General features: G+C 44.3%; 1 protein-coding gene across 1 annotated transcript; it reads right to left on the bottom strand.

Moving 5' to 3' along the window:
- Nucleotides 1–8813: 8813 nt before the first annotated feature.
- LOC143768202 (uncharacterized) lies at nucleotides 8814–50657 on the bottom strand. Its single transcript, XM_077256893.1, has 8 exons — nucleotides 50589–50657; nucleotides 46087–46137; nucleotides 22332–22481; nucleotides 22023–22202; nucleotides 21817–21940; nucleotides 21636–21733; nucleotides 17840–17927; nucleotides 8814–10850 (listed from the first exon to the last, which is right to left on the bottom strand). The coding sequence occupies exons 1-8, from the start codon at nucleotides 50655–50657 to the stop codon at nucleotides 9442–9444; spliced, it is 2169 nt and encodes a 722-aa protein (XP_077113008.1). The 3' UTR covers nucleotides 8814–9441.
- Between the last annotated feature and the right edge of the window lie 5996 nt (nucleotides 50658–56653).

Genomic DNA, 56653 nt, shown 5'->3' with positions numbered 1-56653 from the left:
GCACTGAATGGAGCCGTGTGTACGAGTGTATGGAGCCCTTCTGTGTGTGTAAAGTGATTTGTGTAAAGTGAGAGCTTCAGCTGGCAAACTTTGTACATGGATCAGTAAGTTTATGCCGTGTGCCCGGACCTCCTCTAGCCTCCCACCCCAGCCTCCCCTGTAAATCTGAGCACATCCAGCATCTGCAGCTTCAGACAGAGGAGATGGAGGAAAGGCAGCTGCTGTGTGAGATAATGATACAGATTACCTTCTCACTAAAAAGTTCATCCTAAGGCTGGGTTCACATTACGTTACTGGTGTCCATTAGACGGACTACGTTACACCGTGGCACAACACGGTGTAACGCAGTCCGTTAACGCCGCCATTGAGTCCAATGTTGGACGCATCGCTAGCACACGCCTACAATGGGCGTGCGCTAGCAATGTGCCGTCATTGAGTGACGGACCCTGGGATGCGGGCTGCAGCGTTTCCAGGTCCGTCACCGTTAGCGCAGATAGAGCATCTGCTAACTCTATCTGCGCTAGCGCACTGACATATCGGCACTTGCATTTACAGCAGCCCGTTAACGCATGTGTTGAACGGGCTGCTGTTAATGCAATGTGAACCCGGCCTTATTCCAAGAAGAACCCACCCTGCCCTTCTTTTTCCATTTCGCAAAGTGCACAAATGTAAAACCAAACCTCCGATCATTTCAGGTATCGGCTCATTGGGGAGTACCGTAATTTATACAATGAAGGAAATAAGTATTTGATCCCTTGCTGATTTTGTAAGTTTGCCCACTGACAAAGACATGAACAGTCTATAATTGTAATGGTAGGTTAATTTTAACATTGAGAAATAGAATATCAAAAATAAAATCCAGAAAATCACATTATATAAATTGCCCCCATAGTATGGCTTTACAAAAAAAAAGTGAACAGAAGAGAGGGGTCTGGTCTGGAGCCCCTCTGCTCACCAGGTCCCATAAACTAGTAAGGGCAATAATGCCCTGATGGTGGCCCTGATAATAGAGCACTCTTGCTTGAATTCTGATGAGGCAAAGTGATAAGGACTAGTTTGTAAAAGTATGATGGAGCGAGTATATTAAGGGTTACTGTGGATTGACATACATTGGGTGAGAGACATTAATTGAAACCCGTAGTTAAGGCTGCTGAATGAAACCACTTTTGCATTGTCTAACTCTATACAGACATTGCAGGCCTGAGGGACCTTGATAGGCCACTGTCCACCATGAAGGAGGGAGGGATAATACTATGAACTTGTTTTTAATGGTTGGCCAAAGACCCTTAGTTCCAGCACAAGAGTTTGCTGAAAGTCGTAGCTTTCAACTTTGTGGGAAGAGTTTGGAGAAGGCCCTTTTCTGTTCTCCATGACTGAGCCCAGTGCACAAGGTCCTTACAGACATGGGGGATTTTGGTAGGAAGAACATGACTCATCACAGAGCCGTGATCTCAACCCCATCAACACCTTTCGAATGGCATAGGGGGATATTATGAGCCAGTTCTCATTCAAGATTAAGGTTTGTCCCTGCAAATGCTCTTTTGGATAAGGAGGCAAAAATTCTCACAGATACCTCCAAAATATTGTAGAAAGCCTTCTGAGGGGAGTGGAAGCTGTTAGAACAGCAACAGAACCAACTCCATACTAATGCTTATGGATTTAGAATAGGAAGTTTTACAAGATCCTAGGTGTATTGTGACAGAGGCACTGACAGGGTGTGTGAAGGGAGATATGTGTCACTGCGTATGTAAGAAGAGGGACTGGACCGGGGGTACCTTTCCTACGCCGGGTCCGGAACTGTTGGGACTGTCACCTTTGTTGTCAGGGGGAAAACTTAGAAACCCGGACCGACCTTTGCACTCGACAGCAGGGGGCATACATAGGCTAAAAAAGGCAGAGTGTGTAAAAAGACAGTCAGACTTGGCGGTATCACGCAGCGCACAGCCGGAAAAGTTTTGTGCTCCATCCTCTGAACACCGTGACAGCGCAGGTGCGCACTCTCAAATCCCTGTGGCTACTTACAGAGACTGTGATCGGAGAACTGCCTATTACCCGTTGGCTCCCACCGCTCGAGACACCCAACGCTGTGAGTCTGTAAATATTGCATACTTGCCGCCTAAGAAATACCGGGTGACTCACCGAGAACTGTTCCCACTCTCACCTGCATAATTCTGCTGAGCTTCGTTAAGCTCCGGCAGTATTGGAGGCTGCTCTCCACTCTGCAACCCAAATCCCGAACCCAGGACCCCGTGCAAGACATTGAGGACTCTTCGTCACCGACAGGAACTGGGTCATCAACTCCTGCAGGACGACACAGGATTCAACACATGCTGACTGCGTTGGCACCACCATTTGAACCTAAGACTCTGCAGTCTGGAAGCCGTCAGACTGAAAAGTTAATCTTAATGAACAGTTGTTATATTATTTGCCCCGTTACCTCCTTCAGCATACCTTTTGTGCTCAGACCACCTGCCATACCCCCGCCTCTCCTTTCCCCTCCCTGCCTGGAGTATTCCCTGTTCAAGTAAAAATTAATATTAACTCTTGCTCTGCCTCTTGTCGGTTACTGCAGTCAGCAACCTGTTCACATTTGACGTAGTCAGCAGGATGCAGTCCAACAGCACGGAGGCGGCAGACCAAGCAGTGGGGGGCCCAAGGTCCAGTATATCCCTGGGCGCAATGTTAAGTTGTTGAGGGAGGATCTGAAGTTGACACAGTGATTTTCAAATTGATCCACAGGGTGTTGCCGGCAACTGAAAATGACCAGACGGAGACGTATGTCTCTGTTTTGGGGGGATCGAGCAGATCTCTAAGCCCCGTTTATTGTGTCACACTTTTCATAATCTTAACAAGTTACACTTCAACCAATCAACATATGAACACGCTCACAGTTCTTAACCTATAAGAATGCAGGAACAGCCTGCACGTCAAGATCCCGTAGAACAATACACCCTCAGTGTCATATCTTCTTTGGGCTGGAACGATCAAGGTCTCATAACAGCTGTGAACTTTAGCCTAGTAACAAAATTTTATCTCAAAACAGCAAAATGGAGTCGAAAAGCACAAAATGAAGCCTGCTTTAATTTTTCCTAGTTTATCCCTTCACAAAGTAACCTCCCAAAGTTTACTGGCAACAACACTATGCTATGGAGCTGGACTGAGCGGATCCGGGGAATGATAAGGAGGCACCCCATGACTCCTGCATTAGAGGCGGAGGTTGCCATGATGGCTTTAGATGGAGAAGCAAGGGATTCTGTTATGCTAGGCCCCCCTCGAGAATGGGACACTTTTAATAAGGTACTACAGATACTGGAGGAAACATACATAGAACCCACGGACGTAGGGGAGTTACGCATGCATTTATTTTGCCGGGCGCAAAGGGAGGAGGTGACGGTGACCCAGTACATGAACGCGCTACAGGAGATCCACATTTCTATTACTAGAAAAGACGGCATTGGCATAGGGCCTACTGACATAAAGTACAGACCAAAAGTTTGGACACACCTCATTTAAAGATTTTTCTGTATTTTCATGACTATGAAAATTGTACATTCACACTGAAGGCATCAAAACTATGAATTAACACATGTGGAATTATATACTTAACAAAAAAGTGTGAAATAACTGAAATTATGTCTTATATTCTAGGTTCTTCAAAGTAGCCACCTTTTGCTTTGATGACTGCTTTGCACACTCTTGATGAGCTTCAAGAGGTAGTCACCGGGAATGGTTTTCACTTCACAGATGTGCCCTGTCAGGTTTAATAAGTGGGATTTCTTGCCTTATAAATGGGGTTGGGACCATCAGTTGTGTTGTGCAGAAGTCTGGTGGATACACAACTGATGGTCCTACTGAATAGACTGTTAGAATTTGTATTATGGCAAGAAAAAAGCAGCTAAGTAAAGAAAAGCGAGTGGCCATCATTACTTTAAGAAATGAAGGTTAGTCAGTCCGAAAAATTGGGAAAACTTTGAAAGTGTCCCCAAGTGTAGTGGCAAAAGCCATCAAGCGCTACAAAGAAACTGGCTCACATGAGGACCGCCCCAGGAAAGGAAGACCAAGAGTCACCTCTGCTTCTGAGGATAAGTTTATCCGAGTCACCAGCCTCAGAAATCGCAGGTTAATAGCAGCTCAGATTAGAGACCAGGTCAATGCCACACAGAGTTCTAGCAGCAGACACATCTCTACAACAACTGTTAAGAGGAGACTTTGTGCAGCAGGCCTTCATGGTAAAATAGCTGCTAGGAAACCACTGCTAAGGACAGACAACAAGCAGAAGAGACTTGTTTGGGCTAAAGAACACAAGGAATGGACATTAGACCAGTGAAAATCTGTGCTTTGGTCTGATGAGTCCAAATTTGAGATCTTTGGTTCCAACCACCGTGTCTTTGTGCGATGCATAAAAGGTGAACGGATGGACTCTACATTCCTGGTTCCCACCGTGAAGCATGGAGGTGTGATGGTGTGGGGGTGCTTTGCTGGTGACACTGTTGGGGATTTATTCAAAATTGAAGGCATACTGAACCAGCATGGCTACCACAGCATCTTGCAGTGGCATGCTATTCCATCCAGTTTGCGTTTAGTTGGACCATCATTTATTTTTCAACAGGACAATGACCCCAAACACACCTCCAGGCTGTGTAAGGGCTATTTGACCAAGAAGGAGAGTGATGGGGTGCTATGCCAGATGACCTGGCCTCCACTGTCACCAGACCAGAACCCAATCAAGATGGTTTGGGGTGAGCTGGATCGCAGAGTGAAAGCAAAAGAGCCAACAAGTACTAAGCCTCTCTGAGAACTCCTTCAAGATTGTTGGAAGACCTTTTCCGGTGACTATCTCCTGAAGCTCATCAAGAGAATGCCAAGAGTGTGCAAAGCAGTCATCAAAGCAAAAGGTGGCTACTTTGAAAAACCTAGAATATAAGACATAATTTCAGTTGTTTCACACTTTTTTGTTAAGTATATAATTCCACATGTGTTAATTCATAGTTTTGATGCCTTCAGTGTGAATGTACGATTTTCATAGTCATGAAAATACAGAAAAATCTTTAAATGAGGTGCCTCCAAACTTTTGGTCTGTACTGTATTTCTGAAATACGTGACTTAGATGGAACCCTTGGAGCAAGATTCCCTGTAAAGACGCAGATAAAGGCACTGTGGATGCCGTCTTACCTATGATTTGGTGGTGTCCATCCTTTTAGGATTGCATAAAAGCTTGGTCGGCCTCAGTTTTGTGCAGTTCTGAAAAACAGGACAACGCTGAACAGAGGCCAGGTGGAGTCCTGAGTAACTCTGCTGTCTCATTATAGTGAAAGGATTCCTCAGGATTTTCATCAGAATCATGTAATTTGGAGGTTTAGATGGAAAGCCCGATGTAAGTGCTAAGTGTAGAACACAGGATAAATGTGATCCCAAATGTTCCCAACAAAAGCTTCAACTCAATCTACAAAAAAAGCAAATCCCCACTCAGGTCCGTCATCTGTCAATGGAAATTGGGGGCTTCTACATTACTGGTAGTACAAAGGATCTGGAAAAGCGCAATCGCTCCTCCCCCTTATAAAAAAAATCCAACAAATTCTGCACTCCCAAAGTCAGATGTCCCCTCCCTTCTGAGCCGCAGTGTGCCTAATCCACCTTTATCCTCCACGTGTTTGGCATTTCTGTATTGATGAAAGCATATACAGGGCGCTACAACGTACTGGGCACTGCCAGGAACAAGCACTTCCATGGTAGATTTGCAATTTTCACTAAGTAACATCAATTGCCGCTCATTTCTAGAAAACACCCAATGGAGTAAAAATAATCATTATGTTAAAAAAAAAGTGTACATTCACGCTAAACAGCATTGGTTGACTGGATGTTCATATACCCAGCCTAGCAATTTTGTGCTTTAATAAAAGGTCGGCACTTTATTTGGTTTTGAGTGTCACTATTTTTTCTTACCTGGATAAAATCATTACTACACCTGGAGATAAATAATTTTCTTTTTGAAAATTAAAAACATGGGGCCTAAACAACATTTTAGTGGAAAAAAATGGTAATTTTCCATTTACTAAACCCAATGTTATACAAGTCTGTGAATCGATTGAGTGTTAAAAATGCAAAAACTACACCCCTAGATGAATTCCTCAAGAGGTGTAGTTCCCAAAATGGGGTCACTTGTGTTTTTTTGCAGTTTTGGCATGTCAGGGGCTCTTCAAATGTGACATGTAATCCACAATCTATTCTAGCAAAAATTGTGTTCCAGAATTCAATTGTCGCTCCTTCCCTTCCAAGCCTTGTTGTGCACTCAAACAGTAGGTTTCCCCCATATATGGGATATTTGTGTACTTAGGAGAAATTGCACAACAAATTCTATGGTCCATTTTCTTCTATTACCCTTGTGAAAACAAAAAATTGGGGGTTGAAGCAACATTTTGAGTGAAAAATGTACTTTCTCAGTTCCATGGCTCAACGTTATAACATTCTATGGGACATCTGTGGGTTCAAGGTGCTCACCATACCTCTAAATAATTCAATGATGGGTGTACTTTCCAAAATGGGCTCACTTGTGGGGGGGGGGGGTGTCCATTGTTTAGGATCATCAGGGGGTCTGTAAATACGACATGACGTCCGCTATTTATTACAGTCAATTTTGTGCTCCAAAAGTCAAATGGTGTTCCTTCCCTTACAAGCCCTGCCGTGCACACAGTAGGTTTCTACCACATATGGGGTATCAGTGTACTCAGGAGAAATTGCTGAACAAATCGTATGGTCCATTTTGTCCTGCCACCCTTTGTGAAAGTGCAAAAGTTGGGGCTAAAACAATATTTTTGTGGCAAAAGGTAACATTTAAATTTGTTTCTTCCATATTGCATTAATTACAGTGAAGTGCCCGGAGGGTTAATAAACTACTTTAAGGCCATGTTCACACTTTGCGGTTTTTACCGCGGAACCGCCGTGATTTTGCCGCTGCAGGTCCGCTGCAATTTCCATTGCGTTTACATTTACATGTAAACCTATGGAAACCGCAAACCGCTGTGCACATGCTGCGGGAAAAACCGCGCAGAAACGCAGCGGTTTACATTCCACAGCATGTCACTTCTTTGTACAGAATCGCTGCGATTCTGCACCCATAGGAATGCATTGAACCGCTTACTTCCTGCATGGGGCTGTGCCCACGTTGCGGGAAGTAAGCGGATAATGTGCGGGTGTTACCCAGGGTGGAGAAGAGGAGACTCTCCTCCAGGCCCTGGGAACCATATTTGTGTGTAAAAAAAAGAATTAAAATAAAAAATCATGTTATACTCACCTCTCAGCGCTGCACGCAGCCGTCCGGTCAGAGTTGCTGTGCGAACAGGACCTGCGGTGACGTCGCGGTCACGTGACCGTGACGTCACGAAGGGTCTTTCCCGCACATCATCTTTGGAAACGGACCGCCACGTGCAGCGCCGAGGAGATCGGGACGTCAGAGGGTGAGTATATAAACTTTTTTTTTATTTTAACATTACTATTGATGCTGCATATTGCTGCATATGCAGCATCAATAGTATAGGCGGAAACCCGCAGCGGAAACCGCGGAACAAACCGCGATAAATCTGCAGGGATAACCGCAGCGGTTTTGCCCTGCAGATTTAACAAATCCGCTGCGGGAGAACCCGCAGAGGTCATCCGCAAAGTGTGCACATAGCCTAATGTGGTTTTTAGCACTTTGAGAAGTGCAGATTTTAAAATGGTGTCACTTTTTAGTATTTTCTATCATATAGGCCCCTCAAAGTCACTTCAAATCTGATATGGTCTCTAAAAACGTTGATTTTGTAAATTTTGTTGGAAAAATTAGACATTGCAGATAAACTTTAACCCTTCTAACTAACACAAACCAAAATCATCTTTCAAAAATGGATGATGTAAAATAGACATGTGGTAAATAGTATTTATTAACTATTTTGTGTGAGTGTGATATAACGACCTGGTTTAAAAGAATTAAAAGTTTAAAAATTGTGACATTTTTACCAAATGCCTGATATTTTCACAAATAAACACAAAACATACCGCTATCAGTAATTACAATTTGTCCCTAAAAAGGAGTCTCAGAGTCACTGGGATATGTTGAAGTGTTCTTGAGTTATTACTAGAGTTGAGCTAATTTGTTCAGGTTCCCTCTGATTCAGAAAGCTATAGCGCTTACCGAATAAGCTGCAGAGGGAACCCGGCTTCTTGGATCGCTCCGGCTGATCAGGTGCATGTGTCGCGGCTGTGTCACAGTTATAGCATATGCATGGACAGCCCATTTGTTGGGCTCTCCATGCATGTGCTGTGACTGACACAGCTGCAACACATGCAGCTGCAGCGCCGATCAGCTAATCGGCCGGCGCGAACCAGGAAGCCGAGTTCTCTCTGCAACTTATTTGGCAGGTGCTATAGCTTGCTGAATATGAGGGAACCCAAACAAGTTCGCTCAACTCTAGTAATTACTACATAAAGTGACACTGGTCAGAATTGTAAATTTTGGCCTGGTTGGGAAGGTGAGAAAAGAGTGGGGGTTACAGGGATAAGACTCCTTGTATAGTTAATCATGCCCACTTGCCTGACCCTCTTTTTAAGAGGCAACTGTGCCATAAAGAGTCACATTTTTCAACAAAAATGGCATGTAGAAAAATGTTCAACTTTTTGATAAATTATTTAGAAAAATTGTTAATATAGGATATGTTCAGCTAATTCCACGCCTTAAAAATTGTTCTGATAATATGATCTTTAAAGTGGACTCCAGCAAACTGTGAGGCAGAGTGAGAGATCAGGAGTTATCCTGGACACAGAATAAACACAAGTTTAACCAGACAACTTTATTAAATGATACACATTACAAAAAGACAAAAATAAAAAAGACATATCTTGAGTGCAGCTACCTATGGTAGAGAGATCATGCAGACAAAAAAACACATTATGGAGGCATCTTTCAAAATAAACTGAAAATTTGTTTGTATTATTTTTAGCTTTGGGCCGAGATTTCTTTCCAAAAAAAAGCTCTAGCAATAGGGACTGTATTGTCACCAAGTTTATTTTGAGAAAACAAAAATATAGAAACCTTTGTATGCTTGCATGTGACTTTTCTTAATACTTATAACATGCCAGATGTGTTAATTATAAAGTTGGCCACAAATACACAGATCTATGCATATCACGTTGTTAGCTCTGGTCAGGAGACCCAGCGGCCAAACTGGGTCTTCCATTCTAAGCATGGTTCTTGTTCTTGTTTCATGCACGGTGGAAATGGGCTAGAGGGAACTGCTATATGTTTTTAAAGAACCCAGTTAAGTATGGAATCTTACTAGCACTGCATCTATAGCCAGTCATGTTGGAAGAGCTCCTTAAAGCATCGACATTGACTTGTGTAGCTACCGCTCCTCTGAATTATTTGAGAGGTAACTTGATTACAGCAATTGTATGTTTTCTTGTGCTATATCAGTTAAAAAAATGACTACTTTCCCTCGGAAGTTCTTTGATGTTTAAGAAGAAGTTATTTGTGGGTAAAACATTTCTTATGTTCAGGTCGTAACAATGTTTTCCAATGTGAGCTCTTTGATGTGCAATTAGAGCTGACTTTTGTGTAAAACAACTTCCACACGTGGTACATAAAAATGACTTTTTCTCTTTGTGACTCTTCCGATGTTTAACAAGATCTGATTTTTGAGAATAACATTTCCCACATTCAGAACATGAGAATGGCTCCTCCACTGTGTGAGTTCTCTGATGTGCCACAAGATTTGATTTTTGGCTGAAACATTTCCCACATTCAGAACATGTGAATGGCTTCCACCCTGCATGAATTCTCTGATGTGTAGCAAGATTTGATTTCTGGCTAAAACATTTCCCACACTCTGAACATAAAAATGGCTTCTCGCCTGTGTGACTTCTCTGATGAGTAACAAGATTTGATTTCTTGGCAAAACATTTTCCACATTCTGAACATGAAAATGGCTTTTCCTTTATGTGAATTTTCTGATGTGTAAGAAGATTTGAATTCTGGGTAAAAGACCTTCCACATTCAGAACATGAAAATGGCTTTTCCCCTGTGTGAATTCTCTGATGTGTTAGAAGATTTGAATTTTGGCTAAAACATTTCCCACATTCTGAACATGAAAATGTTTTATTCCCTGTGTGAATTCTCTGATGTTTAGCAAGATCCAATTTTTTGATAAAAGATTTCCGACAAACAGAACATGAAAATGGCTTCTCTTTTATGTGAACTCTTTTATGTGTAAGGAGTTTTGATTTCTGACCAAAACATCTACCACATTCTGAACATGAAAATAGCTTTGCCCCTTTGTGACTTGTTTGCCATCTAACAAGATCTGATTTCCTGGTAAAACGTTTCACACATTCAGAACATGAATATGGTTTCTTCCCTATGTGAGTTCTCAGATGTAAACCTGATTTTCGGCTAACACATTTCCCACACTCTGAACAAGAAAATGTTTTTTTCCTTGCGTGACTTTTCTGATGTACAGCAAGATCTGATTTCTTCGTAAAATATTTCCCACAATCTAAACATGAATATGGTTTCTTCCCTATGTGAACTTTTTGATGGTCAGCTAGATTTGATTTCTTGGTAAAGCATTGCCCACATATTGAACAAGAAAATGGCTTCCTCCATCTGCGAGTTCTTTGGTTTAAAAACGCTGTGCCATGACTTTTCTTCTGCTTAACAATCTGTAATGAGTCAGAATAAGGGACCTGTATAAAAGGATAAGCTGCAAGATATGTATTTAGAAGGGCTGGCGGTATATGTGGGATATTAACAGTCTCTTCAGTTGTATCTTGTGTGATACCACAATCATGTGCTGTAACATCAGAACTTCTGGTATAGATATCTGCGAAGAATAAACCCAATTAATCGTTTTTAATTAGTTACATTTTTACACCATTTCTATATAAAACTTTGTATAAAAATGTATTCATAAAAAGTCATATAGCGAAATGTAGTTAGCTGTAATGATTTAGGTAATATAATATTTATTTAAGGAAGACTCACGGAGTTGGTTAAGTAAAAAAAATGGTTCATTGTGTATGGGAGCTTTTGCTGGTCATTCTCTTAGGTGCAATGATAATGAATGTAGCAATAGACCGTGACCACAGATTTAGGAAATTATTATTATTATTATTATTTATTGTTATAGCGCCATTTATTCCATGGCGCTTTACATGTAAGGAGGGGAAATCAAGTATTGTGCCTGTAGAAACTCAAAGGCAGGGCCATGGCAGTCAGGGTCTTGCTGAAGGCCTCCTTGGCTGCCATGTTGGTACTCCTGGATCTATGTAGAAAATAAACATTCGAATAAACTCTCCTTTCCCCTTTTAAAAATAGACATTAAAAAGAAAAACATAATCTGTTTTGCCATGTCCATAATAATCTGATCAAAATATAAAATTATTTAACCAGTACGTAAATTAGATTTTAGGGGATTTGCTCTTTTCAATGCTACGAAGGTATAAATAATAAGGGATTGCTAAGTGTGAACATATAAAAGTATATTTATTAGAAATATTTATAAAACACCACCTAAAGAAAACCTTAGTGCACAAATAACATGATAGACTAACCGATAATTAAACAATGTACTTCATAGATGACTGTTTTGATACACCATCTCTTTGAAACAGTCAAATATATTCTAAATGACAGCCACTATAATGTCTCCTCCTACTCACACCAGACCATAACTGTAAGGATTAAAGGGTAGCAGGAGGGACAAACGGGCTGGATAAGCTCAAATGGAAAACAACACATGGCCTAGGAAGCCATACGTGTCCACTATCATCCCTACCTGCCAGCAAGAGGTTGGCACCCTAAAATACGATGTTTGGCGCCCCCGCATCACAGTGGCTGTCCGTCACTTACCCTTCAAGCTCTGTCCTGATATACAGCTCTGGCAAAAATTAAGAGACCACTGCACAGTTTTATAAAAATCAGCTTCTCTACATGTCTGACAGCCATTCCATGCCAGTGTCAGTTGAATTCCAACAAGAGTACACCTCATTCTACTTAATGTGCTTCTGATTAGGTGATCACTAGTGATGAGCGAATATACTCGTTACTCAAGATTTTTCGAGCATGCTCAGGTGTCCTCCGAGTATTTTTTAGTGCTCGGAGATTAAGATTTTCTTGCCGCAGCTGAATGATTTACATCTGTTAGCCAGCATAAGTACATGTGGGGGTCGACTGGTTGCTAGGGAATCCCCACATGTACTTATGCTGGCTAACAGATGTAAGTCATTCAGCTGCGACAAGAAAAACTAAATCTCCGAGCACTAAAAAATACTCGGCGGACCCCCGAGCATGCTCGAGAAATCTCAAATAACGAGTATATTCGCTCATCACTAGTGATCACCTGAACCAAATCTTATTTAACAAAGGAAAGTATAAAAAAAACACTGCTGTGGTGTTCACAATCCTCTTATAATAGGACAATCTGGATGGCAAAACAAGTGATAGTAATATCCCAAAAGTAATAGGAATGAAAAAATAACTTTTAACCATGCCAAAGAAGTTGAAAAGAAAAGTTTTGAGTGAGAAAAAGAAGGGCTCAATTCTGGCTTTACTAGCAGAGGGACACAGTGAGCATAACGTTGCCATCCTTAAAATTTCTAAGACGGCAGTCCATTACAACAAGGTCAAGCAGCAGATATTGGGGACAAGAAAGCTACAGACCGACAGAGGGCGAAAACGACTCTCCACTGACCAGGGTGACCATCACCTTATTCGAATGTCACTCAGCAACCACAGGATAACATCAAGTGACCTACAAAAGAAATGACAAATGGCAGCTGGCGTGAAGTGCACGGCAAGAACAGTTAGTAACAGGCTTCTAGAGGCAGGACTCAAGTCATGTAAAGCTAGAAAAATGCCTGTCATCAATGAGAAGCAAAGGAGAGCCAGGCTGAAGTTTGCCAAAACCATAAGGATTGGACCATAGAGGACTGGAGTAAGGTAATCTTCTCTGATGAGTCTGTTTTTCAGCTCTGCCCAACAACTGGTCATCTAATGGTTAGATGGAGACCTAGAGAGACGTACAAGCCACAGCTGAATACAAGGTTATCCTGGAAAAACACTTGATTCCTTCTGCTCAGGCAATGTTCCCCAACTCTGAGGACTGTTTTTTCCAGCAGGACAATGCGCCATGCCACACAGCTATGTTAATCAAGGTGTGGATGGAGGACCACCACATCAAATCCCTGTCATGGCCAGCCCAACCTCCAGACCTAAAACCCACTGAAAACCTCTGGAATGTAATCAAGAGGAAGATGGATAATCACAAGCCATCAAAGAACTGCTTAAATTTTTGTACCAGGAGTGGCATAAGGTCACCCAAAAGCAGTGTGAAAGACTGGTGGAAAGCATGCCAAGACGCATGAAAGAGGTGATTAAGGCTACTTTCACTATAGCGTCGTACGACGCACGACGAATTGCGTCGTTGCGACGTACCGACGCAAGCAGTGAAAGCGCTGCACAACGGGGGCAGCAGATGCTGTTTTTCAACGCATCCGCTGCCCCATTGTGAGGTGCGGGGAGGAGGAAGCGGAGTTCCGGCCGCGCATGCGCGGTCGGAAATGGCGGACACGACGCACCAAAAAACGTTACATGCAACGTTTTTTGGTGCCGACGATCCGACGCAACCGTCGCACGACGGTTGCGACGTGTGGCAATGCGTCGCTAATGTTAGTCTATGGAGAAAAAACGCATCCTGCAAGCAATTTTGCAGGCTGCGTTTTTTATCCACAACGACGCATTGCGACGTGCAGTGCACGACGCAAGTGTGAAAGTAGCCTATAAATCATGGTTACTGCACAAAATATTGATACTGAACTCTTCCTAAGTTAAAACATTAGTACTGTTGTTTCTAAATTATTATGAACTTGTTTTGTTTGCATTATTTGAGGTCTGCAAGCAATGAATTTTTTTGCTATTTTAACCATTTCTCATTTTCAGAAAATATATACAAAATTTATTGCTTGGAACTTCGGAGACACGTTGTCAGTAGTTTATAGAGAACAATTTGCATTTTACTCAAAAAGTATACCTATAAAGAGAAAAATCAGACACACTGACAATTTTGCAGTGGTCTCTTAATTTTTGCAAGAGCTATATATACAGGGAGCCTAGACCAGACAATAAACAACTAGGCTAAAAGTGGAGAAGGGATGCTGTGGATCACATGGTAGGTAAAGATAGATATTACTTATTCCGATGCATGTTGGTACAAAATGCTTCCATGCCTCTGACTCGACGTGTTTCTGCTTAGGTGATTCGTCAGGAGGGTACAGCATGCTCATAAGAGGTATAGATGCTGCAGGATGATCAGAAGCCCATGGTAGTGTACCTGGGCCAAACAGAATGTGCTCTTAAATATGGCCACATAGATTGGGTAACCAACCACCATGTGGGAGGATAGGTCCCATGCACACTACCCAAATCAGAGACCATTGGTTGGTTAAATGTGAAGGAGGTTGGTTTATATAATAAAACCCCTCCCATACCCTAATAACATCTTTATAGAGCCCCCATGCTGGTGCTCCCCCTGCATTCCCAATGTGTGGAGGCTCATACCTCTCCCTCAGGTTTGTCTATCCAAAGCACCGGGTAAAAGCTTGATGTGGCAGTGTTTTAATCCGGTGCCGGTGTAATGCATCTGCTGGATACCAGAAGCGTTTGCGTTCCAGGTTGGAGCATAGATGCTCAGTGCACATGGCCAAGGATTTTTTCTTCCACCAATTACTGGAAGTATGAGCCCTTTGGAATGTCAGAGCAGAGTGGAAGATCACCTTGATCCATAAAGGTGCTAAAGCGCAGCATAGACTGTGAATAGGATGTGGCACTATAATAATAATCTTTATTTTTATATAGTGCTAACATATTCTGCAGCGCTTTACAGTTTGCACACATTATCATCGCTATTTCCGATGAGGTTCACAATCTAAATTCCCTATCAGTATGTCTTTGGAATGTGGGAGGAAACTGGAGTACCCGGAGGAAACCCACACAAACACGGGGAGAACATACAAACTCCTTGCAGATGTTGTCCTTGATGGCATTTGAACCCAGGACTCTAGCGCTGCAAGGCTGTTAACCACTGAGCCACTGTGCTGCACTATGTCCCTGACTGGGATTTCAGACCATGAACAGTGGAATAAAAAGGTCACACTGTAGTCTAGAAAATACATTTTGCAGCACACTCTGGTATAGGAGAGTAGTAGGGTAACTGATGTACAATAGATTAATATATGAAGGTGGAATATGTGGATGGGGCCGGTGGTTTTCTACAACCCGTTATCAATGATACCACTTAATAGTGTAAGACAAAATGGGATATGGATAAAAACTCATGATAGAGATGGCATGCCAGCCTCAAACAACACAGTTAAACTCATGATTTATTGGGGGGGAGGGCATCAACGAGATACACTGTTTACAGGAAACACGTATAAAGGATCTGTTTGTTGAGCCCCATGGGGCTCAAGGATTGGATCCTGAAGGTCCACTCGGCTTCCTTCTAAAGAATTCTTCTATCCAGATCACCCTTCTAATTGATGATTTGATAAGCTCCACTATACAGACGGAAATATCATTGAGACAGCCATGATGCATGCCGTTTATGTGTCTAGCTATCACAGTATCCCTTTTGTTCCGGATTTCCCCCAGATGTTCACCCACCTGTCTCCTCAGTTCTCTTGTGGTCTTCCTGATGTAGTTGAGGGGGCAGGTTTAGGTTGCCTTATATGCTAGGCCCGATGATTTACAGCTACTAAAGTCCCTTATCGAGAAAACCTTCCCAGACGCTGAACTAGTGAAGGTCTTACAGGGAGTCATCCATTTACAGTTGCAGCAATTCCTACATCTGTATGATCCACATATTTTCCTGTCCAGCCATGTGCCTGTTGTCGGTGTAGTACATGCTATGCGTCAGTATGTCACCTATAGATCTACCCCTCCAGTAGGTCACCCTAGGTGTTGGTGGAACAAGTCTGCTAAGACTTGGGTTTGCCAGCAAGACATTCTAATGTTTCTTAAGTATGTTATATACCCTGTCCAATTGGATGTCATATGTACCTATGACCCTCATGTCATTGGTCCCTGTCCCTTTCGGGATTCCTCTGTCTGGGCCCCTGTTCCATGAAGAGGGATCACCTATTCCTAACAATCGCATGGGAGTAGGATTGTTCAATGACAGGTTGGGATAACCTCTATCTAGGAATCTCCTACGGAGGTCCCGTGCCTGTGTCCTGAACTCACTCGTGTGGGTACAGTTCCTCCTAATGTGGAGGAACTGCCCTTTGGGTATGCCGTTACTGAGGGCTGAAGGGTGGTGACTGGTCCATTTCAACAGACTGTTGGTAGCAGTCGGCTTTCCGTAGGTGCGTGTGCTTAGATGGCTGTCAACTTATGCGTATGGTGAGGTCCAAAAATTCAATTTCTCTTATCCAGCCCATTTGTCCCTCCCGCTACCCTTTAATCCTTTCGTTTATGGTCTGGTGTGAGTAGGAGGAGACACTATAGTGGCTCTCTTTTGAAATATATTTGACTGTTTCAAAGAGATGGTGTATCAAAACAGTCCTCTATGAAGTAGATTGTTTAATTATCGGTTAGTCTATCACTTCATTGGTGCACTAAGATTTTCTTTATGTGTTATTTTATAAATATTTCAGATTTGCTCATTTCAACAGGGAAATTTGATGTAAATTAAATTCTCTGGGAAGAGGTTATAATAGAAATCTCATACTTGTTTCACCTCAGCTCTCTCTCTCCATACCTTCGCATTGATCCTCTGACCATCTATTCTATCTTCTGGACAGGCTGTAAATTAATTAAGCACCTAGTACCATATCGGGTGTGGTTACATGGATTGCACCACACATTATTGGTATGCAGCCTAGTGAACACAAGACCTAGCCAGAAAAAAAGCTAGAAAAGCCAATCAGAGAACTAAATGGGGACAGGAGGATGGAAGGAGAGAAGAGCACAAAGTAGCATATCACTTAGCATGCAGCAAGTATTTTAGCTTATCCCAGAGCTGAAAACCCAGTCACACTGCTGTGTACTGCTGTATAATGTCCTTTATGCTGCAGCTTCTACTTAGTGTTTTACCTCAACCCAGTGCTGCATTCACAGCTACACTGCTCAGTCCTGCTGTATGATGTTCTCAATGCTGCTGCTCTGAACAAGTGTCACATAGAGACAGGAAAGCTGGAATCCTTCATGTCTGCATGTTTAAAGTATGGGAGACGTCATAACAACTAGTCTGTATCTTCTACTTCAGGGACAGCTGAAAATTAGTGCCTCGTTAAAAAGTGGAAAATTGACAAAAAATGCAGGATACAAGTTATACAATTTTGAGAAATAGCGCTGTTACTCATCTGTACACTTATTTTGAAAAAATACCGGAAAGCGCTGGTACACTAAGTTCTGCGGAGTCCTAGTATCTAATACTATTGAGCTTATTGTGCTTTTTTGTTGATCGTTACATCCTGCAACTATTGTTCACTGCTACCTCTACATTAGCACGAATTCCGGAATTATATACAATGCTGGACCCTGCTCGTCAAAAGATTAGGAAGATGATACTTGTCTTTCACTCTTGCCATAAGGTTTATTATGTACTAGTTTTGATTTAGCATCTAGTACTTTTCCTTCAATTATCTGCAGAAAAGCATTCCTGATGTTTAGTGCATGGACCTTTGTGATTGGGGACTCAATTTTCTGTATTCTTTTAGTACAGAGTGACTTTATATATTAGAAACTAATGGCTCCCAAAGTCCAAAAGTAAACAAAATCCCTCATCAGATGGGGAATAAATAAACCTCTCACCTGGGCAGTTGTCTGTAAGAATCTCCTCTTTACACCACTCATCACCCCTCACATATGTCTCTATAATAATATTGTTCAGACCTTCACCCTGAAACAAATACTGTAAAAGTCACAGACAGATGGAGAAGTCGCATAAAATGTTTCAGCAAAAGAAACCCTTGTTGTCACTATCTGCGATGCATAACTTTTTATTTTGACGGAATTGTGTGAGGGGCATGTTTTTCCGCATGCCCCTCACACAATTTTGTACTACTACCATTTTGGGGTAGATATCACTTTTTAAATATTCCAATAGGAGACCGGCAACTGACGTCAGCGTGCACATTTCCGGCGTAGGACGTAATTTTCATTCGCCAGCGAGTATGCGCATGAAATGCCTGGAGGGAACATCGCCGCTGAAACCCGGCCAAATAAGGAGAAAGTTGTTTTTTTTTTTTCTAATTTATTGAAAAGCGGCAAGCCACAATATGTTTGGGCGGCAGGATGGAGCCACATGGAACATGTGTCTCCATCCTGCCCCATCTGTCGCCTTCCTACCTCATGATCCTACACCACGTGACATGGTGCAGGATGGAGACAAATGGTGCAGGATCATAGGGCAGGATGGACACAAATGGGGCAGGATGGACACAAATGGGGCAGGATGGAGACATGGGGCAGGATGGAGACATGGGGCAGGATGGAGACACATGGGGCAGGATGGAGACACAAAGGGCAGGATGGAGACACAAAGGGCAGGATGGAGACACATGGGGCAGGATGGAGACACATGGGGCAGGATGCATAGACATGGTGCAGGATGGAGGGATGGAGCAAGATAGAGACAGATCGTGCAGGATCATGGGCAGAATGGAGACAGATGGTGCTGGATCATGGGGAAGGATGGAGACAGATGGGGCACCATGGATACACATGGTGCAGGATGGAGACATGGGGCAGGATAGAGACAGATCGTGCAGGATCATGGGCAGGATGGAGACAGATGGTGCTGGATCATGGGGAAGGATGGAGACAGATGGGACAGGATGGAGACAGATGGGGCAGGAACATGGGCAGGATGGAGACAGATGGGGCAGGAACATGGGCAGGATGGAGACAGATGGGGCAGGATCATGGGGCAGGATGGAGACAGCTGGGGCAGGATCATGGTGCAGGATCATGGGGCAGGATGGAGACACATAGTGCAGGATCATGGGGAGGGATGGAGACAGATAGGGAGGGATGGTGACAGGTGGGGCAGGAACATGGGGCAGGATCGAGACACATGGTGCAGTATTATGGGGCAGGATGGAGATATGGTGCAGGATGCAGACACATGGTGCAGGATCATGGGCAGGATGGAGACAGGGAGGTATGGAGACAGATGGGACAGGATGGAGATAGATGAAGCAGGATGAAGACACATGGTGCAGGATCATGGGCCAGGATGGAGATAGATGGGGCATGATCATGGGGCAGGATAGAGACAGAGGGGGCAGGATGAAGACAGATGGGGCAGGATCATGGGGCAGGATGGAGACACATGGTGCAGTATCATGGGGCAGGATGATGGAGACGGTTGGGGTAGGATCATGGAGACGGATGGGGCAGGATGATGGAGACAGATGGGGCAGGATGGAGAAAGAGGGGGCAGGATGGGACATCACATGGGGAGAATGGATACCCATGAGGGCAGGATGGGAGAACATATGGATGGAGCTAGGAATGAGACACAAGGGGACCAGGATGCGGGCTATTATTACCCAATTATCACCTTTTTTTCTTCATCGGGTGTAGTGTAGAAGTTGGTAAAAAAATAAAGTTATATGCTCTGCAAGCGGTGCTCTAGGTAACTGTGTTATTTCTTGCAGAGACGAGCCCTGGCTGGAAGAAGTGATGGCAGTCTGTGCTGGATGAAGATGAAAAGCGAAGATGAAGAACTTCACCTAGAGACGTCACTGGTGAGTCAGTATGTTACCTGTACACTGACACTATACACTGTATACTTTATACAGAGGTCCTGTGTACAATGTCACCAGTGATCACTGTATTACCTGTAGACTGACATATACAGAGCACCTGTGTATAATGTCACTGATCATTGTATTACCTGTACATGGACACTGCATACTAAGCACAGAACTTCTGTGTATAATGGCACTTATGGTGATATTAGTATTGTGGTTTTTTTTTAATTAATGATCAGTATTGTAGTATTCGGACACTATGTGATGGTAATATGTGGTCCGGCCATGGTGTGACTGTATTTGTTCCTTGTATGTGATATAGGTCACTATGTGGTGATAATATGCTGTCTGGTCATGGTACAGTGGCATATATTCCTTGTATGTGGTATTATTCGGTCATTGTGGTGGTAATATGTGATCTGGTCATGGTGTGGCGGTATTTTTTTATTGTATATGCTATTGTTTGGTCACTGTGGTGGTAATATGTTATCTGGTCATGGTGCGATGGTATTTATCCCTTGCATATGGTATTATTGTGGTATTATTGGTCATTTTAAACATTGAAAAATAAAAATATACCTAAATTGTATTGCATATTTTAACAAATGATTAATAGAATAGAGTAGAGTAGGGCTCAGCCAAAAAGGTCGACCTTATCGTGGTGGCAGATTGAAAAAAATCTCTTGGCCAAAATAAAAGCTCCTGGTTATGTATGTGATCTGGTGATGGGCACTGTTAATGTGTGATTGGTGAGGACGTGGTGCAGAAATGGAGTTTTTCCAAGAGAGGGTGGTGGGACTGTGGAGGGTTCGAAGGGTTGAGGAGGGGCTGGGATGGAGCCTGGGTGGAGTCTCAAGGGGGTCCCGAAAATGTTGCCAGTACGGGGTCCCGAAATTCCTAGTGGCAGTCCTGATTGAGGCCATTAGAAGCACGTATATTCTCCGTTAACTGTGTCATGCCCACTCTCAGGTACTGCAGCTCAGTTTTGTGGTTTTTTTTATTAATGATCAGTATTGTAGTATTCGGACACTATGTGATGGTAATATGTGGTCCGGCCATGGTGTGACTGTATTTGTTTCTTGTATGTGATATAGGTCACTATGTGGTGGTAATATGCTGTCTGGTCATGGTACAGTGGCATATATTCCTTGTATGTGGTATTATTCGGTCATTGTGGTGGTAATATGTGATCTGGTCATGGTGTGGCGGTATTTTTTTCTTGTATATGCTATTGTTTGGTCACTGTGGTGGTAATATGTTGTCTGGTCATGGTGCGATGGTATTTATCCCTTGCATATGGTATTATTGTGGTATTATTGGTCATTTTAAACATTGAAAAATAAAAATATACCTAAATTGTATTGGATATTTTAACAAATGATTAATAGGATAGAGTAGAGTAGGGCTCAGCCAAAAAGGTCGACCTTGTCGTGGTGGCAGATTGAAAAAAATCTCTTGGCCAAAACAAAAGCTCCTGGTTATGTATGTGATCTGGTGATGGGCACTGTTAATGTGTGATTGGTGAGGACGTGGTGCAGAAATGGAGTTTTTCCAAGAGACGGTGGTGGGACTGTGGAGGGTTCGAAGGGTTGAGGAGGGGCTGGGATGGAGCCTGGGTGGAGTCTCAAGGGGGCCCCGAAAATGTTGCCAGTACGGGGTCCCGAAATTCCTAGTGGCAGTCCTGATTGAGGCCATTAGAAGCAGTGTATTCTCCGTTAACTGTGTCATGCCCACTCTCAGGTACTGCAGCTCAGTTTCTAGTAACTTCAATAAAATAAGACTGACTATAAGACCTTCACAACCGTCTACACATTATAGGTGAGATCGCATGGTACTTTCTCTCTATCTACCTGATTATCCTGAGGAACACTGAGATTTTCTTGCTCACAGTCCTGTGAAAGAAGAGGACGGGGACATCTCTCTGGTGTTGTCCTCTTACTGGATAGATCTGGAGGAAACACATACAGGGACTGAATTCATTTTTTACATTTAGATAATTATAGTCCGTGCGTATTTAGTCCTGTCTATTACCTGGTGATGTGAGTGGCTGGGGAACCTCCATCATGACATCCTTGTACTGATCTTTGTGTCCTTCTAAATACTCCCACTCCTCCATGGAAAAATACACGGAGACATCTTGACATCTCATAGGAACCTGCCACATACAATGATACCGTCATCCCCTGATCCTTTCATAACATTATTGTATAATATCCCAGCACTCCCAACAGTGTCACCTCTCCAGTCAGCAGCTCAATCATTTTGTAAGTGAGTTCTAGGATCTCCTGGTCATTGATGCCCTCATATATCAGGAGATGAGGCGGAGGCCCCGTGATTGGGCTCAGGGGTCTTCCCCATCCCTCAGACACAGAGTCCTGCCAGCGCTCACTAGAGGTCTTCTTCACTACTATATAATCCTGGTTATGGAGAGACACATTAATAAATCTCACTACAGACATTTCTACAGTCCTCACCTCTCCAGTTCTGTCCATCCATCATTCCCATAGATAAGAATGATGTAATGTGACTTCATCAGAATCTCTCACCTCTCCAGTAAGCCGGAAGAGGATCTCTAGGGTCAGGTGTAATATCCTCTCCGCCATCTTGTCTCTGTCCCTATTCATTTCTGAAGGGTCAATCAGGAAGATTCTCTTATATAGAAGATCTCCACTAAGATGATACAATGTTGTATGGACCTGAATGGGAAAAAGAAAAATGTCATATCACCTGGACCTTCCAACGAGGAAGTGAGCAGAGCAGAAATAACTGCGTAAGGTGTAATATCCTCTCTGCCATCTTGTCCCTATCCCTATTCATCCTATATGAGTCAATCAGGAAAATTCTCTTATATAGAAGATTTCCACAGAGATAATCCAATATTGTGGGGACCTGAATGGGAGAAATTGAGCTGATATAACATAAGGAATCCCGTGTAATAATACAATTACTAGTGATAGTAAAGGAGATAAGGTGGCAGCATCCACATGGTCAGTGTTAATTCAGTCTAGGAAGGTATTGGGGGACAGATTGTTTTTAGTGAAGAGGTGATGAGCGTGCACAGTGCTGCTTTATTTAAAGTCTAGAGAACTGATGAAGTTAAGTTCAAGATGCTTTTAATCAACATAGATATGGTTAGAATAAAGCGAGATGTTGCCTATTTGGAATTTCAAAAGATGTTTGGTAAGGTGCCACACAAAAGGTTGGCATATAAAATGAGAAAAATGGGACTAGGTGAAAATACTGTATTTTTTGCTTTATAAGACACTCCGGATTAGAAGATGCACCCCAAATTTTGTGGAGAAAAATAGAAAAATAACTTTTTTTTTAATAAAATGGTGGTGCTTCTTATAATCCATGCGTCTTATCGCTTACCGAGGGTGGTGGCTGGGGTGAAGCCGGGTCCCAGGGTTGTTGCTGTAGGAGGCAGGAGTGGAACGTTGCTGCAGGATGCAGACTGGTATGAGGGAGTGTTCCGATGTGCGGCGCGCCGCTGCGGGTGTCCAATGCTGTCGCTGTGCTCTGTCCTCGGTGTTGCCGTCACTGTGCTCTGTCCCTGGTGCTGCCGAGTGCTGCTGCCGCCACGCTCTATCCCTGGTACTGCCGCCGCACTCTGTCCCATGCTGCATGGGAGGCGCTGCCGTTCCATCCATGATTTCCTGTTCGTGTGCGGTGGATTCCTTCCGGGAAAATGGCCACCGGGAAGCGGCGCATGCGCAGATGAAGATCTCGGCACTGAAATCTCGGGAGATTACTTTTCAGCGCTGATGGGTTGACACAAAAGCTGAGGCCCCTAAAAAAAGCCCACAGGCTTGCAGTGTTTTTTTCTTTTGGGAGAGAGCCACTTAGGCACTGCTGATGGGTAGAGGAGACTGACTTCTGAATGTCATCTGAGTAAGGTTATTGAATTAAATAGTTTCCATGCAATCACTGCAGGTAAAGTCTTGACTGGTGTGGGTCTTCCAATCAGGTAACGTTACGCCCAGCTTGGTTGAATTTTTCAGGCTGCTTGACATATAGATATGACTCCAGGTAGAGCTGAAAATTCTGATTATTTTTACCACAGAATTACTTTCATTCTCTCCCAGACTACTGCAAATGGCCAAAAAGTAAATGGGAATTAACTACAAAGGCTTTGTATGGGACATGTGCATATAAAAAAGGGGGTTATCAGCTTACCCATGGAATGAAATCTTCCCGCAGTGTAGGGACATGAAAGCCTGTGTCGGCAGCAAGACCGAGACAGCTGATGAGAAAAATATCCAGCAGCAAGTCCGACGAGGTTAATTTAAAAACAACAAATTTATTGAAAAATAATTTAAAAAAATGTTCCATAACGTTTAAAACAGTGCAGGTATCTGGGAAGTGCACCAAACTGACGTGTTTCGAACTATTTCTTCTTAGTCATACTGTGGCATAAGTACCTAAATGTAGGGTGTTGTCTTATATAGTGATCAAATAGGATATGATGTTGACAGATCACTATATTATCGAAAAAATGCAATTACTGTATTTTATTATATTTCTCTTAACCCCTTAATGACCGCCGATACGCCTTTTAATGGTGGCAATTAAAGGGAACCTGTCACCACGTTTTTGGAAGATGGGATAAAAATAGCGTTAAATAGGGGCAGAGGTGGGCGTTACATTAGTGTGTTTGTTATGCATTTATTACCCACCTAAGTTGCCGAAATACCTTTGCAAAGTCTCCGTTTTCGCCTGTCAATCAGGCTGGTCTGGTCAAAAGGGCGTGTTGTCTTCCCCCAGATTTTGCGTAGTTTTCCGTTGGTGGCGTAGTGGTGTGCGCATGCCCAAGGTCCCGAATCCTCTGCCAGGGGATTTAAAAGAGCGCGCTGTTCATTATTTCATTGGTGATCGGTGGGCGCGGCCATCTTCCTTTGGCCGCGCGTGCGCAGAAGCGGCGCTCTGCTGGCCGTGGCTTCAGGAAAATGGCCGCGGGATGCCGCGCGTGCGCAGATGGATATCGCGGCGGCCATTTTCCTGAAGCCGCGGCCAGCAGAGCGCCGCTTCTGCGCACGCGCGGCCAAAGGAAGATGGCCGCGCCCACCGATCACCAATGAAATAATGAACAGCGCGCTCTTTTAAATCCCCTGGCAGAGGATTCGGGACCTTGGGCATGCGCACACCACTACGCCACCAACGGAAAACTACGCAAAATCTGGGGGAAGACAACACGCCCTTTTGACCAGACCAGCCTGATTGACAGGCGAAAACGGAGACTTTGCAAAGGTATTTCGGCAACTTAGGTGGGTAATAAATGCATAACAAACACACTAATGTAACGCCCACCTCTGCCCCTATTTAACGCTATTTTTATCCCATCTTCCAAAAACGTGGTGACAGGTTCCCTTTAAGGGTTCTTATGTCTCAGCGCCGCTTTTTAACGGCGCTGAGAAGTAAGTGTATAGCGCCCCTCAGAGTCGGAATTTCTCCGGGGTCTCTGCTATGGGGGTTACCTGAGACCCCTGAGAACATGATTCAGGTTGTTTTTTTACCGGCCCCAGTGTTGCGATTGCTGTTATTAACGGAATAACGGCGACTGCAAAAAAAAAAAAATCCGATTTCCCATTTAATTTCTCTCTCTTCTGATGTGATCGCACATCAGAAGAGAGAGAAATGAGGTCCCCCGATCCCCCCGGTACATCCAACATCCCTGCAACCCCACGTTGCGCCCGCCGAGATCTGCTGGCCGTCAGCATTATGAAATGTTTCCTATTGGTTCAATTTGATCACTGTGATAGGGTCTATCACAGTGATCAAAATAAAAAAAAGGAAATAAAACCCACCTATATCACCCCCTTAGTTAGGGAAAAATAATAAACCCAATTTTTTTTATTTCCATTTTTCCATTAGGGATAGAGTTGGGCTAAAGTAAGGATTAGGTTGAGCTAAAGCTAGGGTTAGGGTTTGGCTAAAGCTAGGGTTGGGCTAGGGTTGGGGCTAGCGTTAGGGTTGGGGCTAAAGTTAGGGTTTGGGCTAAAGTTAGGGTTGTGGTTGTGATTATGGTTAGGATTATGGGTGTTTTAGGGTTAGGTTTGTGGATAGGGTTATGGTTAGGGTTGGGATTAGGGATAGGGGTGTGTTGGGGTTGGGATTAGGGTCAGGGGTGTGTTGGGGTTACGGTTGGAGTTAGAATTGGGGGTGTTCTACTGTTTAGGTACATCAGGGGGTCTCCAAACGCGACATGGCACCACCATTGATTCCAGCCAAATTTGCGTTCAAAAAGTCAAACAGTGCTCCCTCCCTTCTGAGCCCTGTCATGCGCCCAAACAATGGCTTTCCCCCACATACGGGGTATCGGCGTAGTCAGGAGAAATTGCACAACAAATTTTATGGTCCATTTTCTCCTGATACCCTTATGAAAATAAAAAAAATTGGTTCCAAATTAATTTTTTGTGAAAAAAGTTAAATGTTCATTTTTTTCCTTCCATATTGCTTTAGTTCTCGTGAAGCACCTGAAGGGTTAATAAACTTCTTGAATGTGGTTTTGAGCACCTTGCGGGGTGCAGTTTTTAGAATGGAGTCACTTTTGGGTATTTTCTGTTATATTGACCCTCCAAACTCACTTCAAATATGAGGTGGTCCCTAAAAAAAATGGTTTTGTAAATTTTGTTGGAAAAATGAGAAGTCGCTGGTCAACTTTTAACCCTTATAATTAAAAAAAATTATATTTCCAAAATTGTGCTGATGTAAAGTAGACATGTGGGCAATGTTATTTATTAGCAGTTTTGGCCGATATATGATATGGCCACCGCCTTTCAGGACTTATCTACAGCATTCTATAATGCTGTAGATAAGCCCCCAGTCCGACCTGAAAGATAAGAAAAATGAGTTTCAGTATACTCACCCAGGGGGGCGGTGGCCGTATCTTATATCGGCCAAAACTGCTCACAGGTTCGCTTTAAGTACCAAATTAGCTCTGTCAATAAGGGGTTAAATTAATGAATTCCATAAATATACATGAGATCTGTTCTGATGTCCGTACCATTTGGCATTCTGGCATGTAACTTAAGAATTACAGATGCTTCTTTATATTTTAAATACCATGACCAATCTCCTCCTTTTAGAGTGGAGGAACATTTTTCACAGCGTTAACCTTGGAGGTACTAACGTCACCAAATGTTGAGAAGCACCCGATACGGGACAGTCTTAATCTGACACATTTGTTGTGACCCTAGAACCTCCCCATTTTGCTTCTGTGGAGTACACAAGATTTGATATCTTGGAAAAATAGGTTTATGTTACTGGTAACGTGTAAATAGAGCATGGCACTGCTGTGTAAGATAGTGTGGAAGAGAGACAGCCATTGTCACTGAGCGGGTGCAACAACAGAGACTCGCCTATTGACCCAGGGGGAGAACAGTGCTGAACACTATCTGAAAGAGGACAACACCATTAAAGTGGTTTATATATACTGTATATTTCTTGCTCATAAATACAGTATATTGTATTGGCCAAAAAATGCTAGATCCATTGACAAAAAAAAAGGGACCATAGTTCAAGATGTGGGGAACGCCCAATACAATTGAAACAATACAAGAAAATGGAGTATATACCCCCTGAAATAATGAAATAAATAATCTGAAATCCTACATAGTATGAAAAGTTGTCATTTTTATTAAGACTTATTAAAAAGATTTAATTACAAACATGAATAATAATCTTAGCAGACAGATCAAGTTGGTGAAGATACAAACGTTGTGACAACACAACAAGCAGTTAGTAACAATAATTAGCGGGGCAGCATATGTAAAGGCATATTCCTATATGAATCAAGACATGGGTCATGCAATCAACTATTGTAATGTCATATGTGAGACAGAAGGCATTCATGTATTCTGCACGCACATATTTCTTAACTCTAAAGGGAATCCCATGTAAAAGTTCACACTCGTGCACCACAAGAATGTCAAGTCAATCAGATGACATGACAAAAAAAGTATTATTATGAAAGGAATTATGACACGATTCCGAGTAGATGCTTACTCATAAAGTGCATTGTGACTGCGCGTGTCAAAAAGCCGCCTATAAATATGATTTTAGGAACAATTACAGCCAATTATCCCTCACACAAACAGCCCAATTCATTATTGCATTTATGACGTTTTTCTTCAGTTTCTATTGTTTTTCATTTACTTTTTGTAACTCTATTGCCAGCGCCCCTGCATGGTTCCCAAGCATACTCACCACGTCGAAAAGGCAGTGGGGTTCTCGGAGTGCTCCCTGTTTCCAGCTGTAGTGTGTGCAGCACTTCTCGGTGGTGCATCTAGTGGGAACTGTGGCTCGCACTACAGCTGGAGACTTGGAGCATGCAAGGGGACCGCACCGCGTGGCCAGGGCGGGGAGTATGCTGGCGGAAAGGGAACCATGCAGGGGGAGAGAAAGGGGAACAATGAAGAGGCGCGGCAATAGTGTTACACTTTTCATTTGCACCTTATTCCTTTTTTTTAGTTTCAAAAAAGGTTTTATTGAAATTTCAACTTTAACATTCATAAAATGAAATTGCAATGTGAATGAACTCCCTCGCAGGGGATTCTATAACTGAGTAATATAATAACACATATTCCTTATAAAGACAAGGGTGGACAAGACATAGACAACACAAGGGAAAAACATGAAGGAAAGGAGAAATTGCATTTACTTTTTAATTTATAACAAACATTATCCCCACAGAATCAAATTGCTATGGGGACAGATGAAGAGTCTGACTCAAGTGCAAATTAGGTTGCAGATCCATCCAAGGACCCCATATCTTAAAGAACTGATCCCACTTGTCATTTCTAGTGGCCTCAATGCGTTCATAAAACATAATGTTATTCATCCTTTCCTTAACCATACGTATCGACAACGCGGGGTTCCTCCATTTCGAAGCAATGTGAATTTTAGTAGCCATAAAGAGAAAAGAAACCAACTTAAATAGGTCTTTAGGAAGAGCCGGGTGTCTCGCCCCCAGTAGAAAAACAGAGGCGTCCAGGTTGGTTTTTTTCCCCACCAGTTGGTCAACTAGAAGGTTTATCTTTTGCCATAAGTTGGACACCACTGGGCAAGTCCACCATATATGTTTCATGTCCCCAGGTAGGTTACATCCCCGAAAGCATAAATTTGAGACATTGGGGAATATGCTATGAAGTTTAGTTGGCACTAGATAAGTCCTATGAAGGACCTTGATCGAGGTTTCCACTAGAGATGACTGGTGACAACCCTTAGTTAGTGTGTCGCAACACCTCCTCCAGTCCTCCAGCGTCAGCTCGACACCCAACTCCTCCTCCCACCGTCTCATGAAACCCAGCTTCTTCATATCATGGGGTGGGTTTATAATAGAGTAAAGCAAAGATATTGTCCCCCTTCCCATTGGGTCTGAAAGGCATTTTTGTTCATAACCAGAAACAGGAACGGGCCGTTTACCATGAATTAGGCTACCTGCAAAGTGCAAAATCTGATTAATGTGCATTATTTCTCTAATCGGGGGTTCAAACTTCCTCACGAATTCTGCTCTGTCCATCAGGACACCGAAAGGGTCACACAAGTGTTTTATTGTGGTAATCCCTCTCAATATCCACCAAGTGAACAAACGTGAGTCCAGACCAGGAGTGAACATCGGGTTACCTAATATAGAGGTTAATGGGGAGGGATCTGATTGCAGTGAATATTTGAATCTAACTCTTCTCCACAAATTGAAAGAGTGAGCAGTATAAGGTGCTGTTATAAATAGTTGTTTGGGGATTTTTCCCGTAGACCACATGAGGCCTGGCAATGAGAGTGGCTTAATAAGATGTGACTCCAGGTGAACCCACCTTGGCTTGTTATTTTGGGCGCATATGCTAGTTAGTTGTGCTATTTGTGCCGCTTTATAGTATAGGGATAGATTTGGAAGTGAAACTCCACCATGTCTTCTATGGAAGAACATTAATTTTGGGGGGATTCTAGCCCTTTTATTCTGCCATATAAATTTGGAGATCGTGGCATGAAGACCTGAGAACGTTTTAGCTGAAATCGGTATTGGGAGAGATCTAAAAAGGTACAAAAATCGCGGGAGGGTCACCATTTTTATTGTGTGGATCCTACCCAGCCAAGATAGGTTTAGCGAAGCCCACCTAGATAAATCAGTGTGAAGATTCTGGATAAGTGGCGCGTAGTTCCATTTAAAGAGGTTAGCTCTGTTTGTTGTAATATTTATTCCCAAGTAGGTTAAATAATTGTCCCTCTTTGTGAATTTAAATTGGGAGGTGATAGTATCCTGAATAGTTTTGCTGGTATTGATAAAGAGAGCTTCCGATTTATCTATATTAATTTTCAGCCCTGAAATGTCTTCAAATATATTAAGCAGAGATAGGAGATTGGGAATTGTTGTATGGGGATTGGTAATAGTCAAAAGGAGGTCATCTGCAAACAAGCTAACCTTGTATTGTTCGCCTAAGTTAGTTAATCCAGTAATGTTCTGATTTGTTCTAATGGCTTCTGCCAAGGGCTCCATGGCCAGAGCAAATAACGCCGGGGAGAGTGGGCATCCCTGTCTGGTACCACGCTGAATAGATATGGGAGAAGGGCTCAACGTCGGGAGCTTCAGATATGCTGTGGGAAAGTCATAGAGTAATTTAATACATTCTATAAACTCCCTAGTGAAACCAAATTTAGATAAGACTTGGAAGAGATAGTTCCAGGAGAGTGAGTCGAATGCCTTCTCAATGTCTAAGGCTAGTATTAAAAGTTGTTCCCTGCGGGAGTTTGCTGTGTGGATAAGGTTTATATTACGTCTGATATTGTCCGGGGCCTGCCTAGATGGGATGAACCCCACCTGGTCCTTGTGAATAAGAGAGGGCAATATGCGGTTTATTCTACTTGTGATAATTGCAGTGAATATTTTTAAATCCACATTTAGTAAAGAAATAGGCCTAAAGTTCTTGGTCAGTAAATGGTCTTTTTTTGGCTTAGGTAGAATTGTAACATGGGAAACCAGAAACTCTGGGGGCATTTTTGAGCCATGAAGAAGGGCATCTCCAAATTTTTTGATGTGGGGCGAAAGAATTTCAGCAAATTTTTGGTAATAAATGGCCGTGAGTCCATCAGGGCCGGGGGCCTTCCCCTTTTTCAACGCTTTGATAACTGATTGGATCTCTTCCATAGATATATCGGAGTGTAGTTGTTTAGCTATTGCATCTGTGACTTTAGGTAGGTGGAGGTTTTGTAGAAATTGTTGAATCGGGTGAGGAGATAAGGGTTTGGGCTGGGTGTATAAGTTTTGGTAATATTCATGGAATGTTCTATATATATTATCTGGGTGGGACGTAATCCTTCCCGAACCATCTTTTATTGAAAAAATTGTGTTGATCATTTCCCTAGAACGTAACTTGCGGGCTAATAGTTTGCTCGGCTTGTTAGCGAACTTGTAAAATTTGGCTCGTGTCCAAGTCAAGGCCTTCTCAGTTCTAGTGGTGAGGATGGCATCTAATTGAGTTTTAGTCTCCTGAATTTGTTTGGAAAGGTAGAGAGAGGTGGACATCTGGTTAGCTTGTTCTAATTTTGCTAATTTATTTTCTAATCTGGTTTGTAGTTCAGTTCTCGTTTTTTTCCTTTGAGCAGCCAACTTAATTATTGAGCCCGTTATAAATTTCTTGTGTGCCATCCAAATGGTTCCGGGGGATACATCACCAGAAGTGTTAAATTTAAAATATTCGGTTAATTCGTCCTTAATTGTATTTGTGATCACAGGGTCAGTAAGTAGTGATTCGTTAAGTCTCCATCTATATAAGCTAGAGGAGGACACATTGAATTTGAATACTGAGAGTACAGCATCATGGTCAGACCATGCTGAGTGTACGTGGCGTGAGAATAGGACTGTGGAAAGTGAGGTGGTTTTTGTCAACTGAAGATCTATTCTGGAATATGTTTTGTGGGCGGGAGAGTAGTACGTATAACCTCTATTATTACCGTTCATCTCTCTCCATATGTCTGCTAGGTTATGGTCCATTAATAATCGGGAGATCTTTTTCCTCTCATTTTTAGTGATGTCAGTACGTCTTACAGCGTTGCTGTCTAATGTTGGATTTATCGTGAAGTTAAAATCTCCGCACCATATCAGGTGCTGGAAGGAGTAGTTATCCAGCTTGTTTAAAATGGACTTAAAGACCTGAACTTGAGACGAGGCTGGGAAGTAGCTATTTACTAAACAAAGTTTTTGCCCTTGTAATGTGCCTAGTAAGATTAAGAACCTACCCTCATCATCCGATAGGGAATTTGTAATCTGTATTGGAAAATTATTTTTGAGGAAAATTGCTACTCCTTTTGTTTTACTTGTGCCTGAAGATGTAAAAAAGCGAGAGTAGTTCTGGTCAAAGTACTTTGGGCATGATGAGGTGGAGAAGTGTGTTTCCTGAAGACAAAGGACATCAGGATTCTGTTTTTTATAGTCCAGGAAGGCCTTTTTACGTTTGATGGGGGAATTAAACCCCCTTACATTATGTGATAAGACCCTACACATAGACGGGCTGAGTTAGTGTTGCATATAAAGGCTTACCCCTAAGTTTTCTCCCAACCCTGAACATCTCCCGGTAACGATCAACCTGGAGTCCATGCAAAGAAGTAGAGGATTTCGAGCAGACATCTATGAACCTACATAAAGCAAATACAATAGAAGGGGGAGGTAGGAAGACAAAACAAGACAACATAGAACAAACATTTATAATCAAATGGGCTAAGAGCCCATATAACTTAGTGAACTGGTGGTCCATATTATGTGGAAACGACCAGGCTTCACTAAAATGGGTAACGTGTGAAAAACCCCTAACAAGTCCAGCCCCTTCGAATTGTTAAATATCACAGGTATCCATAACAAGGCACTAATGAAACTTCATAATACTATAGGACCCCATGAAAATATTTGTACCGACTATCCATTTCAAATTGGGGGGGGAGAGGGAAGAGTAGAAGGGGAGAAGAGTGGGTGAGGGAGGGAGTGGGGAGGGAGTGAGAGGGAGAGGTAGGGGGGAAAGGGTGATATGGGGAGAGGTAGTGGGGAGAAAGTGGGGGGGTGTATGGGGGGGGGGGAAGGAGAAATGTAAGTGAGCTCCTTGGGAGGTATTAAAATCCTCCAACTCCAACCGAACAACTTAAACCATTCTTTCTTAGATGAGGTTCCACCCTCTTAGATATTAAGCGCAGAGGGAAACAGTGATTGATACAGTTAAATGGGAACGCCGCATTGTTCAATATCTTTCAAGTGACATTCGCACGTTGGCTTCTTGTTACTCTTGGGACCTCTTTCCACTCCCTACTTGGTCTGGGTTTCCTCTGAGGCAGAGGTTGTGGATCAACAGATATCTTTAAACCCAATTGCTCAATCACACGTCTTCCCTCCTCAAATGATCGACATGTAAAGTGCTTGTTATCGTGGGAGAAAGACAGGGCGAATGGAAAGCCCCATCTATATCTTATTTTGGCAGCTTGCAAAGTTGTAGTGAGTGGTCTGAACTCCCTGCGCCTGTTCAGAGTGGCAGGAGCTATGTCAGCATATAGATGAACTGAGTTTGGAACACCTGGGAGATTTGGGGAGTCTCGAGCTGCTGTTAAAATGAGGTCTCTGGTCTCTTCATAGTGTAATTTCAGGACAACATCCCTTGGAGCATTATCAGACCTTGGTTTGCCCAGTGCTCTGTGTATCCTAGTGATGTGTAGCGTGTTCGGGTCTGCCTGTGGGAGAAGGGCAGAGAACAGGCCAGATGCAGTCTCTTTCAGTGACACTATTGATTCAGGGAGACCCCTTATGCGAAGATTGCTTCTCCTTGATCGATTTTCATAGTCCTCACACTTGATTTCTAGCTCATGAATACGCTCCATTTGTTGTCTTATTTGTTCCTGATCTTCTTCAAGCGCATCTGCCACCGTATCCATTTTGTCCTCTAATGAGGAGGTGCGCTGTAGTATCTCCTGCATTTGTTCCGTGACTGATTTCATGGCAAGAGTCAGCTCCTGCTTGAATGTCTCCTGAAGAGTTTTTATAAGAATAGCTGTAGGCACCACAGTGTCCTCCTGTGCCAGCCCCTCCTCGTCATCCCCTGCAGTGTCCTGCCGCGTGGCGAGGGTGCTAGTGATATCTGGGGTTGGAGCCGTGGCCGCCATTTTGGAGCTGCCAGAATCGGTCAGCAGATCTGCTATTGAGCGGCTTGCCAGCTGAGAGGAGCCACCTTTCTTTGGCATGGTAGCGTGTCGGTGTTCAGGATAGGAGAGGGGAACTCTGAAGTCCTTTTTTGTAATAGTCGGCGTGCTAATAGGGGTAATTATGGACTTAACGGGGATCAAAGCTCATTGCCGCCAAACCGCCTTCATCAAGCCTCGGGCATGTGCCCCAAAGTATACTGATTGTGGTGTTATTAAAACATCAGCTAGAATGCAATGTATCCTCACTGTCAGTAAGAGGGTATCAGGTGGTTAGATAAATGGCTTTAGGGCAGCAAGAAATGAAGTTTATTTATGAGCTGCAAATATAAAGCGATCCTAGCCTAGGATGCAGCTCCCCTTAATTGTGCTCATTGGTGGTAATGTCCACACCTTCCACCTGTAGTTTATCCAGCTCCGTAGGTGGCAAGCGGGTGGGTATGGGGCAGCAGGAGACGGTGCACAGCTGTAAGCTGCAGATGGGGGATGATTCCGGCAAGGCACAGCCCCCCCTTGAAGCCTAGGGATTCTCCCTATAACATGCGGTGGCTCCAAGATGGCGCTGGGACCGGCGGGAAATCCCCTGCTCCTCACACATCAGTGGAGTATCCGGGGTAGTCGTCGGGCCGCCAGGGGAGCAGGGCGCCGCCACAGAAGATGATTCCGCTCTGCAGAGCCGCCGACCGGCGCGACCTCCAGCCACATGCACCGCTACAAGGCAGAGGACGGGCTCCAGCAGCGCTCGACCAGCACGCCAGTGATCACCGCCAGAAGCGCCAGGTCAGGAGAGGCACCTCCGTGGGTAAGCTGAAATCCGCATAAGCGGCAAGCCAGGATAGGAGAGGGGGTGCTGGGAGGAGAGGAGCACGTACCTCCCTGTGTCCTCTGTGGTCCGGCTCAAGTCCCGCTGTTAAAGATGGCGGCGCCACTGCCCCTGTTTTCTCCCTCTTCTCTTCGGATCCGGGTCCTGTGCCGGGGTGAGATCACCGACCTCCCGCAGACCGCTCCAGGGCCAGACAGATCTTCCCAACAGTCACGGGGATTATTTTCTTTCTGTGCAGCCTTTTATTCTCCGTGGGAAAGTAGAAGTTAGGCAGGAGCTCCACAGAGATGTGACCGCTCTCCTTCACGTCCAGGCCACGCCCCCCCCTTATTCCTTTTTTTTAAAGTTTATTTTATATGTGTTTGCTTTTTTATTTTTTACCTTCACTGTTTTGGGAAGGGTTTGGCATTTTTCATTATTTTTAGAGGATTCATTAATTGCAACACTTTAAAAGATTGCAACTTTTTTTTAGCAAATGTACTCCAGTTCCCCAAACCATACCCAGAGTGATTGCATGAACATCTGACATTTTTCCTTACATTTTGTAAAATGTAAGGCCCAGAAAAAGAGTTTAAGACAAACTAAGGGTTTAATTGAAGAGCATTTTTTTATTTTGCACAAAATTCATGAAACACATGCACCATCAGGGCTGTGGAGTCGGTAAGCCAAATTTCTGACTCCACAATTTCTCTGACTCCCCACTCTGAATCAATGACTACAACTCCACAGCACTGGTCACTACTTTCCACAAAACCTATGGTCACTACTGAGCATTTACATAAAGTGCAGCACAGATTAATCTCTACTAAAAGCCGAGATCCTTAGATCGGTAGCAGAAAAGACATTTATAGGACATTTCATAGCTTTGCCAAATTCTTGGGAAAAAAATTACAGCACATCCTGCATTGTACTACTGTACCCAATTTATTATATATTTTAGGAGTCAAATTCGTTCCATTTTTTTTTTTACTCCACCTCCTCTATATGGAATAATCAAGAGCAAAAAAAGGTAAAAAATAGCTCAAGACCAATTAAGAAAAGTAAAAATGTAAATGATGAATAACGCCTTTTGTTTGGATTCAAATTTCCCTTGTATTATATTTTCTGGATAATAATTATTTATTTTAAAATATATAAGGATGACATTGTCAAGCTTTTTTACTTTGGTCTTTGATTGTAATCCATTCATTATGGAATCATAGAATCAGAAAGAAAAAGTTGGAAGGGACCTCCAGGGTCATCTTGTCCAACCCCTTGCTCAATGCTGGATTCATTAAACCATCTCAGACAGATGTCTGTCCAGCCTCTGTTTGAAGACTTCCATTGAAGGAGAACTCGCTGTAACGGGCTTGGTGGTTGAAACACTGTGCCAAAGCCCAAGGAAGACCTGGAGGGGTGTGACTAGGAGCCATACCCAATCTGATCATGTACATGCATGAGCTAACGCCACCGAGGTCTGTGGAGAGACAAGAGAGGTCATCCAGGGTGCTACTACGGGACTGACCTTGGGTAGATGGCAGCTGTCCCCAAGAAACGGGTAGCTGGGATGGCCCGGCGGAGTGTCTTATAAATGCAGGCAGGCAGAGAAGATGACAGGAACCGCAGGTGTAGACAGGACAGTCTGACAGAAAGATGAGCACTGGTGGGTGCAGCTGGCTCGGCTGCCATTGAGGTGAGCACTGGTGCGTGCAGCTGGCTCAGCTGCCATTGAAGAAAGCACTGGCGGGTGCAGCTGGCTCGGCTGCGTTAGAGGAAAGCACAGGAGGGTGCAGCTGGCTCGGCTGCTGTTGAAGAAAGCACTGGCGGGTGAAGTTGGCTCGGCTGCTGTTGAAGAAAGCACTGGCAGGTGCAGTTGGCTCGGCTGCTGTTGAAGAAAGCACTGGCGGGTGCAGCAGGCTCGGCTGCGGTAGAGGAAAGCACAGGAGGGTGCAGCTGGCTCGGCTGCTGTTGAAGAAAGCACTGGCGGGTGAAGTTGGCTCGGCTGCTGTTGAAGAAAGCACTGGCAGGTGCAGTTGGCTCAGCTGCTGTTGAAGAAAGCACTGGCGGGTGCAGCAGGCTAAGGTACAAGTACTGGGACCTGAGAACTGACAAGCATCTTAGGAAAAAACTCACAACATTGCACAGGCTCCATGTTGGAGGAGGCGCTTCATATAATAAGTGACCTCCAGCTATTAGCTGGAGACAAATTAGAGGAACACGCGCAGCCCCTTTAAGAGAAAGTGTGCGCGCGAATGCCCTAAGCACAGTGTCTGGATACCTGCTAGGAGTGCACGCACCACGGGCAGCAGCAGATCCGGAAGAAGCGAACAGGAGCCTTGGCGGTGAGTACGCTGGTGTCTCTGGAGGCAGAGATGTGGGTGCTACAATAATAACCCCCCCTTATGCCCTCTCTTTTTTAAGCCTGTCAGAAATTTCTCCAGGAGGAGAGGGGCATGGATGTTCTCCCTGGGCTCCCATGACCTCTCCTCAGGACCAAACCCCTTTCAATCCACAAGAAAGGTCTTTCCTCTTACCTTCTTGGTGGCCAAAATGTTCTCTACCTCGAAAATGTCCTCAGCGCTGACAGGAGTCAGAGTGGCACCAGGACCCTTGAATAAAGAACTGAGGACAACAGGTTTGAGAAGAGACACATGGAAGGAGTTGGGGATTCGCAAAGAGGCCAGGAGTTGGAGTTTGTAGGCTACTGGATTAATCTGTTTCAACACCTCGAAGGGACCAATGAAGTGATGACCCAATTTATAGAATGGTATCTTGAGGCGGATACACTTAGATGATAGCCAGACCCTATCTCTAGAATGAAACAGAGTTGAGTCCAAATGACTCTTATCCGCATGTCTTTTCATCCATTCGGAGGATTTCACCAAGGATGCTTTGGTGTCCTCCCAGATAAGTTCCTGACAAGGGAATCGGCAGCAGGAGTATCGGAGGTGACAGGGAACGGCACTTTGGGGTGTTGACCGTAGACCACAAAAAAACTCAGATTTGGCTGAATACTCGCTCACGTGGTTATTGTAAGAGAATTCGGCCTAAGACAGGAGCTCAGCCCAGTCACTGTGGTGAGCATTGACAAACTACCGAGAAAATTAGTCGGAATCTGATTGACTCGTTCCACTTGGCTACTGGACTGAGGATGGCAAGAAGATGAGAAATAGAAGCAAAATCCAGTAGCTTACAGGTGGCCCTCCAGAAACGAGAGGTAAACTGGACACCTCTATTGGAGGCTATGTGAAGCGATAGACCATGGACACAAAAAATCTGAAGAATTTATTATTTTGCCAGTACTGGTGCAGATGGAAGACCAGATAGCAAGATGACATGAGCCATCTTGGAGAAACGATCCACCGCCACCCAGATAACAGTACATCAGATAACCCTGGCAGTTCCATGATGAAATCCATGGAGATATGCTGCCAGGGAGCAGGCGGTACAGGCAAGGGAAGCAACCGACCGGTCAGAAGCTGTTTGGGAGTTTTATTTCGGGCACAAGAGGGACAAGAGGAGACGAAATTCACAACATCTTTCTGCAGGGTCGGCCACCAATAGTGTCGAGAGATAAGGAGAGTTGTCATCTTCTGTCCAGCAGGACCCGACACTTTACTGTCCCCAGAGAAGAACCCACTTCCTGTTAGGTTCAGCCACGTAAGTCTTACCGGAGGGTAGATGGGATAGGTTTAGCGGAACGACTGTGATTATTTTGGAGGGCTCGATGATATGTTTAAGCTCCTCATCCTGGTCAGAGGCCTGAAAAGACCTGGAGAGCATGTCTGCCGTAACGTTTTTAACGGCTGGCCGAATGTGGAGCGTGAAGGTGAAGTGAGCGAAGAAGAAAGGCCACCTGTCTTGATGTGGGTTAAGCTGCTGAGCTGACTGCAGATAAGCCAGATTCTTGTGGTCAGTGTAAATTACCACAGGGTGCAACGCTGCTTCCAGCAAGTACCAGCACTCCTCCAGAGCCAGCTTGATTGCGAGCAGTTATCTATTGCCAATAGAGTAATTACAGTGTTGGAAATAAGTATTTGATCCCTTGCTGATTTTGTAAGTTTGCCCACTAACAAAGACATGAATACTCTATGATTTTAACATTGAGAGATAGAATATCAAAAATAAAATCCAGAAAATCACATTGTATAAATTATATTAATTTGTTTGCATTTTGCAGTGAGAACCAAGTATTTTATCCCCTACCAACCATTAAGAGTTTTGGCTTCTACAGACCAGTTATAGGCTCCTAATCAACTCATTACCTGCATTAAAGACAGCTGTCTTACATACAATAAAAGACTCATGTCCACAGACTCAATTAATCAGTCAGACTCTAACCTCTACAACATGGCCAAGATCAAAGAGCTTTATAAGGACGTCAGGAACAAGATCATAGACCTGCACAAAGCTGGAATGGGCTACAAAATCATAAGTAAGACGCTGGGTGAGAAGGAGACAACTGACGGTGCAATAGTAAGAAAATGGAAGAATTACAAAATGACTGTCAATCGACATCGATCGAGGGCACCATGCAAAATCTCACCTCGTGGGGTATCATTGATCATGAGGAAGGTGAGAGATCAGCCTAAAACTACAAAAGGTGGAACTTGTTAATGATCTTAAGCAGCTGGGACCACAGTGACCAAGAAAAAAAATTGGTAACACATTACGCTGTAAAGGTTTAAAATCCTGTAGTGCCCACAAGGTCCCCTGCTCAAGAAGGCACATGTGCAGACCCATCTGAAGTTTGCCAATGAACACCTGGATGATCCTGTGAGTGATTAAGATAAGGTGCTGTGGTCAGATGAGACAAAAATTGAGGTCTTTGGCATTAACTCAACTCGCTTGGAGGAAGAGAAATGCTGCCTATGACCCAAAGAACACCGTTCCCACTGTCAAGCATAGAGGTGGAAACATTATGTTTTGGGGGTGTTTCTCTGCTAAGGGCACAGGACTACTTAACCGCATCAATGGGAGAATGGATGGAGCCATGTAACGTAATATCCTGAGTGACAACTTCCTTCCCTCCGTCAGCACATTAAAAATGGGTCGTGGCTGGGTCTTCCAGTAAGACAATGACCCAAAACATACAGCCAAGGCAACAAAGGAGTGGCTCAAAAAGAAGCACATTATGGTCATGGAGTGGCCTAACCAGTCTCCAGACCTTAATCCCATAGAAAACTTTTGGAGGGAGTTGAAGCTCCGAGTTGCTAAGTGACAGCCTCAAAATATTAATGATTTAGAGACAATCTGCAAAAAGGAGTGGACCAAAATTCCTCCTGACATATGCATAAACCTCATCATCAACTATAAAAACCATTGACTGCCATGCTTGCCAACAAGGGTTTTGCCATCAAAGGGATCAAATACTTATTTCTCACTGCAAAATGCAAATAAATGTATATAATTTATACAGTGTGATTTTCTGGATTTTATTTTTGATATCCTATCTCTCAATGTTAAAATTAACCTACCCTTAAAATTATAGACTGTCCATGTTTTTGTCAGTGGGCAAACTTACAAAATCAGCAAAAGATCAAATACTTATTTCTCCCACTGTACGTTCTAGTGCCGAGAAAAGTTTAGAGAAAAAGCCGCAGGACATCATGTGACCAGATGAAGACTTCTGAGTGTGGACGGCTCCTGCCCCTGTGGAAGATGCATCCACCTCCAGGAATAACTGCTTGTTATGGTTTGGGCGAAGCAGCACCGGTGCCGAGGAAAACTCCTGCTTGAGGACTACAAAAGCGTCTTCTGCTTCAGGAGTCCATTCCTTAGGATTTGCTCCTTAGCGGATGCGCGCAGACATAGAAGCAGTCTCGGATGAAAAATGCAAAAAAATTTGGAGATAATTCCCAAACCCTGAGAAACCGCTGGATAGCTTTAAGTCCACTTCATAACGGCGGACACCTTCTCAGGATCCAGACTGGTCTAAGAAACAATGTATCCCAGAAATGGAATGGAGGACTGTTTGAAGAGAGACTTTTCATATTTGGCGTAGAGACTGTTAGTTCTTAACCTTATTAGAACCCGGCGAAAGTTCCTCCTGTGTGTTGACAGATCAGGAGAGAATACCAAGATGTCATCCAGGTATACTACCAACCATGTATAGAGCAGGTCATAGAAGAGGTCATTCACCAGTTCTTGGAAGAAGGCTGGGTCATTACAGAGTCCAAACTGACATAATGCGATATTCGTAATGGCCATCGTGGGTGTTGAAAGCCGTCTTCCACTTGTCTCCCTGGTGAATTCGAACCAGGTTGTATGCCCCTGGTTGGTCAAGCTTTGTGAAGACTCTGGAACCTTTCAGGTGATCAAACATCTCAGAGATCAGGGGTAGGGTACTTATTTTTTTCAGTGATTTAGCTAAGGCCCCTGTAGTCAATGCAGAGTTGCAAAGAGCCGTCCTTCTTCACAAAGAAAAACCAAGCTCTGGCTGGATAAATTCCCTAGTGAGGTTCTCTTCTATATACTCGGACATAGCATGAGTCTCGGCCTGGCACAGGGGGTAGATTCGGCCTCAAGAAATGAGGTGCCCGGCAGGAGGTCAGGCGGGCATTCATACAACCTATTAGGTGTCAAGGTCTCAGCCTCTTTCTTGTCAAAGACATCCTCATACGTCCAACATGCCGTGGGCAGGCCAGGCAAATTAACAGAAGTAGGAGACCGGACAGGACGAACGGGAACAAGGCACATTTTGTGACATCCTGAGCCCCAACGGAGTACTTCTCCAGACCTCCAGTCCAAAACAGGTTCATGTTTTTGCAGCCACGGGGGACCTAGAAGTAGAGGATAAGAGACCAGACAGCACATGAAGAGAAATCTTCTCCGAATACAGCATTCCCACCTGAGGCTCCATGGTTTCCGTGATGAACTGGATGGTCTCGAGAAGAGGCTTTCCATCCACTGAAGAAATTACCTACGGATCCGGAAGAAATAGGACCATAATCTTATGCCGGTTGACCACAGCCTGTTGAACAAAGTTACTTTGCCGCAGGAGACAGATACAGTCAGGGTCAACAATGGAGAGTATATATCCGATAGTTTTGGGCACAAATACTAATTCTCCTAAATCAACGATTAAATTATCCCATCAAAAAAGCTTGGAGAATTTCTTATTAAAATCAACAATTCTTTATTAAACACAATAATTAATAAAACACATAGATTGTAAGTAGTACATGATTAGACAATACATGATACCGTCAAGTAAGAAGTGGTACAAATATTAGATAGTTCCTTAAAAATACATAATCATTCTCACAAAAAACACCGTTCTCATTATATTGGACTATATGCACCATAACATTCTCAAGAATTGCAGTCACAAATCTCCACAATTTATTCATACAAAATCAATACAGAAATGTTCTATATAGGATGATTTTTCATATTCTTTTATTATTACACTGCCCTCTAGTGGGATGGGAAAAATTACATCCTATTGGTGACTTAAAAAACACTGCTGCAATCATTTCTATAGTTTCTTATATGCCATTTTGCAGATTAAGCCAAGCACCATCCAATACCCATATATATCTCCTTTAAATTTATATCATAATCTTAGCAAAAGTGCATAGACAAAGAGGAAAGTTTATTAAAGTGCAATATAGTAGTATTATATTGGTGCAAGGCAATCCCCATAGCAAAAAGATGCATATAACCCTTAGGGTGACATACCACGGAATCAGACTTGAAAGACCACGTGTGGGAACCCCCTAACGAACGTCTCGCGTTCTTGCTTCTTCCTTCGATAATTTCAACAATGGAGAGGTAGAAGTCTTGCCTAGGGTAGCCTCTCCTACGGACCCTAGGCACTGGCATTTCCCAGTCTCTCGGGGCAGGAACGAATAAGATGTTCGGAGGTGCTGCAGTAGAAGCATGTCCCTTCAGCCCAACGAACCTCTTGGCAGTGCTTGGATAGCTTCACCCGGTCAATCTGCATAAGTACAAGCAAAGAAGTCACAGCAGGAACTGGCGTAATGATCGGTCGTTGAAAGGGGGGAGCCAGGCGTACTGATCTTCTCTCGCGGTTCACCTCTTTGGTCTGTTCCTGGAACCTAATGTCAATTCGGTTTGCGAGAGACACCAGGTCATCCAGAGAGGTGGGTATCGCCCGGCCAGCCAGTTCATCCTTGATTCGCCCGAAGAGGCCTTCCCAGAGCCACCAGAGCCTCATTGTTCCAAGCGAGTTCCGAAGACAAGGTACGAAAATGGATCGCACACTGGCCCACAGAGAGGTTACTTTGGCGTAACCGGAGCAGAGCAGAGGCTGCAGAAGAAATGCGACCGGGCTCGTCGAAGACCACATGAAAGAAGGACTGTAGGTTGAACACTTAACAAAACGCTTAAAAAACACTAACAAAACGCATCCCATTAATTGCAATTGCTGTGCCCATGCTGCGTTTTTTTCCAGAGCGGAAACGCGGCGATTCATCAGCCATATAGTTGTATTGGAACACATGGATAAAAACGTGGCAAAAATGCGAAAAAAAGCTTGCGTCTTTCCTGGCAAGGGTGTCCGGTTTTGATGGGGAAAAATCTGCTTATAATCTGCAACGTGGGCACATTGCCTAAGCGTTAGGGATTTTTGGAAACCTGAACCAATTAAAAAAGCTCAAAGGATTGAACATATGAACAGCAAATGGTTTTTGCAGGGTAGTGTATTTGTTCATTTTTTGGGTACTTTTCTGGCGCAGACCCATTTGCACTAACTTAACCCCTTAATGACCACCGATACACTTTATAACGGCGGTAGTTCAGGGTACTTAAACCACAGCGCCGCTTTTTATCGGCATTGAGGTTTAAGTGTATAGCGCTCCCCAGCATCGGAATTTCTCTGGGGTCTTGGCTACCAGAGGTAGCTAAGACCCCAGAGAACATGATTCGGGTTGGTTTTTACTGACCCCGATGTTACGATCGCCGTTATTAACGGTATGATGGTGACCGCAAAAAAAAAAGTCAGATTTTCCATTTAATTTCTCTCTCCTCTCGTGTGATTGAACATCAGAGGAGAGAAATAGGGTCCCCCAATAACCCCCCCACCCCACCCCCGGTACCTCTGGTTTCTAGGCATCCCTCTGTGAAGTCCCTCGGGCCACCGGCATCTTCTTCCGGGAGAAAATGGCTGGCGCATGTGCAGTGCGCCCGCCGAGATCTGCCGGCCAGCACTTGGCAACAATAGGAAATTATTCCTATTCGTTCATTTTGATCACTGTTATAGAATCTATCACAGTGATCAAAATAAAAAAAAAATTAAAATAAAACCCCCTCTATCACCCCCTTAGTTAGGGTAAAATAATAAAATAACAAAAATATATTTATTTTCATTTTTCCATTAGGGTTAGAGGTGGGCTAAAGTGAGTTGGGGTTAGGGCTTGGGCTAGGGTTGGGATTACAGTTAGGGTTGGGATTTGGGTTAGGTTTGTGGTTAGGGTTATGGTTGGGATTAGGGTTAGGGGTGTGTTGGAGTTAGGGTTGTGGTTAAGTTTATGGTTAGGATTAGGGTTAGCGGTGTGTTGGGGTTAGGGCTGTGGTTAGGGTTATGGTTAGGGGTGTGTTGGGGTTAGGGTTGGGGTTAGGGTTGTGGTTAGGGTTATGGTTAGGGTTGGGATTAAGGTTAGGGGTGTGTTAAAGTTAGGGTTGGAGTTAGAATTGGGGGGTTTCCACTGTTTAGGTACATCAGGGGGACTCCAAACGTGACATGGCACCACCATTGATTCCAACCAATGTTGCGTTAAAAAAGTGAAACGGTGCTCCCTCCCTTCTGAGCCCTGCCATGCACCCAAACAGTGGTTTGCCCCCACATATGGGGTAACAGCATACTTAGGACAAACTGCACAACAACTTTGGGGGTCTAATTTCTCCTGTTACCCTTAGGAAAGTAAAAATTTGAGAGCAAAAAAATTATTGTGGAAAAAATATGATTTTTTATTTTCAATGCTCTACGTTATAAACTTCTGTGAATCACTTGGGGGTTCAAAGTGCTCAACACACATCTAGATAAGTTCCTTGGGGGGGTCTAGATTCCATAATGGTGTAACTTGTTGGGGGGTTTCTCTGTTTAGGCACATCAGGGGCTAACACTTTACACTTGTGAAAATAAAAATAAATTGGTTCTGAAGTAAAATGTTTGTGAGAAAAGTTATGTTCATTTTTCCTTCCACATTGCTTCAGTTCCTGTGAAGCACGTAAAGGGTTATTAAACATCTTAAAGGGACTCTGTCACCTGAATTTGGAAGGAACAATTTTCAGCCATAGGGGCGGGGTTTTCGGGTGTTTGATTCACCCTTTCCTTACTGCATGCTGGCTGCAATATTGAAGTTCATTCTCTGTCCTCCATAGTACACGCCTGCGTAAGTAACACAGTAACGTTTTTTGTGTCTGTCGAAAAAACGGACAGTGACGGATCCGTCGCCGTCCGTCATTTGGTACAATGGAACCCTATGGCGCCGGATCCATCAAATGACGGAATCTGGAGATGGATTCGTTTTGGTTTGTTTTTTTTAACTGAGCATGCTCCGAATTTTTTTTATCCAATTAGCTGGATCAGCTAGTCAGATCCTTCGCAAAAAAGGATCCGTCGCATCAGTTTTTTACAGTCTGCGACGGATCCGTTTTTTTCAGCATTCGACGGGTTGTGCCTGACAGCAAAAAACTGATGGGTGAAAGCAGCCTAACATGAAATACAATATGTCATGAAAAAACAATCTCAGAATCACCGGGATCCGTTGAAGGGTTCCAGAGTTATTATCTCATAAAGGGACAGTGGTCAGAATTGTAATAATTGGCGTGGTCTTTGAGCAGCAAATTGGCTCAGTCACTATGGGGTTAATGCACACATCACATCAACAAATGTACAAAAGTAGGTAACAGCTCTGGCATCTGTAGGCTACAAGAATGGGTCCGGCTCCTGAGCCTTGTATATGCTGAGCTCAGTCACCAGCGATTATGTCGTCCCTTTCCATCACACACCTCCACTATCTCTGGTGGAAGGTAACTCACCGCCTTCGAAAAATGAATGAACAAAATTACAGTGAACAATGTAAAGACAAGCAGAGATTTGGTGTCAGAGTAATTGTACCGACCCGAAGAAAACAAGCAACAACATTTATGTAAATGGACTAAACTTCAAAAACAGCCGTGTTGCTATTGTTTCCTCAAAAATGTGAATATTAGTTTAAACAATAAGCGATTTGTCTACTTCAGAATGGAACTTATCCCACAAAGACAATTCATGAGGTACGACAATGGAAGAACATTCAAAAGGTCCAAAGGACAGGACTGGAAAGGGTTAAAGTTACCAGTGATGGTCCCTCTCCACCTACCTCCACCTGCAGAGCCGCACTCCACATATATGGCTGCTCTGTGCGCAGGACCTGTGATGAGGTCACAGGAGGGGAGGAGTCAGAGGTCACATGATCAGGGGCCTCAGTGTATGCAGGACTCTGCTGTGCTGGTTGTCATGGTGCTGGATGAGGGGAAGATTATGTGTGGGGTCAGGAGGGGTTTACAGTGTGGATGTAGCAGAGCCGTGTGTGTACGAGGTGTACGGAGCAGAGCCGTGTGTGTACGAGGTGTACGGAGCGGAGCCCCATGTGTACAAGGTATACGGAGGGGGGCAGAGCCATGTGTGTATGAGGTGTACAGAGCGGAGCCGCGTGTGTACGAGGTGTACGGAGCGGAGCCACGTATGTACAAGGTGTATGGAGTGGAGCCGCGTGTGTACAAGGTGTACAGAGCGGAGCCATGTGTGTTCAAAGTGTATGGAGCGGAGCCGTGTGTTTGAGGTGTGCGGAGCCGTGTGTGTACGAGGTGTACAGAGCGGAGCCGTGTGTGTTCGAGGTGTGCGGAGTGGAGCCACGTGTGTGTACGAGGTGTACGGAGCGGAGCCATGTGTATACAAGATGTACGGAGCAGAGCCGCGTGTGTACGAGGTGTACGGAGAGGAGCCGTGTGTGTACGAGGTGTATGGAGCGGAGCCATGTGTATACAAGATGTACGGAGCGGAGCCACGTGTGTACGGAGTGGAGCTGCGTATGTACGGAGCAGAGCCCTGTGTTCGAGGTGTACGGAGCGGAGCCGTGTGTTCGAGGTGTACGGAGCAGAGCCCTGTGTTCGAGGTGTGCAGAGCAGAGCCCTGTGTTCAAGGTGTACGGAGCAGAGCCGTGTGTTTGAGGTGTACGGAGCGGAGCCATGTGTTCAATGTATGCGGAGCTGTGTGTTCGAGGTGTATGGCGTGGAGCCGTGTATTACGGGGTGTACGGAGCAGCGTGTGTATGAGGTGTATGGAGCGGAGCCGTGTGTACGAGGTGTACGGAGCAGAGCCGTGTGTATACGAGGTGTACAGAGCGGAGCCGTGTGTGTACGAGGTGTACGGAGCGGAGCCGTGTGTGTACAAGGTGTACAGAGCGGAGCCGTGTGTGTACGGAGCAGAGCCGTGTGTTCGAGGTGTACGGAGCAGAGCCAGGCGTATGGAGCAGAGCCATGTGTTCGAGGTGTATGGAGCGGAGCCGTGAGTTCGAGGTGTACGGAGTGGAGCCGTGTATGTACGAGGTGTACGGAGCAGCGTGTGTATGAGGTGTACGGAGCGGGGCCATGTGTGTACGAGGTGTACGGAGTGGAGCCGTGTGTGTACGAGGTGTACAGAGCGGAGCCGTGTGTGTACGAGGTGTACAGAGCGGAGCCGTGTGTGTACGAGGTGTACGGAGTGGAGCCGTGTGTGTACAAGGTGTACAGAGCGGAGCCGTGTGTGTACGAGGTGTACAGAGCGGAGCCGTGTGTGTACGAGGTGTACAGAGCGGAGCCGTGTGTGTACGAGGTGTACGGAGTGGAGCCGTGTGTGTACGAGGTGTACGGAGCGGAGCCGTGTGTGTACGAGGTGTACGGAGTGGAGCCGTGTGTGTACAAGGTGTACAGAGCGGAGCCGTGTGTGTACGAGGTGTACGGAGTGGAGCCGTGTGTGTACGAGGTGTACGGAGTGGAGCCGTGTGTGTACAAGGTGTACAGAGCGGAGCCGTGTGTGTACGAGGTGTACGGAGTGGAGCCGTGTGTGTACGAGGTGTACGGAGTGGAGCCGTGTGTGTACAAGGTGTACAGAGCGGAGCCGTGTGTGTGCGAGGTGTACGGAGTGGAGCCGTGTGTGTACAAGGTGTACAGAGCGGAGCCGTGTGTGTACGAGGTGTACAGAGCGGAGCCGTGTGTGTACGAGGTGTACAGAGCGGAGCCGTGTGTGTACAAGGTGTACAGAGTGGAGTCTCTAGGGGTATCAGAGAATACTGTAGTACTCATTAGCTCTACCTGTTTGGTATCTGCTACATTTATCCCTATTATAAACCCTGCACTCTCACCCCCATCTTTGCAAGCCTCTAGTAATGGTATATACAGTAGTTCATTCAGCTTACTGAGTTTGTTCCCCGATGCTGTAAGGTCATCTCACTGCAGATTACCTGCGGAATTACCCTGGATTTACCGCGGGTTTTTTTTGCGGATTCCACCTGTGGCTTTACACCTGCTCTATAATAGGAATCCGCACAAAGAATTGACATGCTGCGGAATAAACAACACTACGTTTCCGCGCATTTTTTTCCGCAGCATGGGCACTGCGGATTTTTTTTCTATAGGTTTAACTTGTACTGTAAACGCATGGAAAGCTGCTGCGAATCTGCAGAGGCCACTCTGCTACGGATCCGCAGCAAAATCCAGAGCGTATGCACATACCCTGATAAGTCTAAGAACAAACTTTCCTATATATTTAGACCTAGCCAAGGGGAAGGTGTTTGTGCAGATTTTATCCAAGTGCCATATTTTTCAAAGTGCCAGGGCAGTTAAACATGGCAGTTGGACAGGGTAGACAAGATGCAAGACATTCACAGAAACTTGTTTTCAGGTCATTTGCATTGCAAAATGTACTTCCCATATGTATTTGTATCATTTACCTTCCATATGCTGCAGTCACTCACATCTACCGCCCTTTCACACACTCAGTGCACTCCATCCATATCAGCCAGTCTCTCCTCCTCCCCAGTGCCCAGCTCTCATCCTGTTTTCACAATCTTAAATCACACAGATCCATTCACTCCCACAATACAAAATAAGAGACGCTATCATGAATCACCTAAACATCTGCTCACTCTCTTTATTCTCCTCCTAGTTGCAGGAGATATCTCTCCTAACCCCGGCTCATCTTGTAATAGTAACTTTAACTCCTCCCTGCTACACCAAAAAACACTGCAAATCTCATTAATATTCCTTGCGTGCATTCTGTTTCTTTTAATTGTGCCCTCTGAAACTGACGGTCAGCGTGTAACAAACTAACTTATATCTGTGACATTAGTCACTTCTCACGGCCAAGCCGTGAGTCAGAGTGGTTGAGGAGTCCAAGGTCAGAAGTCGGGAGGCTATATCATAAACAGAAGGAAGAGACAAAAGTGTAGTGAGGTAACATTCCGAGGTCAGAGTACCAGGAGGACAACGGATTAGAGCTGAAGGGGTTAAACAGGCGGATGGTCCAAACAAAGTCAGGCAACAGATCAAGCAAACAGACCTCAAGGCACAGGAGAGCACAAACTTCTCCATAGGTGCACACATGCGCCCCGACGCACGTTTCTCTTTCGGCTTCCTCGGAGAGCCAATATAATTTTTTTTTCTACATGTAAATGGTCCAAAAAGGCAATGGAATACTTATGCAAGCTTATTCAATGACAATCCTGAAGTGTTGTGCACATGATCAGCAAATTTCCGCGCGTATTTGCAGTGTGTTTATTTTTTGAAGCATGTCAATTCTTTTTGCGCTTTTGCCTGTGTTTTTGACCCATTGAATGCACAGGAACAGAACGCATGCAAATATGCACCAAAACCGCAGCGTATTTTTCAGCAGCATTTTTGCTGCCGAGATGCAGAAATTTCTACAAGCAAATACACAACGTTCACACATAGCCTATCAGTCCTTCTAAGGGCTAATCCAGTGCTTTCCTGTTTGTATCAGATACATTCTGCATTTAGCCTAGGGACAGTTTCAGGCAGAGTGATAGAGGCTCTAGGCAGGGCTGAGTGCTTCACCATCCATTGCAAAATATATAGCAGCTGCACGTGATCAGATTTTTTTATTGGTGGGGATGTACTATATTGTCACCCATACAGTATTGCGTGATTTGTCATACATTTCTGCTTTATTTAACACTGAAAAAAAGCATATAAAAATTTGTCTGGGTTCAAATACTCAGCCATACAGTGTAACATGCTTTCTGTTATATTTTGGTACTTTATAAAACTCAAAAAAACCTTCAAAATTTTTTTAAGGATTCATTGATTCATCCATACACTAACGTGGTTCTTTTTACATTATGTGTTATATAAAACTGAAAAAAAAACTGCCAAAAGTTTTTATGGATTCAATAATTCATCCACACACTTTAACACGGTTCTTGTTACATTACAATGGTATATAAAACTTGAAAAAAAACCTTCCAAAACTTTTTATGGATGCAATGATTCATCCATACGCTGTAATGCGGTTCTTGTTATGTTACAGCCAAGTGCTAGAGGGGAGATACATTTCACTGAGGCTATTAGTTTCAGTGATTTGACACCCTGAAGTTTCCTCCAGCACACTATGTGTTGTGAGGGGTTATTCGGCAATTTTAAGGGCTGGGTTTTTTGTGGACAACCATAGAACTCGTGAGAGGTTGTCCACCTAATCTCCAGGGTGTGGTCTGGGGCTTAAATAGTCAGAACCCAGAGGCATTCAGTGTTCAGTGGGCCTGGGGAGAGGAACTCTAGCACTCTGTGTCTTGACAAAGAAAAACAGAACCAGTGAGTGGTTATTTACCTGAGCAGGCAGATCCCTGCAGATGTAGAGACTGTATACCATTTTGGCTTGTTTTGCCCGAAGGGCCATGTTTATTTTCACTTTGTGTTGGTGTATGCCACATTTATATACTATTCAGATATTTTGTGTCAGATAACCAGGAAGATCCAGGTCTTCTTTTTGGGACAATATCTGGGTTGACCAGGGTGATGGAGGACCCAGTGTCCCGAAGTCTCTGGGCCTGGATATCACCGACCTTGACCAGCTGGATGTGTTGATGGAGGCTGGCTGGTGTATGGTGGTCAACCCGCTGAAGAGTATGGACGGGAAATATCACTTCCTCCACTGCTGGTGTATAGCAGGGATAGCATCCCTCAGAACCTTCTGGCTCGTTTTGGCAGATGCTGACATGCTGGACTGGCAGAGGGGCTCAAGGCATGGGGTCCCGGCCTTGGGGACAGTCTTTGGCAATGTGTCCAAGGTGCCCACATGTATAACAGCCCCGTGGGTTGGGCAAGTCATGGGTACTGTTGGTAACCCTTTGCCCTGGTTGGTTTTCTGCTGAGTAACGAGATAATCCTGCTTGAGTGACTGGTGGTCAGTCAAATCTTTGGTTGATGGGTCTTCTGGGATTGGTGGTTATATCGGGTCTCCAACGGGGTCGGTTGGCTGTAAACTCGTCAGCCAATACCCACTATTGTATTTCTGGGGCCATTTTCTCCATAAGTTGCTCAAGCGTGATCACATCCAGAAGGGCAGCAGCAGAATGAGCAGTGCTACCATTGAGCCAGCGGTCGCAATGTCACCAGAGATGACTGACAAATTCTACAAAGAAATTCTCCTGGCAAGACAATATCCGAAACTTGGTGCGATATCCCTCAGGTGCGATGGTAAAAAGGGCAAGCAGGATGTCATTAATAGTTTCATAGACCAGGCAGTCTTGAAGCCCTTGTGACCGGCCAGCATTTCATGCCCGACCAGTCAAACTAGTCCACAGGTATAAGCATAAGCATCAGAGTCTCAAAAACTTGCAGATGTTCATCGACTTCAGTGTTGGACTCATTAAACACTGGCACGTCTCTGTAGCGGAGATGAGTTCCTTGGTGGGGACTTTCATGGGGTAGTGTCCGGCGGTGGCGGTAGGGGTACTGAAACTCCCAAAACTGATTCTATAAACACAAGCCCTTTCCCCACTTGAGGCTCCAGGTCCCAATGCAACCAACAAATCCTGGATTCCGGCTGCTGGTGACTGCGTTGATTCCAGACCTCTGGGTCCATCTCATAGTTTTTATCATCCTTCATTACATTCTGGGCATCCCAACAGACCAGTTCCTTCATCAAATCCAACCGGTGGTCCGGTATTCAATTAGTTGAAGATGGCACAGCTCCTGTAGTTGTAATTTCTTCTTGCAACTATACATACACCCTGGTCCTCTTAAAATGGATGGGTTGGTGGGGTTGGACATGGTGGCATCCAAAACCTTCTGTATATGCCTCGCCTATGGTATGCTGGGTATGTCTATATGCCTCACTGGTTGTGAAGTCCTTGGATGGTGTCTACGAACACTAGTCCCCTGCAGCTCCCCCAGATCCACTGGGCTGAGTAGTATTCCACTGTGCCACCATATTTGAAGACGCGGGGGTCAGCGGGTGCTCTAGTCCACTAGCTGAAACCACATGGACCAGGGCACATACCACTGAATACTCATTCTCTCTTCCCATGGGCAGGACACTCAGGGTGAAGTTAAAACAGTGTGGCAATAATTTATTGAACCACCAACAAACAATAGCATATATAACAGTCCCAGCAAATACCCAAGATGGTGCAAATTAGAGTCTCACTCTTCCCCTGACCCGTTGGAATTTGAGCTGCTTCCAGTGCTGACTACCCCCACCAGTGACATCCCACTTTTGGTGGGCCCCCACAGAGAGGAGGTAACGACAAGCTTAATGAGCTAACTGAGAGCAGTGAGGTATGTGGCCAGGTGACCTGATTGTCCCAACCTGGATTCTTCAAGACATCTCTGAGGATTCAGTGATGGTCTATAAAGCAGATCAGTTCTCTTCCAGCTGGAGCTGTGGTTCCCTAAACTGACATCCCGTAGAGTCACTTGGAACAGTGGAAAAAGTCTCCTTATATAGTGCACAACTGTCCTTTAAGCCAGTCAAGTGAAAGATGTGACTGAGGTTAACGCGCATTGTTTGTTTATTTCTAGTTTATTTTTCAATGTGTGCAAGTCAGTACAATGTATAATCAACATATCAGCAGACTCAGCAGACATCATTGTTCAGTGACCCTGCATCCCTATTTTACAAAGATAGCAGTGCAATAAACTGTAGGAGTTGATATAGAACCATATTTTTCAGACTATAAGACACACTTTTTTCCTCCAAAAATGGGGGGGGGTCTTATAGTCCTGATATACCTGCTCTGGCTGTGGAGGGGAGGTGGAGGAGCCGGATGCTGCGTCTAACTCCTGTGCCCGCTCCTAAGGTGAAATTAATATTCAATGCCCATGGTTTATTTCTTTTTAATAGCAGACACGCTGTTAGCTCCAGCAGCTGGCTTCTTGCAGCAGAGGGGCTTCCACGTGTGCCTACTTCTTAAGGCAATGAATGTTCACTAGTCTCCACTCCCATGAGCATAGGATGAAGTGAATATTCATTCCTTTTGGTAGCGGCACACGTGACCGCCGGCATCTGCGGCTAACACTGTGCCCGCTATTAAACAGCAATGGATGCTCACTGCCTTCCATGCACATAGTCCCAGCGTGGAGAACAGTGAGTATTCCGGCAGCTGTCCTCAGCTTGTAAGCAATGCATGATGTTCCTGCCATGCGCTGCTTACAAGCATAATCAGCTGCTGGCATTAGAACAAGGCGCTGCGAGGGAGCTCAGGAAGGTAAGTATAATGGTTTGTATTTTTTGTTTTTCTGATGGGGCCATGCATACCAGGATGGGGATGAGTGGGGCCATAAATTTCATGATAGGGATGAGGGGGCCATGCCTACAAGGCTAGGGATGAGGGGACGTGCCTACCAGGATAGGCATGAGGTGGCCGTGCATACGAAGATAGGGATGAGGGGACCATATACAACAGGATAGGGGATATTTGTAAAAAAATTGACCACATATTTTGCTTCAAATTTTTTTCTAATTTCCTCCTCTAAAACCTAGGTGCGTCTTATAGTCCGAAAAATACAGAAAATAACCATTCATCCATTTGCAAATATCAAATCAACCTACAAGAAGAGTCAATACTTCAGACAACAGTTTATTATTCTGGGCCTACTGAATTTACATCTGGCATAATTAAGAAGAAATGCGGTGCCGTCACACCCACTCTTCAGTTATGTGTGGAGGCTGACCAGAAAACCGATGGGCGTGTTGGAGCTGGTATTCCACAACTGGCCTCTGCTGGTCACAAAGCCTTACCAGCATGTGCAGTGTTGTGATTTTGCTTTTTGCTCCCTCTAGTGGTCATTAGTGATTTGACTCTGGAGCGTCTGTCTTTTCCTATATCCTCACCTGGGCCGTTAGTTCAGGGGCGTTGCTATATAAGCTCCCTGGACCTTCAGTTCAATGCCTGGCATCGTTGAAATCAGAGCTAATCTGCTGTGCTCTTGTCCTCTGATCCTGGTTCCTGTTTTTCAAGCTAAGTCTGCTTCTTTGCTTTTTGCTTTTGTTTTGTTTGGTATTTTTGTCCAGCTTGTTCCTATCTGTATCCTGACCTTTGCTGGAAGCTCTAGGGGGCTGGTGTTCTCCTCCCGGACCGTTAGACGGTTCGGGGGTTCTTGAATCTCCAGCGTGGATTTTTATAGGGTTTTTGTTGACCAGATAAGTTGTCTTGCTATATTCTGCTATTAGTAAGCTGGCCTCTCTTTGCTGAACCTGGTTCATTTCTGTGTTTGTCATTTCCTCTTACCTCACCGTTATTATTTGTGGGGGGCTTGTATCTTGCTTTGGGGTCCCTTTCTCTGGAGGCAAGAGAGGTCTTTGTTTTCTTCTCCTAGGGGTAGTTAGATTCTCCGGCTGGCGCGAGTCATCTAGCGATCACCGTAGACATGATCCCCGGCTACTTCTAGTGTTGGCGTTAGGAGTAGCTATTTGGTCAACCCAGTTACCACAGTCCTATGAGCTGGATTTTTGTATCTTGCAGACTTACACGTTCCTCTGAGACCCTGTCCACTGGGGTCATAACAGTATGCCAGGCCAGTATTAAATGTTTAATGCATTGCAAAAGTGGGATTATAAGAAAGAAAATTTTGAGGTTTTTTTTTCCCTCTCTCATTTTTTTTTTTTTCTTTCTTTTCCCCTTTACCTCAGAGTGGCTTAAGCTTGCTGCAGACATGAATGTCCAGACCTTGATTACAAGTGTGGACCAGCTTGCCGCTCGTGTGCAGGGTATACAAGATTATGTTACCAGAAATCCTAGGTCTGAACCCAAGATTCCGATTCCTGAACTGTTTTCAGGAGACCGATTTAAGTTTAGGAATTTCAGGAATAATTGTAAATTATTTTTGTCCCTGAAACCTTGTTCGTCTGGAGACTCTGCTCAACAAGTAAAAATTGTTATTTCATTCTTACGGGGTGACCCTCAGGATTGGGCTTTTTCGTTGGCGCCAGGAGATCCGGCATTGGCTGATATTGATGCGTTTTTTCTGGCGCTCGGTTTACTTTATGAGGAACCCAATCTTGAGATTCAGGCAGAGAAAGCCTTGCTGGCTATGTCTCAGGGCCAGGACGAGGCTGAGGTGTATTGCCAAAAATTTCGGAAATGGTCCGTGCTGACACATTGGAACGAGTGTGCACTGGCCGCTAATTTTAGAAATGGCCTTTCTGAGGCCATTAAGAATGTTATGGTGGGTTTTCCCATTCCCACAGGTCTGAATGATACCATGTCCCTGGCTATTCAAATTGACCGGCGGTTGCGGGAGCGCAAAACCGCAAATTCCCTCATGTTGTTGTCTGAACAGACACCTGATGTGATGCAATGTGATAGAAAAACCGCAAATTCCCTCATGGTGTTGTCTGAACGGACACCTGATTTGATGCAATGTGATAGAATCCTGACTAGAAATGAGAGGAAAATTCATAGACGCCGGAATGGCTTGTGCTACTACTGTGGTGATTCTACACATGTTATCTCAGCATGCTCTAAACGTATATCTAAGGTTGTTAGTCCTGTCACCGTTGGTAATTTGCATCCTAAGTTTATTCTGTCTGTAACTTTGATTTGCTCACTGTCATCTTATCCTGTCATGGCGTTTGTAGATTCAGGTGGTGCCCTGAGTCTTATGGATCTCTCATTTGCTAAGCGCTGTGGTTTTATTCTTGAACCATTAGAAAATCCTATCCCTCTTAGGGGTATTGATGCTACGCCATTGGCAGAAAATAAGCCGCAGTATTGGACACAGGTTACCATGTGCATGACTCCTGAACACCGCGAGGTGATACGTTTTCTCGTTCTACATAAAATGCATGATTTGGTTGTTTTGGGGCTGCCATGGTTACAGACCCATAATCCAGTCCTTGACTGGAAGGCTATGTCAGTGTCTAGTTGGGGCTGTCGTGGTATTCATGAGGATTCCCTGCCTGTGTCTATTGCTTCTTCTACGCCTTCGGAAGTTCCGGAGTACTTGTCTGATTATCAGGATGTCTTTAGCGAGTCCAGGTCCAGTGCATTGCCTCCTCATAGGGAATGTGACTGTGCAATAGATTTGATTCCAGGCAGTAAATTTCCTAAGGGAAGACTGTTTAATCTGTCGATACCTGAACATACCGCTATGCGTTCATATATCAAGGAGTCTCTGGAGAAAGGACACATCCGTCCGTCTTCTTCCCCTCTTGGTGCGGGATTCTTTTTTGTGGCTAAAAAGGACGGATCTTTGAGGCCTTGTATTGACTATCGGCTTTTAAATAAGATCACTGTCAAATTTCAGTATCCTTTGCCGCTGTTGTCTGACTTGTTTGCCCGGATTAAAGGTGCCAAGTGGTTTACCAAGATAGACCTTCGTGGTGCGTACAACCTTGTGCGCATTAAGCAAGGGGATGAATGGAAAACCGCATTCAATACGCCCGAAGGT

This window comes from Ranitomeya variabilis, chromosome 4, assembly GCF_051348905.1.
Source record: "Ranitomeya variabilis isolate aRanVar5 chromosome 4, aRanVar5.hap1, whole genome shotgun sequence".
NCBI lineage: Eukaryota > Metazoa > Chordata > Amphibia > Anura > Dendrobatidae > Ranitomeya > Ranitomeya variabilis.
This window is presented reverse-complemented; position numbering and strand designations above follow the sequence as displayed.

What these genes read in the sequence shown, in the direction of transcription:
- LOC143768202 (XM_077256893.1), bottom strand. Translation starts at nt 50,657, where the DNA reads ATGGCCCTTCGGGCAAAACAAGCCAAAATGGTATACAGTCTCTACATC. An exon ending in GCAGGGATCTGCCTGCTCAG is followed by an intron (nt 46,138 to 50,588) that starts GTAAATAACCAC and finishes ACCTCATCACAG; the next exon opens with GTCCTGCGCACAGAGCAGCC. An exon ending in TCTTCCGGCTTACTGGAGAG is followed by an intron (nt 22,203 to 22,331) that starts GTGAGAGATTCT and finishes CTCCATAACCAG; the next exon opens with GATTATATAGTAGTGAAGAA.